Source organism: Myripristis murdjan, chromosome 23 (genome assembly GCF_902150065.1).
Source record: "Myripristis murdjan chromosome 23, fMyrMur1.1, whole genome shotgun sequence".
NCBI lineage: Eukaryota > Metazoa > Chordata > Actinopteri > Holocentriformes > Holocentridae > Myripristis > Myripristis murdjan.
Window position 1 is genome coordinate 26,535,367 of NC_044002.1, and position 72,089 is coordinate 26,607,455.

The window sequence follows — 72,089 nt, forward strand, 5'->3', positions numbered from 1 at the left end:
GCTATATGAAGAATAATAGGTAGAATAGCATGGGGTCACTCTGACTTTTATTTGAAATGACAGAGAAAACAATTAAAAAAATTAAAATATTTCATTTTTAATTTTCATCCCACCCACAAAAAAAACAAAAAACAAATAAGCTATACACTACTCACAAAAAGTTAGGGATATTCGGCTTTCGGGTGAAATTTCAGGATGAACCTAAACTGCATTATAACCTTTCCAGGTGAACTTAATGTGACCTTCTGTAAACTTTTGAATGCACGTGTCCAACTGTTCAGTGTTTCAGTACTTTTTTGCACAAGTTGCTGTTCTCTAACAAGGAGTTTAACGGCAAAATTCACATCAGGTGTTTGATGCTCTAGCTCATCGAGGTCGTATCATTAGGGAACGGCTGCTGGAGACTGGGGTACCTCAAATGGAGTGGCCTGCACTTTCTCAGACCTGAATCCCATAGAAAACCTATGGGATCAGCTGAGTCGCCGTGTAGAGGCTCGGAGCTCTGTACCCCAGAACCTCAATGTCCTGAGGGTTATTTTATGAATTATTTCATGTTCACTATTTTTTCACTTCACTGTCCTAACAGATTTAATAAGTAGACTACTGTCTGCTTTATCTAATTTATCATTGAAATTGTTTCACAAATCAAGTGCAAATGAAAAATCATTGTGTATATATACAGTACATGATACAAATGTTGTATTATTGGACCAGTATAATTTTATAGTTAATAGTTATTTAATAGTTAATATAATAGTTTTATTATATTTTGCCCCTGAAATCCACACTGAATCCACCCTTCCCCTGGGATCAGAATAATCCAGCTTTTTTGGAACAAATGTGTCCCAATCCTACCTAAAAGTTTGGAACAACACAAACCTTCAGTTTGTGTTGTTCCAAAACCAAAAGTGGGTCACGTGGTCTAATCTGATTACAGGATCTGTTTTTTTTTTTCCTTTGGAACAACCCGTTTTCAAGATTTGATCCAATCCCGATTACTTTTATCCAGATTAAATTTTTTGACCAACTGGCTGCTGTATGTTAACTGTAGTTTGATTGTACATGAACAGGGATACATTGTGTGTGTATGGAGAGGCTGTATGCTGCTATGTTAACTGTGTTCTCTCAAAAGACAAATTTCTGTCAAGAGAGACAATAAAGTCTGATCTCATCTGATCCTGATCCAGCAGGAGAGACCAGACCCCCCCTGATCACAGCTGTGTGTCCATGAGGAGTGACTGGTCTATGGATCCAATTATACAGTTCAAAGATGGACAGCACTTTACTGGTTCAAGGTGATATCATTTTCACAGTCATGAGATAGAAAATGAGTTTGACTCTTCATCCTCTGTTGAGTTTCCTCTTTCAAAACATTACATCCAATAATCAGAGCAACATTTTCATCTTAAGTTTCTGCCAGCAGTTATCATGACACAGCACAACACCCTTAATGGTGTGTGTGTGTGTGTCTGTGTGTGTCCTCCACAGAGTCCAGCAGCAGAGCTCAGAGGTTCCCAGTGGTCAGTCTGCCCAGGAGCATCAAACAGACCTGGCCTCCATATTTATGGTGTGTAAATGTCCAGCCTTTAACTTCAGCTGCTCACTAATTTTAGAAGAACCATTCTGCTCATAGCAGCCAAAATGTGAGGACTTTCAATCTGTGCAAGCTGGATTTTTTTGTTTTTTGTTTCCTGTCTGATTTTGTGTCCAGAGTTTAGAACTGAAGTTTTAGTCGTATGTTTTTCTGTTGCAGCTGCTGGAGGAGAACATCGTCACCTTTGTGAAGAACGAACTGAAAAACATCCAGAGGTCTCTCAGGCCAGATTACCCAGAATGCTTAGAGAGGCAGAGGGAGGATGAGGAGGTGTTGGACGGTGAGGAGGAAGAGCAGAGGAGGAGCAGCAGAAAGGCTTTTCTGCAGATCACACTGCACTTCCTGAGGAGAATGAAGCAGGAGGAGCTGGCTGAGCGTCTGCAGAGCAGTAAGAGAATTTTAACACCTTCAACAGGATGGAGAGGAGGAATGATGGGAAAATGGAAATATTTTCATTTATAAACTCAGCTGCAAATCCAGACATTTCTGAAATGAATTTCTCTGTTTTTTGTTTATTTGTTCATTCAGAAACTCCGGCTGCTCTTTGCCAACGTGAACTCAAATCTAAGCTGAAGAAGAAGTGTGAGTGTGTGTTTGAGGGGATTGCTAAAGCAGGAAACCCAACACTTCTGAATCAGATCTACACAGAGCTGTACGTCACAGAGGGAGGGAGTGGAGAGCTCAATGAGGAACATGAGGTCAGATGGATTGAAACAGCAGCCAGGAAACCAGACACACCAGAAACAACAATCAGATGTGAGGACATCTTTAAACCTTCACCTGGAAGAGATGGACCAATCAGGACAGTGATGACAAAGGGAGTGGCTGGCATTGGGAAAACAGTCTTAACACAGAAGTTCACTCTGGACTGGGCTGAACACAAAGCCAACCAGCATGTCCACTTCACATTTCCATTGACTTTCAGAGAGCTGAACCTGCTGAGAGGGAAAAAGTTGAGCTTGGTGGAATTTCTTCATCACTTCTTCACTGAGACCAAAGAAGCAGGAATCAGCAGGTTTGAGCAGTTCCAGGTTGTGTTGATCTTTGATGGTCTGGATGAGTGTCGACTTCCTCTGGACTTCAACAACAACCAGATCCTGACTGATGTTACAGAGTCCACCTCAGTGGACATTCTGCTGACCAACCTCATCAAGGGGAACCTGCTTCCCTCTGCTCGCCTCTGGATAACCACACGACCCGCAGCGGCCAATCAGATCCCTCCTGAGTGTGTTGACATGGTGACAGAGGTGAGAGGCTTCACTGACCCACAGAAGGAGGAATACCTCAGGAAGAGATTCAGAGATGAGGAGCAGGCCAGCAGAATCATCTCCCACATCAAGACGTCACGAAGCCTCCACATCATGTGCCACATCCCAGTCTTCTGCTGGATCACTGCTACAGTTCTGGAGGACGTGTTGAAAACCAGTGAGGGAGGAGACCTGCCCAAGACCCTGACTGAGATGTACATCCACTTCCTGCTGGTTCAGTCCAAAGTGCAGAATGTCAAGTATCATGGGAGAGCTGAGACAGATCCACTGTGGACTCCAGAGACCAGGGAGATGATCCTGTCTCTGGGAAACCTGGCTTTTGAGCAGCTGGAGAAAGGCAACCTGATCTTCTATGAAGCAGACCTGGCAGAGTGTGGCATTGATATCAGAGCAGCCTCAGTGTACTCAGGAGTGTTCACACAGATCTTTAAAGAGGAGCGTGGGCTGCACCAGGACAAGGTTTTCTGCTTCGTCCATCTGAGCCTTCAAGAGTTTCTGGCTGCTCTTTATGTCTTTCTGACATTCAGCAACTCTGGAGTCAATCTGCTGTCAGAAGAACAATCACCTTCCAGGTGGTTTACAGTGTTAAACAAATCCAAACTAAAACGAAAACTCCTCCTCCAGAGTGCTGTGGACAAGGCCTTACAGAGTCCAAATGGACACCTGGACTTGTTCCTGCGCTTCCTCCTGGGTCTTTCACTGCCGACCAATCAGACTCTCTTACGAGGCCTGGTGACACAGACAGGAAGTAGCTCACAGACCAATCAGGAAACAGTCCAGTACATCAAGGAGAAGATCAGGAAGAGTCCCTCTCCAGAGAGAAGCATCAACCTGTTCCACTGTCTGAATGAGCTGAATGACCATTCTCTAGTGGAGGAGATCCAACAGTACCTGAGATCAGGACGTCTCTCCACAGAGGAACTGTCCCCTGCTCAGTGGTCAGCTCTGGTCTTCATCTTACTTTCATCAGAAGAACATCTGGACGTGTTTGACCTGAAGAAATACTCTGCTTCAGAGGAGGCTCTCCTGAGGCTGCTGCCAGTGGTCAAAGCCTCCAAGAAATCTGTGTAGGTTAAATAAGAAATGGATATATTTTCATATATTTTGTGATCTATGTTGTAAAAAAAACCCAAACTCTTAGCTTCTATCTTTTTCACTAATTCCTCCTTAGGCTGAGTGGCTGTAATCTGTCAGACTTAAGCTGTGCAGCTCTGGCCTCAGTTCTCAGCTCCCAGTCCTCTAGTCTGAGAGAGCTGGACCTGAGTAACAACCAGCTGCAGGATTCAGGAGTGAAGCGTCTCTCTGCTGGACTGGAGAGTCCACACTGCAGACTGGAGGCTCTCAGGTCAGGATCAGAGAACTCAAGAGCTTTCAAACTGGACTAAATGAAAACACAAAGCTGATCATACATTTGAATATTTGTCTGAATGAACCCAGCTAATTTCAGATTATTGTACTGATGAAAAAATCCAACATGTACACTACCGGTCAAAAGTTTTAGAACACCCCGATTTTTCCAGTTTTTTGTTGAAAATTGTTCAGTTTAATGTCTCATTGCACTCTGAAATGAAAGCATAGTACAAATAAGCAACTGGAGTTAAAAAAGAAATCATGGAATCAATTTATAGACCAAAATGTATTCTCATCTTTTGACTCATCAAAGTAGCCACCTTTGGCAAATACAACAGCTGAACACACTCGTGGCATTCTTTCTACAATAGAAATCAGATATACTTCAGAAAGCTCTTCCCAAATCTGGTGCAGAAGTTCCCATAAATGTGTGGCACTTGTAGGTTGCTTTGCTTTCACTCTTCTGTCCAGTTCATCCCAAACTAGCTCGATGGGGTTTAAGTCTGGAGACTGTGCTGGCCACTCCATGTTTTCAAGTTTACCATCTTGTTCTTTTTTCCTGAGGTAGTCCTGGCATAGCTTGGACTTATGTTTTGGGTCATTATCTTGCTGTAGGATTAACCCCTGACCAACTAGATGCATACCAGAGGGTATTGCATGGCGCTGCAGAATGCTGTGGTAGCCGTTTTGGTTCAGGGTGCTTCTCACTCTGTACAAGTCACCGACCCTGGATCCAGCAAAACAGCCCCAGACCATCACACTTCCTCCTCCATCTTTGACAGTTGATGTCACACACTGTGGAACCATCCTTTCACCTACTCGATGGCGTACAAATATCCTGCGTGATGAACCAAAGATTTCAAATTTTGATTCTTCAGTCCATAATACCTTCTTCCAATCTTCAGTAGTCCAATGGCGGTGTTTCATGGCCCAGGCAAGCCTCTTTGTCTTATTCTGACATCTTAGCAATGGCTTTCTTGCTGCAACTCGTCCTGTTAAACCTGCAGGTAGAAGTCTTCTCTTCACAGTTGAAACTGAGACTTGCTTACTACGACCACTATTAAGCTGTGCTTGAAGCTGTTGTCCTGTGATCACGCAAGCTGTTAACTCTCAGAAACTTGTCCTCTGATTCAGTTGTGGCTTTGGGTCTGCCAGACCTCTTCCTGTCAGAGTTTCCCCCAGTTTCTGAGTGCCTTTTGATGGTGAAGGAAACTGTACTCACTGATACCTTAACTTTCTTTGCAATTTCTCTGTAGGAAAGACCTACATTTTTAAGTGTTATGATGGTCTGTCTCTCTTCCATAGTTAATTGCCTTTTCCTCGCCATTTTTGTAGCAACACACTAATTTTCTGCAGTACAATACTGTTCAAATGATGCTCATGAGGGTATGGTCCCACAGTGTGTTCCAACACTGCTTTTATGCACACAGAAGGGGTTGTAAGAAATCAAGAAAAGTTGGAACACCTGTAGTAATTAGTAGCACCAGCTTTCAAGGCTTGATCAACCTCCATAGCTGCAGCACAGCTTTAAATTGTTAACACATTTTGTGTACCCTGAAAAAGGCCTTTTTGTATAATTCTGAAATGTACGTTATTTTTCAGTTTTGGATAACCTTACCTTTTTTTTAACCTCTGGCAGTTCACCACTTACCTTTGTACCATTTCAAACTATTCATTGGACTTGAACGACTTAACCCTCTGAACCCCAAGCAGTTTTGGGGCATTTTCTGCTCCACTCACATTTTGGCTCACTGTGGGCTTGTTTTTCACTGCAGTTACAAGTGCTGCACCTCTATGGAAACAGCACAGCTGTGGCTATCACCTGAAGCCATTCAAAAATGTCTTTCACACAGTATGAAAGAGTTACAGTGCCATAAATAATAAAAAAATAAAAAAGGCAAACTGATTTTTTTTGATAATTTATTTTACAAAAATCGAGAAACATTGGAATAAATGTACAGAACCTTTTTTCAGGTGCCCACAAGTGTCACTGATCCAGGAAAAAAAAAGTAGAGCTTCACATGATTTATTTCCTGAAATATTAACATTTTTCCAACCTGTATAAACTTAGGCGTTTTTACTGCCTTGCCCTTGTCACACGACTGTTGGGCTCACCTGAATCAATCAAGATGTCTCAGATCCGCTGAAGACTGCAGAATTTTCTGTTTTTTGAATGATCTGGATTGAGTAAACGACTAATTTTTGGCGAATTGTTGAATGAAGCATGTATAATAAAACGATTCGAATGAAAAATCACTTTTTTAGGCTTAGTTTCGTCCTTTTTTCTACCGCTAAACGAAAGTCGGACATGTTGCATTCAGGTACCATCGGAAAATTCAAAATCCGACGGAAAAATAGGTTTTTAAAGCTTCCAGCTATGATAAACGGTTGAATTTTGGCGATTTTTTAAAAAATACATGTCTTTCCATCCCGCCGGCGGGTTTGGGGTTCAGGGGGTTAAATTGCAATAAATAACTAGAAAAATTGGGGTGTTCTAAAACTTTTGACCGGTAGTGTATGTGTATCAGACTGTGTTGTTGTGTTTGGTGTGTCCATGTGCAGGCTGTCAGGCTGTCTGCTCACACAGGAAGGCTGTGCTTCTCTGGCCTCAGCTCTGAGCTCCAACCCCTCCCATCTGAGAGAGCTGGACCTGAGCTACAATCATCCAGGACACTCAGGAGTGAAGCTGCTCTCTGCTGGACTGGAGGATCCAACCTGGAGACTGGAGGATCTCAGGTATGGAGAGACACACACAATGTCTTCTAGAGGCCTGAGGAATACTGTTTCATGTTGAATGGTGGATATGAGTGACGTGCTCTGCTAAATCCTTCATAGGGAAGGTTATTTACTGCCCATGTATCCATCCTCAAAGAGAATCTGCTGCTCTGACTCTGTTTCTTCCTTCAGGGTGGACCATGGTGGAGAGCAGTGGTTGAAACCAGGCCTGAGGAAGTGTAAGTGTGGATTTAGTTTGATTCCTGAACACAAAGCAGCAAACATTCAGCTGTTTAGATGGTGCAGCTGCAGCTTCTGCTGTTTGTTCTCAGCCTTTTTTTAAATGTTGAACCAAAAATCAATTATTTGCTGCATGACAACATGAGTTTGTTGTTTATCTGTTACACTTTATGGCCAAGCTAAGTTAATTAATTTGCATGAAACATTTTGTGAATTAATATTACACAAATAATAATCAAACAGAATTGCTTCCACCTCTATAATAAAATGTACACAGTTAATATCATATTTTCTTTTTCATGTACATCTCTGGCATCATCAACTTGTTAACAATTTAATTTTTAAACTGTTAATTAATTAACATGATAAAGACAACAGGTGTGTTAGATAAAAATCTGCTGATGTTTTGTGTCTTGTTCTCTCCATCAGATTCCTGTGAACTCAAACTGGACACAAACACAGCAAACAGACACCTCGTCCTGTCTGAGGACAACAGGAAGGTGACACCAGTGAGACAGAAGCAGCCATATCCTAATCACCCAGAGAGGTTTGACTTCTGGAGACAGATCCTGTGTAGAGATGGTCTGACTGGTCGCTGTTACTGGGAGGTCAAGTGGAAAGGAGGGGTTGATATTGCACTGACTTACAGAGGAATCAGCAGGACAGGAGGCGGTGGTGACAGCTGGTTTGGAGGAAACAAAAACTCCTGGAGTCTGAGCTGTTATGATGAAAGTTTCTCTGTCTGGCACAACAACATCAGCACAGACATCCCTGTCCCCCCCTCCTCTAACAGAGTGGCAGTGTATCTGGACTGGCCTGCTGGCTCTCTGTCCTTCTACAGCGTCTCCTCTGACACACTGATCCACCTCCACACCTCCACCTCCACATTCACTGAGCCTCTGTACCCGGCCTTTGGGTTTGGGTTTGGGTTTTGGTCAAATGACTCCTCAGTGTCTCTGTGTCAGATGGAGTGAGAGTCACCTCTAACATCACACAAGTACAAGAACATGGACATTTTTCTTCCGTTCTTCCTCTTTCTCTTTTGTTTCTTATTTTTTTGTTGTTGCTGTCGCTAAGGTGTATTCATCTGATTTTCTGTCTTTGATCATTTGACAGTGTAACCAGTATGCACCACTGATTAGCTAAATGTAAGGAATAATAATAATAATAATAAAAGCAACTGTAAGAATTTGGAGCAGTCTAAGAAAACCTAGGAACGTCAGGAGCCTGAATTGGATTACTATAATGAAATAGAGACAGAGGACATGGATGTGGATTTTGAATGAATTTTGAATGTATATTTACCATAAACCATATGAATTCAAGGTACAAAGTGGCAATGACAATTCACTAAAATAACCAAAACAATAAACCCTTTGTGCACAGTAAAAAAATAAAATAAAATAAAGACCCAGGGAATTGTAAAATGTCTTTGTAAGAGTCACAGTTCTCACTCGCACTCCAATGTAGCGTATGTAGAAAGGTATGTATGCTGTCTAGTTAGTTGTTGCCACAGCAGCAACTAATCTTCCTGGAGTCCACACATAAAAAAAAAACAAAAAAAACAATTCATACATACAAACATACAAATAACATTATACAGTGTATATAGTATATAATAAGACATTACATTTCAATATATCAATACTCTATACTCATTTTGGAAAAACCTGTTTATAATAGGTTGATGAGACATCTCCAGGGGTGGAATGTCCTGTATGAGCACCAATATGGATTTAGGAAAAGTTATTCTACTGAAATGGTTGTGTTACAGTTGGTAGACAAAATTCATACTGCTTTGAATAATAATGAATTTGCTCTTGGAACATTTCTTGGTTTCACATTTCATGGTTGTACTGGGATTACTTATAAATGGTTTTGTAATTACATTTATAATTATCAACAGTTTGTTAAAATCAATGGAAGGATCAATTTTAGGACCACTCCTGTTCCTTATTTATATCAAAGACCTGTCTGCGGCAGTATCTTCCTTGTTTCCAGTACTTTTTGCGGATGATACCAACTTATTTCTTGCACAGGCTGATTTCTTTGTTCTAATGGATAGAGCTAATAAGGATTTGGAAAACATCTCCAAATGGTTTAAATTAAACGAATTATCTCTTAATGTTAAAAAAAAATCCAATTTTATCATATTTACATCAAAAAACCAAAAATACGGTCAACTTAATTCCTGCCTCTTGATTGGAAAAGACACAATTATCTCGGTCTCAACCACTAGTTTTCTTGGGGTGCATACTGATGAGACTTTAAGCTGGAAGAAACATATTAATGTTGTGTGCAACAAAATTTCGAAATCCATTGGTATCATTGGCAAATTCAGAAGTTTGGTTCATCAGAAATGTTTATTTACTCTTTATCACAGCTTAATCTATCCATACCTCACATACTGCAATATCATCTGGGGAGCTATTTATCCCACTCATCTTAACAAGCTCTATATTTTGCAGAAACGGTTTTGTAGAATTGCGACATCTACCAGCAGGACTTATCATTCAGCCCCTCTGTTCATTCAGCTCAATATCTTGTCAATTTTCAACATGCATTAATACCTAACTTCTGTCTTCATTTATGAAATCCTCCATCACCCAGTTTCTCCTCCCCAGCTTTGTGCTTCATTTTTCCAGTTGAATACAAATGTACATAATTATAATACAAGACGTTCTAAATGTCTACACCTTACTATGTTAGTTCTCTATTAGATATAAAGGAGCACACCTGTGGAACAGTTACATTCAAGTTGCACTCCAATCTACCTCTCTAAGAAACTATAAATGTCGACATGTCTGATGAACCAAACTTTAACTTAATCTTAACTTAGTATTTTGGTTGTTTTTGGCTACCACATTGTTGGTAGGCGTGGACCATGAGAGTGTTCCATCCAGTGTAACACCCAAGAGCTTTACTTCACGAACTTGCTCTATATCTACTCCTTCAACAGATAACTTTAGTGTTTCATCCTTTCTCATAGCATGCTTGGATCCCAGCAGCAGACTCTTGGTTTTTGAGATGTTTAACTTAAGCCTGTTTTCAGACACCCATGTAGCCACTAGACTCATTTCTCTTTGAAGGACTGTGTTAAGCTCCTTTGTGTTGCCTGCTGATGCATACAATGTACAATCATCTGCGTACATAACCATACATGTATCTTTTAATACACATGGCAGATCATTTATGAATATGGTGAGTATGTGAGCATTCTTCAGTTCACAGCCTTCCCACTGCAAGCAACAAGTTCTGCATCTTGTGGGCTGCGCTCACCATCCAGTACTGGATCAAAATCTGAATCTCTGAACTTTTGGTCCGTTGGAAGATGACCTCACTCAGCACGATGAATCGGAATGTGCACGGGAAATGGCGTCAAGTCTCACTGCACACATTTGGGCACTTTTTTTTTTTTTTTTTTTTAAATTTAAAATCAGTTTCTCCACTGTTTTCACTTAGTTTCTTACCACTTCAGTAATGCAGCTATGTTTAATGGGAAGTACTGTATATTTGGTCCATTGTGGTACTGACTTTTTCTTGGGAATTTGACTTTTTCTTTTAATTAGGCTATTGACAAGACTTGATGAACATGTAGGCTACATGACATACATGGAAGTATTTTGTTGGATTTGCCTCTACAGATGTGTGTGACAGCTCAGTATAAAATGAATTTGAAAAAGTGTAACAGGTCAGTATTCAGGCAGTGTCATCTTCAGGCTCTAGGCTTAGTTTTGCAGCATCAGAAATGTGTGTAATCATATCTGATTAAAAAAAATAAATGAATAAAAGAAGAATGAAAGAAATGCAACATGAATAAATGGATAAATGAAACAATGAATGATAAATAGATGTGATGAACAGCTGGATCAAAAGCTGAAATAATAAATGTCCAGCTGAGGTAAAGTATCTGTGGGCCAGCAGAGTGCTGACAGTGTCGGCACGCCCTCTTGTGGATTTTTCTGGCCACTGCATGTGTGCAGGTTGGCCGGCTGGCTGTGGTTTTATAACAATAATTAGAATCCACACATTCAAATAGAGTTTCTGATCGTGTTTGTATTTTAGATGATATCAATTCTGAAGGTGCATCTGTTGAGGAAAGTGACCTGTTTGGATTTAAGTGCAGTTCTTATGAGTTTAATATGTATTAATGTTACTCATGTATTATTAAAAACTATGACATGTATTATCTTTATTAATACATTTAATTTGTTCTTTTATTGTTTTGTTTTGCTACTTTGTGGTGTGAGATATTTCATGTGTTGTTTTCAATCAGTAAACTGGACACTGAAAGTTATATTTTATAGGTTTCTGTTTACGTCGAGGGAAGTCGGAGGGTTGATGAATTAGTGACAGAGGTAATATCAGGACTGCACAAATCTATACATTTAAAATCAGAATGTGCTCTTGAAGTCTGCAGATCTGAATATGAATTGTGTTATAATTTCCAACATGAATGTCTGGCATGGAGGACAATTTTTACAATATCTCACAATGTTTAACAAGTGTCAGTTTTGTGGTGAAAATGGTGAAATATACACATGAGAGCAGCTGGCCTTCAGGGCTTCTGAAGATGGCAGGATGGCTGCTTTCTGCAGAATTATAACACTAATTATAATCCACCCATTTAGAAATGAACTGATTACCCCCCAGAAATCCAATGTTCAGCTTGTTTTAAATAATAATTCATGAATTCATCAATAATTCATTAATTCATTCATTTGTTAATTCATTATTATAGACCTGACCAAAAGGTCAGAGTGAAGAAAAGAGTTTCTGAATGTGTTGCAGTTCATACTGTAGAAATGATGGCAGCTCTGTTGGTTTTACAGCGGCTACAGGACGGTCAGCTGCTGAGGGAAATGACCTGTTTAGAATCAAGTGCCACACTTATGAGTTTAACATGTTTTTCATCAAAACACAGAGATGATTTAATATATGAAACATTCCATACTTTGCCTTGAATTTGCCAGCTGGACACTGGTATGTGTCTCTAATATAAAGGTTGAAGGTACTGAGAGGCTTCATGAATCCGTGAAGGAGGCATTAAATCAGGACTGCTCTGATCTAAAAACGTATATGAGTAACATAAAAATAAAAATATTCATTTGCATCAAATGAAGAAACAGCAGCAGGAGAGATGGGATAAGGAGACAAAGTGGAGGTGTTTTGACGATCCTCACCAACAGTGAGACCTGCTGACCTCTGGGAAGATGCTGGAAGGAGGAGGGTGTAGCCTGGAGGTTCAGGTTAGTTAGCTCAAACCAAATGAAATCAGGTGAGAACAACGTGAAGAAGAAGGAATATGAGAAGCTGGAGAAGAACCAGGGAGTGGAAGAGGAGCTGGAGAAGATGTGGGAAGTGAAGGCCAAAGAGTCCCGGTGGTGATGGGAGCACTCAGGACTCCAACAGAGTCCAAGAACAACAAGTGAGATCTGAGTCCAGAAGAGTGCAGAGTTCAGAACAGCTGAGATCCTGAAGAAGCTCAAAGTCCCAGGTCTCTGGTGGAGATTGAGACTGAGGAGGACACACATCACACCCAGGGACATTTTACATCTGTCCACTGGAGTGTCCTCTATGAACACACTGCCTGTAGCCCTGAAGGTCCTGCAGTGTTTATTTGGCTGTGTGGCTGTGTGTGTCATACAATAATAACAACAACAACAACAACAATAAAAATAATAATAATAAAAGATATGTGACATTCCTGGCTTAAGGGCTGCTTTTGATCATTTATTAACCCAAAGGGAGATAAGGTGGAACACATAGTTTGAGAAATATAATATTTCAAAACACATTAACTTGGAACAAGAGAACATTTTTAAGAGAAATAATGTTGAAGTATTTCTTTAAAATTTGCTGTGCTCATTGACTGAAAATTTAGTTGAGTCTTATTTTACAAGGGTGTTTACTGTGCCTGATATTTTATGATCTAAAGTTTTATATCATGATCAAATGACACTTGTGGACTTTGATATGTAAGTTATGAGGATGTTGTTGCACCTTCAGATCTAAAGTGCTCACACTCTCAGGACTGACGCAGGAGAACAAGCAGCGTCTTCTCTCTCTGGGTTTCCTCTCCAGGTGAAGCTGGAAAGTCTCTTTGATTTGATGTGGATGTGACTGAGCAGGTAAAGAGCCGACCAGGGATCATTAGTGGAACAGGCTCCTACATTGTGTTTTAGAACTGGAGGACTGGAGAGCAGACTGGGATGACAAGATGGTGGTGACGTCTGTCAAAATGTGTTTTTGATGTCTGCACATCTGAATATGCATTGTGTCCTGATTATCAACATTTATGCCTGACACTGAGGACAAAATTGTTATTTTTAGTGGTGACAAACATGAGTGCAAGTTAGAATGTAATCTCAACTCATTGTTTAAATTAAAAGGATGCAACAAGTCAGACAGCTTGGATACAGTACATTTTTTTATATTGTTGACACAATTGATCCAAACAATATAAAAAGTCTGATTTTCCCTCAGCCTTTCCCAGTGTGAAGAGTGCCAGAGGATTCAAAGACCTCTGTAGATGAAGCTGCTCAGTGGGTTTGATGTAAAGGGCGGCTGCTCTGAGTGTTACGTCCACTCTGTATATGTGACATGGTGCTGACAGGAGGACAGCACACATCCTGTCATGGAAAGCTTGTTGTCATGAATGAGCCGCTGTGTTTGTGTCAAGGTGTCGGCTCGGCTATGGATGTGTGTGAGGAGAGAGAGGAGGGGCTCCCTGCCTCTGAAAGCTCTCTGTCTGGGGAACATGACAGCCAGACCAAAGCTAAGAGGTGAGATGAGGATCTCTGACTGTCCATGACTGTTCTCCATGTCAGAGCTCAGCAGGCAAATCAGCGCAGCAGCATTATTCACAGGAAAAGCTCTGTGTGTGTGTGTTGAAGCCCAGTCCAGCAGGAGAGACCAGAGCCCCCTGAACCTGAACCTGAACCTAAACCTGAACCTGGACCTGAACCTAAACCCAGCTGTGTGTCCATGAGGAGTGACTGGTCTATGGAACAAAGAATACTGCTCAAAGATGGACAGCACTCTACTGGTCCAAGGTGATATCATTTTCACAGTCATGAGATATAAAATGAGTTTGACTCTTCATCCTCTGTTGAGTTTCCTCTTTCAAAACATTACATCCAATAATCAGAGCAACATTTTCATCTTAAGTTTCTGCCAGCAGTTATCATGACACAGCACAACACCCTTAATGGTGTGTGTGTGTGTGTGTGTGTGTGTGTGTGTGTGTGTGTGTGTGTGTGTGTGTGTGTGTGTGTGTGTGTGTGTGTGTGTGTGTGTGTGTGTGTCTGTGTGTGTGTGTGTGTGTCCTCCACAGAGTCCAGCAGCAGAGCTCAGAGGTTCCCAGTGGTCAGTCTGCACAGGAGCATCAAACAGACCTGGCCTCCACATTTATGGTGTGTAAATGTCCAACCTTTAACTTCAGCTGCTCACTAATTTTAGAAGAACCATTCTGCTCATAGCAGCCAAAATGTGAGGACTTTCAATCTGTGCAAGCTGGATTTTTTTGTTTTTTGTTTCATGTCTGATTTTGTGTCCAGAGTTTAGAACTGAAGTTTTAGTCGTATGTTTTTCTGTTGCAGCTGCTGGAGGAGAACATCGTCACCTTTGTGAAGAACGAGCTGAAAAACATCCAGAGGTCTCTGAGGCCAGATTACCCAGAATGCTCAGAGAGGCAGAGGGAGGATGAGGAGGTGTTGAACGGTGAGCAGAGGAGGAGCAGCAGAGAGGCTTTTCTGCAGATCACACTTCACTTCCTGAGGAGAATGAAGCAGGAGGAGCTGGCTGAGCGTCTGCAGAGCAGTAAGAGAATTTTAACACCTTCAACAGGATGGAGAGGAGGAATGATGGGAAAATGGAAGTATTTTCATTTCTAAACTTGGCTGCAAATCCAGACTTTTCTGAAATGAATTTCTCTGTTTGTTTGTTTGTTTGTTCATTCAGAAACTCTCTCTGCTCTTTGCCAACGTGAACTCAGATCAAAGCTGAAGAAGAAGTGTGAGTGTGTGTTTGAGGGGATTGCTAAAGCAGGAAACCCAACACTTCTGAATCAGATCTACACAGAGCTGTACATCACAGAGGGAGGGAGTGGAGAGCTCAATGAGGAACATGAGGTCAGATGGATTGAAACAGCATCCAGGAAACCAAACACACCAGAGACAACAATCAGATGTGAGGACATCTTTAAACCTTCACCTGGAAGAGATGGACCAATCAGGACAGTGATGACAAAGGGAGTGGCTGGCATTGGGAAAACAGTCTTAACACAGAAGTTCACTCTGGACTGGGCTGAACACAAAGCCAACCAGCATGTCCACTTCACATTTCCATTGACTTTCAGAGAGCTGAATCTGCTGAGAGGGAAAAAGTTCAGCTTGGTGGAACTTGTTCATCACTTCTTCACTGAGACCAAAGAAGCAGGAATCAGCAGGTTTGAGCAGTTCCAGGTTGTGTTGATCTTTGACGGTCTGGATGAGTGTCGACTTCCTATGGACTTCAACAACAACCAGATCCTGACTGATGTTACAGAGTCCACCTCAGTGGACGTTCTGCTGACAAACCTCATCAAGGGGAACCTGCTTCCCTCTGCTCGCCTCTGGATAACCACACGACCCGCAGCGGCCAATCAGATCCCTCCTGAGTGCGTTGGCATGGTGACAGAGGTGAGAGGCTTCACTGACCCACAGAAGGAGGAATACTTCAGGAAGAGATTGAGAGATGAGGAGCAGGCCAGCAGAATCATCTCCCACATCAAGACGTCCCGAAGCCTCCACATCATGTGCCACATCCCAGTCTTCTGCTGGATCACTGCTGCAGTTCTGGAGGACGTGTTGAAAACCAGTGAGGGAGGAGACCTGCCCAAGACCCTGACTGAGATGTACATCCACTTCCTGCTGGTTCAGTCCAAAGTGCAGAACATCAAGTATCATGGGAGAGCTGAGACAGATTCACTCTCGACTCCAGAGACCAGGGAGATGATCCTGTCTCTGGGAAAACTGGCTTTTGAGCAGCTGGAGAAAGGCAACCTGATCTTCTATGAAGCAGACCTGGCAGAGTGTGGCATTGATATCAGAGCTGCCTCAGTGTACTCAGGAGTGTTCACACAGATCTTTAAAGAGGAGCGTGGGCTGTACCAGGACAAGGTTTTCTGCTTCGTCCATCTGAGCCTTCAGGAGTTTCTGGCTGCTCTTTATGTCTTTGTGACATTCATCAACTCTGGAGTCAATCTGATGTCACAAAAAGCAACCCCTTGTTGGTTTGCTTGGTTTGCTCTTTTCATCATGAAATCTGAAAAACCCCTCCTCCAGAGGGCTGTGGACAAGGCCTTACAGAGTCCAAATGGACACCTGGACTTGTTCCTGCGCTTCCTCCTGGGACTTTCACTGCAGACCAATCAGACTCTCCTACGAGGCCTGATGACACAGAAAGGAAGTAGCTCCCAGACCAATCCGGAAACAGTCCAGTACATCAAGGAGAAGATCAGGAAGAGTCCCTCTCCAGAGAGAAGCATCAACCTGTTCCACTGTCTGAATGAGCTGAATGACCATTCTCTAGTGGAGGTGATCCAACAGTACCTGAGATCAGGACGTCTCTCCACAGACAAACTGTCCCCTGCTCAGTGGTCAGCTCTGGGCTTCATCTTACTGTCATCAGAGGAAGATCTGGACATGTTTGACCTGAAGAAATACTCTGCTTCAGAGGAGGTTCTTCTGAGGCTGCTGCCAGTGGTCAAAGCCTCCAGGAAATCTGTGTAGGTTCATTTAGAACTGGATATATTCAATACTTTAACTTTGGTGAACTATAGGTGAATTTTCTTACATGACAAAAAAAAAAAAAATTATATTGTCAGATTTACCTTCTTCACTAATTCCTCCTCAGGCTGAGTGTGTGTAATCTGTCAGAGAGAAGCTTTGCAGCTCTGGCCTCAGTTCTCAGCTCCCAGTCCTCTAGTCTGAGAGAGCTGGACCTGAGTAACAACGATCTGCATGATTCAGGAGTGAAGCTGCTCTCTGCTGGACTGGAGAGTCCACACTGCAGACTGGAGGCTCTCAGGTCAGGATTTCACAATCTGCTCAACACATTAAGATTTTGGGCTCTAGTTTCGCAGACCTGGCGAGGCGGGGGCGCAGCGCAGCTGCGCTGCGCCAACTGGGTGTGTCCAAGTGGATTTTGCAGGTTTGGCACGCCGTGCGCCTTGGCGCATCTACTGCGCCGTTCCTCCTACCGGCGCAAGGGAGGAGAGAAGGCGTGGTGTGGGTTTGACACAGCCGATTCACTTTAAACCAATCAAATGAGCCCCTGTCCTCGCCTTTAAAATGCGCTGCGCGAAGGCGTAGTGGTAGTCTACACATTTGACATGGATGAAGAGAGCAGCCGCATCACACACGCACTGAGGCCAGTCTTGGATGCTGCAATGTTGCTGGAGCTACCTGCCATCCATCTGTCCACCCATCCATCTAACCACCCATCCATCCATGCATCTATCCTTAAATTCGTCTTCCTGAGTCCCCTGTCTTTCCATTACCTACCTGCCTTGCATCTCTTTTTTTTCCAGCTCTGTCACCGTCTGTTAAAGTTATTGAATTTTACGAGCAAATATAAATTTTACTGTGAAGCCCCCATTTTTAATGAATGTTTTTACCTCAAAGGATAATCCTCGCCATATTCATATAAATAGCCTACATGTTTGTTTTGCAACTTTCGACTCAATCACTTACTGATGCAACAACACACTAGAGATTAAAACAAAATCCGGTTCATGAAAGCTTTTACATTTGCTGTTCTAAACGCCCAGTGTCTGGCAAGGAACCGATGCATTTTACATTTTCGATATGTGTGGAATCAGGGTTTCCGTTAGAAAAAATTGGCACAGGACAACGTGACCGGCAGGTTTTCAATTTACCGGACAAATGTTTGAAATTCCGGTCAAATATTATCAGAATTTACTGAGCTTAAAATTATATGCAGGCTATATAAGAATGATATCAAGTCATGTCAATTTATAGCGTAATCTTTTTATTGAAAAGCAGGCTGTATCAAATTAAATTAGTGCCGTCAATTGACTCACGTGCGTAACGTCTAAAATTAATAAATAAATATTGCACAAGCCTGTGCTCTTTTAACATGAACGTTGCATACAATTGCAACTACAATTTGCAAACAAAAAAACTGGCTCATATCATTTTAATAACGCGGCGTGCTGCCAACTTGAAATCAAATAGATGCAATAAAAACTTAATTCATCAGCTGAATTAAAATCAAAAGTCTCAAGTGTCTCTCCGCAACTTGCAATGCGCATCAGTCTTGTGACCTTGTTCTCCCCTAGGCGACTTCGCTGCTGTTTTGATCCAGTTCTGCAGAAAAAAAACCCTCTCTCTCCCTCTGGTACACCGGAGACAGGGATCACGCAGTCTATTTTTTTTTTTAAATTATAAATAAAATTACGTGGAAATTGACTGTTTTAATAAAATTAAAATTGTGAATATTTTCACCGGACATTTAAAAATTACCGAACTTTGGCAGATTTTACCAGTCATAGTCCGGTGATTACCGGATAACAAAAACCCAGAGTGGAATATTTAAATATATATGGAAGAAAAACTGTGTAGTTAACAGGGGCAGAGCCAGACACCATGACTGGAAAAAAGACATTGCGGTACTGGACACAATGTTTGACTGACAGGTGATCAGGTTGGGTTTCCATTACGCTGCCAAACGGTGCCAATCTCCTTTGATCTGACATCAGATGTGACGGGACAGTCGATATGGAGATATGTTTATGTGCTGACTAAGATAGTAGCATTGAATAGTGGTTTCTGTGGGTATTTATTGCATTGTTACTGTGCCTGACATTCTGGAAACCTGCCTGTGAGGTTGTGGTGACGTGTGCGCACTGCCCGCCTGTCAGCCAAACTTCCACTGCGCCAGCCACGCTGCGCCTTGCGCCGAAAGTAGACGTGGTTTCAGGAGGCGAGCTTTTGGCGCACCTCGGCGAAGCCTTTTGGCACGAAACTGTCACTGCGCCAAGCTGAATCTGTCAACACCTCCCCCTGCTGCGCCGCCACTCCCATCTCGGCGAACCTCCGCCTGCGAAACTTGGAAACCGTTCGCCTCGCGCGTTGCGCTGGTCGAAACTTGCGCGGGGTGCGCCTCACTGCGCCACCCCGCGCTGCGCCGGGAAACTAGAGCCCTATATCTTAAAACATGATTCCAGTGAATTGGCTATCCAAACCATTTCCTGTTTCCCAGGAAAGATATTAACTGAAAAACAGGGAAAAAAACATTTTTTCAACATGTAGAATATATTTGAACAGGCCTATATTTAAAAAAAAAAATATGTAAGCCCACAGTTGACTTGTTTAAAACGAGTGCAACGTTGTGTGTGTGCACTGGTGGAACACACTGAAAGCTTCTTGCAGTTAAATACAATAATGTGATGTTTTCGACAGTAGGCCTACATTTCTGATCTTGTGGGCTTGCCCACAAGATCAACCCTGCCTGCTGAGTTTGTGTGGAAATACCTAAAAAAAAAAAATAATAAATTAAACAAAGAGAATTCAAAGTGTGTGTTCTGTGAATGAGTGATCAAATATTTTCAGAGGTTCAGAGGGTGACTCAATACTGATCCATGTCTGCAAACTACAAACACTGTTTTTGTGCTAATAGAAAAAATATTCAGTGAACACCTGGAAGACTGAATGATAAAAATTTCTTCAAAGACATCGCTAAGAAACACTCCACAATGCAAATCAAACTACATAGGAACTGAATGTGGGACATTTTTAACCAGTGTGTGCGTGTGTGCGTGTGTGTGTGTGTGTGTGTGTGTGTGTGTGTGTGTGTGTGTGTGAGCAGCCTGTCGGGCTGTCAGCTCACACAGGAAGGCTGTGCTTCTCTGGCCTCAGCTCTGAGCTCCAACCCCTCCCATCTGAGAGAGCTGGACCTGAGCTACAATCATCCAGGAGACTCAGGAGTGAAGCTGCTCTCTGCTGGACTGGAGGATCCAACCTGGAGACTGGAGGATCTCAGGTATGGAGAGACACACACAATGTCTTCTAGAGGCCTGAGGAATATTGTTTCATGTTGAAAGGTGGATATGAGTGACGTGGTCTGCTAAATCCTTCATAGGGAAGCTTATTTACTGCCTATGTTTCCATCCTCAAAGAGAATCTGCTGCTCTCACTCTGTTTCTTCCTCCAGGGTGGACCATGGTGGAGAGCAGAGGTTGAAACCAGGCCTGAGGAAGTGTAAGCAGCAAACATTCAGCTGCTTAGATGGTGCAGCTGCAGCTTCTGCTGTTTGTTCTCAGCTGCTTTTAATGTTGAACCAAAAATCATTTTGTTGCTGCATGAGAACATTAGTTCTTAATTGACTTTTACCAACAGATAATAAAGACAACGGAGTGTTAGATAAAAATCTGCTGGTGTTTTGTCTTGTTCTCTCCATCAGATTACTGTGAACTCAAACTGGACACAAACACAGCAAACAGAAACCTAATCCTGTCTGAGGACAACAGGAAGGTGACATCAGTGAGAGAAGAACAGCAGCCATATCCTGATCACCCAGAGAGGTTTGACTACTGGCAACAGATCCTGTGTAGAGATGGTCTGACTGGTCGCTGCTACTGGGAGGTTGGGAGAAGAGGATTGGTTAATATTGCAGTGACTTACAGAGGAATCAGCAGGACAGGAGGCAGAGCTGACAGCAGGCTTGGAGGGAACAAAAACTCCTGGAGTCTGATCTGCTATGATGGAAGTTTCTTTGTCAGCCACAACAACATCAAAACAGACATCCCTGCCCCCTCCTCCTGTAACAGAGTGGCAGTGTATCTGGACTGGCCTGCTGGCTCTCTGTCCTTCTACAGCGTCTCCTCTGACACACTGATCCACCTCCACACCTTCACCTCCACATTCACTGAGCCTGTGTACCCGGGATTTGGGGTTTGGTTTGACTGCTCAGTGTCTCTGTGTCAGATGGAGTGAGAGTCGCCTCCTGTGTGGAGAAACACTTCTAACATCACACACACACACACACACACACATACACACCTCCTACCCCGTATTGATAAATATTTTGTCTTGTTCGTCGGTCTCAACTACTTTGAAATGGCCTAAAAGTGTTTGGCCTTTGCTTCTCCAGTGTGTGTTGCGGATGAGTACATCCTCACTCACAAAGATACAACGCCTCGTTCTTTTCCAGAGCGCAATTTTCCTGTTGCTAAACCTCCGGTGGTGTCGTTCAAGACGAATTTGGATGGAGAGGTGAAGCTTGGTAGTAAGGATCGTGTGGGGCCTAAAGAAAAACCCGTTTGCTTTTAACTGTAAAAAGCATGGTCACACCATAAATAACTGTTTTGCCCTGAACAAACAGAACAAAGCCAGTTAATCTGGTGAAAACTGAACCTTTGTCCAGCCAGCCCATTTTATCCAAGCCTGATGATGTGTACTTTTCTTTTATCATGAAAGGCTGTGTTTCTCTAACAGATGAGGGTCCCAAAGTTCCTGTCACCATCTTGAGGGACACTGCAGCCTCACAGTCAGTCATCCTGTAGCGTGTATTGCCACTATCGGAGACGTCTTTTGTCAACTCTGACATTTTGGTGCGAGGGTTTGGTATGCAGTTTGTGGGGGTATCTTTGCATGCTATCCACCTTGACTCAGATTTGGTTAAGGGCGGGTAGTTGTAGGAGTTCGTTCACAGTTCCCCATAGAAGCTGTATCTTTCATCCTTGGCAACGATTTGGCTGGAGGTAAAGTGCCTTTGAATCCCTTTGTGGTTCCTTTGTAGTCAAGGAGAAAGTCAGTGACCGAGACTACATTGGCACCATTCCAGAACGCAGGCAACAAAGTAGACTGTCATATTAACATGCTGAAGCCGTACCTGGAGAGGGCCGCTTGTTTTCCCTCTACTGTCAGAGCAGAGGTCAAGGCTGCTGCGGCGCTGTCCAGTGCTGAAACCACTGATCAGGGCCGCTCGGTCGTGGCGCTGTCCAGTGCTGAAACCACTTATCAGGGCCGCTCGGTCGTGGCGCTGTCCAGTGCTGAAACCACTGATCAGGGCCGCTCGGTCGTGGCGCTGTCCAGTGCTGAAACCACTTATCAGGGCTTCTCGGTCGTGGCGATGTCCAGTGCTGATTCTAGTGAGCCTCCGGTTGCGTCAGCGTTGCCTGATGAGCTTGCTGAAGATGTTGCTCCATCCAGTGCTGTTGTACACGGACGGCTAAAAACCTCTGAAATGTTGTCGAAACTTGGCATTTGTTTCTGCATGTTACCAGTTTAAAAAGATAATTGTAATAAAATTAATGTTCAAATTAATGTTCAAGACAAAGTTAGTTAAGATTAAAACATTAATCATTAAAATGGTTTAAAAAGCAATTTCATTTAATATTAACAGATGCCACAGCATAAATAAGTTAAACAAGTACAAATTCATTGTTATAAATATTTTTTGTTTGTTTTGGAAGTTAATTAGAGAAAGATGAAGTGGTGTGTGAGTGTATGAAGTCATTCATTGGGTTAGGGAGTTTGGGTCATGGGGATGAAAAAAGCAAATGGTAAAAACCAAACAAAACAAAACAAAACAAAACAAAAAAAAAAACATATAGCACAGGTTAATAATTGTAGGAATTATGCATGACTGATATTTTTTAATTAACATTTAAAAAATGTCACTGCTACAGTAATTGAGTTACCAGTAGGTGGAGCGCTAACACTGCCTCTGCTGTTCAGACTTTGCTGTTTTACAAAATCAATATGTGGAGATGACTGAACAAGACAGTGTGTGTGGGATGTGTGTGTCTGTGTGTGTGTGTGTGTGTGTGTGTGTGTGTGTGTGTGTTCAGCATTAGCAGAATATTGTTTTAGAAATCTATAGTCGCGCTGTTGTGCAGTTTTTTCTGCTATCTGCTGTAATCTGGAATTCTTGGTGATGATAATCTCATCAGTCCAAGCCTCTCCTCTGCGGTCCGGAGGTGGGAATGTGACGGAGACACTGAGCGGACTTTGATGTGACTTTGGACTTGGCTTCTGTCTGTTTCAGCTGAAATGTGCTGATGGAATAGTTTTGGCTCAGCGGTACAGAAACTCTGCTGTGTTGATCGTTGATGATGAAGTGGCTCTGAAAGTGACGTGTAATGTGAAGTGAAATAATAGTGAAATAATTTAACCCTTATATGGTATTCGTTTTTTTGTTACACAGGGAGTCCTGCTGGGTCTGGTGGACCCGTTGCATTTTGGGGCTTTTAATTCAACATAATCAAACCTTTTTTTGTTAAAATACTCAGCAGATCTTTACTTCATCCCAATTGCAAGTAATATAAACAATACATATGTTAAATTTCTTCCCTTTACCTTTGTAAAATAACATTTATGAATAGAAATAACACTCGTTTTTTTATTAAAATGCAACAAAATAAGAAAATCTATCATAAAACAGGCATAACTAGAAAATAATCAGCAAATGTACAAATGAAGGCAGTTTTTTTTTCATAACTAGTGTTTTTATTTGAATTTCATTAGAAATGTAACTCAACATTTACACATAAAATCTGTCTGAACAACACATTAGCCCAATTGAACACAGCCATTTCATACCAGACTATGCCATACAATAGGTGCAGAGTTTCACTGTGTGTGTATTGCAAATGTACTTCTTGCACTGGGTGCATGTATAGTGTTTTTCTGTCCATCTTGGGTCCACACACCTCACAGCGCTTCTTTGTGTTGCTGCCCACAATCTAGAATAATGAAAAGATAAAGATCTTTACTAACACTCGTCACATTGGCAGCTATGCAGGGCGGTTCATTTCTTGAAAACGAAGACCATTCAATTCTGCCATTTCTTGACATCCATATGTTGTCATTTTGAAGTTGCTCACCACTGGCCCTGGGGCTGGCTGCTGGCCTGCTGCTCCTGAGGTACGCTTGCGTTTGGGAGGCGGCTGACGGGCTGATCCTGGCCTCTCACGGGTTGGTCCTGGGCCTGGTTGCTCGTGGGCTGGTCCTGGGCCTGGTTGCTCGTGGGCTGGTCCTGGGCCTGGTTGGTTGTGGGCTGGTCCTGGCTGCTCACATCGTCCTGGTTTGCTGAAGGGCTGGTCCAGAGGCTCTTTTACGCTTCTGAGTTGGCTGATACTCATACTCCTCTTCAAACTCAGTGTCAGACTCAGAATTTTCAGAAATGTGATCCTCACATTCTGAAACCTCTTCCTTTGCATCATCATCAGAACCCTTTCTCTCTCTCCATGAACAGTTGTAAGGCAGTCTGAACAGAAAATCGCTTTGCCATCTTGATCAGTTGTGGTATGGCACCACACTGACAGAGCTATCTATAGCGTCAGGTTCCCGAGATTGGTTCCCACAAGACAGAGGGTGAAATGTGTGGGAATGTGGGTGCAGTTAGTGTTGGGTACTTCAATTTTCTAACAATGCTGCAACCTTGTGCGGGAACAGGTACACCCACAGTGTGCACCTGTTCCCGCACTCTCTCTCTCTCTCTCTCTCCCACACAATACACACACACACACACACACACACAGAGAGAGAGAGGAGGAAGGGAACATGAGGGTGCACAGGATCTATGATTTACACACTTTCACTAGGTCCGGGTACAGTGGACCGGAAGACCCTGTATGTAATATAAATGTGTAGAGGGGGTATGCAGGGGGGGTAATTGAAATTTTTTTTCTGATTCATGTTCCTCACAGAAAATTACCCAAGGCCAATAAATATTAGTTTGAAAAAATAATTATTAGTATCATTTTTCTTAAGCTAAAAACTGAAAACGGGTCCCACAGACCCGAATACCTTATAAGGGATATACATACAATAATATATACATAATAATATGGCGCTGCCTCACACACATTTTGGGCTCCATTATTATTTCAACAATGCGGCTTCAGCTCAGCAGCTCAGCGTCTGCGCCGCCACTTCCCCCCGTCTCCAAAATGCTCCTCCACGTGGGAATGGGACCCGCTGCACATTTTGCTCTGACTGGATTTGTGTAGTGGCTCACGCGCTTGGGGGGCTGCGTGTTTATGTTGATGTTTGTACATTTGTTGTTGTTCTATTATGGGATGTCTGCTAGAATGCTCTCTGCAGCAGCTTTATGTTTCTGTTCATGTCTGGATGAATTTTAGGTTTTGTGCTGCAACTGACGGAGGCTGAACACACCGGAACGTCATGTTTTCTTATTATTTCATGTTTCTGAATAATCCCATGAGAGACGGGTCATATCAGCATCCACACACAAAATAAAATGCTCTTTCTTTCTTTCTTTCTTTCTTTCTTTCTTTCTTTCTTTCAAGAAAGAATTTCAACTAAAATCAGAGATACTGAAATACATTTTTGTCGAGCATCAGATTTTTCATGTCATTATTTTTTGTACATATCTTTCAAATTAAGAAATGTAGAATGAATAAAAATAAAATTAAAACCAATCAAAGGAAACGTTTAGGTGGAAATGTCTAGGGAAAAAAACAACAGGATGGATGAGAAGTGATTGCTGACTGAAGAATTGTGCACAGCTGTTTGACACAGTTTCACATCGCAGATTCACACTCATGCCAGTCATTTTCTGCCATTTGTCAACCAAGGTTTTCCTTCTGTGTGACGCAGAGAGTTCCGGCTCTTTCTGAGAGATCTGTGTTCACTGTTTTGAAAAAGGCTGTGAAAACTGTGTGAAACCAGTGAAGAAGAGTTCACGCACTTTGCAAGAAAAGACCTCTGCTGTGTTGAGAAGGTGATGATGAAGATCCAGAGGATCCAAGTTTAATAAACATCGAGATCAAACCTGTAATACAAATAAATAGAAACTGAGAGAAGTTCCTTTTCTGTGCAGCGGGTGGCGGTAAAGCTCTGTCACCGACAGACAGCGCCTCCCGCTGAGGAACTGAAAGTAAAACCAGACATTTGTCCTGTGACTCCGCCATCAGCGTCTCCGGTAAGACTTCAGATTCTCCATTTTGCTGTAAACTATTAGACTGTAGCCTAAAAAAGAAGCTGTGAGTCTCCTGTGTCGGTGACAGGTGTGTGTGTGTGTGTGTGTGTGTGTGTGTGTGTGTGTGTGTGTGTGTGTGTGTGTGTGTGTGTGTGTGTGTGTATGTGTGTGTGTGTGTGAACAGGAAGTGGAGTGTTGAATCGGAGCTGTGTGAACCTGAGTGTGAACACGAGTGCAGTCAGACTGGCGTTTTGCTGCTGTGAAGCCGCTGGACTCAGCAAGTCACTGCAGGTCAGGACAAGTCCGTCATCCTGTTGGACTGAAGGCTCACTGACGAGCCGCTTCATCTGCTCGCTGCTCATTAGTGTGTTGCTTCAGCCGAGCAAACACACTCCCACTCTTCTGGGCTTCTCACTTGATTTGGGCCGTTTATTGAATTCTTCCGCCTAAAAGCTGCTCTCTGACACTTTTGAACCGTGTAAAGTCTCGACACCGTTCACACCTGAAAGCGTTCAGCTTATTCCGAAACAGGGCGCTTGTTTATTTCTGCATTTTATGGTAAAATGTTTGATGTCGCTCTCATGTTTCCGGACTTTAAGACAAAATGAAGAAGTGACTGCAGCGCTCTCACTTCCTCCTCACTCACACTTTTCTTCTTACGAAGGGAAGAGAGGAGAGGAAGTGAGGAGAGAGAGAGAAAAGGAGAAGTGAGGGGAATCGGGATAGGCGACTCCTAAAATCAACACCAACAGCCAATCACAAACCTGTAAAATGGCTGGCATATTCAAAATTGCAGGTTAAAAAAGTGTGTGTGTTAAAACTGATGCACACTGACTGTAGTTTGTTATGGACTTTATTAGGATATTAGGGCTTTTTGGTTTGTAATAACAGTTTATGTTCTTTTGTAGAGAGGAAACAAGGTGGGCAATATCCCATTAATGTTTAAAATAAGAGAAGTGTTTGAATTTGTCCTGTATTGAATGTTAAACATATAGTTTGTTTATTTTATATGGCTGGGGATTATAACAATGCAGGAGACGTGAATGGATTAAAATAAAAATCACTGCAAAATCAATAGTTTTAAGGTAAAATAATGAGAATGATGACATGGTGCTGACAGGAAGACAGCACACATCCTGTCATGGAAAGCTTGTTGTCATGAATGAGCCGCTGTGTTTGTGTCAAGGTGTCGGCTCGGCTATGGATGTGTGTGAGGAGAGAGAGGAGGGGCTCCCTGCCTCTGAAAGCACTCTATCTGGGGAACATGACAGCCACACCAAAGCTAAGAGGTGAGATGAGGATCTCTGACTGTCCATGACTGTTCTCCATCTCAGAGCTCAGCAGGCAAATCAGCACAGCAGCATTATTCACAGGAAAAGCTCTGTGTGTGTTGTGTTGAAGCCCAGTCCAGCAGGAGAGACCAGACCCCCCTGAACCTGAGCCTGAACCTGAACCTGAACCTGAACCCAGCTGTGTGTCCATGAGGAGTGACGGGTCAATGGTTGATCCTATTTACTTCAAAGATGGACGCCTCTCTGCTGATAAAAGGTAATTTAAAAAAGAAAAAGGTGACGAAGAACAGATGGAGTTGTTAGTATCGTCTTCACAGTCCTTAGATAAGGACACAGAGACCTTCAGTGTGTTCCTCATGTTTCTGTCTTGGTGTAGGCCGTGCAATATCTGCTGCAGTGAATGGATAATAGGGTAATGTGCAGTATTAGTGTGGGAGCCTGCAGTATTTTCAGTGTATACTGGTGTGTATCGATATGTGTGTGTGTGACGGGGCCAGCTGCTCAAAAGATTTAATCTGGATGAAAGTGATCTGGATTTGGGAATCCCATTCTTTGCTCTCCAGGATCACATAATCCATTTTACTTTAATACTTTTTCAAAACAACATTGGATTAGATTACTCTGATCCAGATACAGATTTTTTCAGGATTACTCAAACCAGATAAAAAGGCTCAAAATGGGACTAAGTATTACAATATAAGCTATATGAAGAATAACAGGTAGAATAGCACAGGGTCACTCTGAGTTTTATTTGAAAAGACAGAGAAAACAATAAAAAACAAAATTAAAAATCTTTCTTTTTATTTTTCTTTTAAACAGTCATGCGACCCACAAAAAAAAAAAAAACAATTAAACAAATAAGCTATATGTTATTCACAGATTTGTTTTTAATTTGTACACGTGTTCTAAATGATAAAATGTCAGATAGAAACTAAAAGGACATTCAGAATTCTTCATTTGCGTAATTGGAGATGCAGTTATTCAAAATTGCTGTTGACTGTGTCACTTTGATTATAAGTTAGAAATGAAAAAAATTAATAATATTTGTTTGATACTGAGCATTTGGGGGGGGGGGGGGGGGGGGGGGGGATTATTTTACTAATTATTTTATGTTCACTATTTTTTTTTTCACTTTACTGTCCTGACAGATTTAATAGGTAGCCTACTGTCTGCTTTATCTAATTTATCATTGTAATGGTTTCACAAATCAACTGCAAATGAAAAATGTATGTGTATATATATACACTACATGACACAAATGTTGTATTATTGGACCAATTTAATTTAGTTTTATTATATTTTGCCCCTGAAATCCACACTGAATCCACCCTTCCCCTGGGATCAGTATAATCCAGCTTTTTTGGATCAATTGTATCCCAGTCCTACCTAAAAGTTTGGAACAACACAAACTGAAGGTTTGATCTGGATCAAAACCAAAATTGGGTCACATGGTCTAATCCAACTACAGGATCCCTTTTTTCTTGGGAACAACCCATTTTCAAGATTTGATCCAATCCAGATCACTTTTATCCAGATTAAATGTTTTGACCAGCTGACCACTGTATGTTAACTGTGGTTTGATTGTACATGTACAGGGACACATTGTGTGTGTATGGAGAGGCTGTATGCTGCTATGTTAACTGTGTTCTCTCAAAAGACAAATTTCTGTCAAGAGAGACAATAAAGTCTGATCTCATCTGATCCTGATCCAGCAGGAGAGACCAGACCCCCCCTGAACCCAGCTGTGTGTCCATGAGGAGTGACCGCTCTATAGATCGATTTATAAATTTCAAAGATGGACAGCACTCTACTCCAAGGTCCAAGGTGATATCATTTTCACAGTCATGAGATCTAAAATGAGTTTGAATCTTCATCCTCTGTTGAGTTTCCTCTTTCAAAACATCACATCCAACAATCAGAGCAACATTTTCATCTTGAGTTTCTGCCAGCAGTTATCATGACACAGCACAACGCCCTTAATGTTGTGTGTGTGTGTGTGTGTGTGTGTGTGTGTGTGTGTGTGTGTGTGTGTGTGTGTGTGTCCTCCACAGAGTCCACCAGCAGAGCTCAGAGGTTCCCAGTGCTCAGTCTGCCCAGGAGCATCAAACAGACCTGGCCTCCATATTTATGGTGTGTAAATGTCCAGCCTTTAACTTCAGCTGCTCTCTAATTTTAGAAGAACCATTCTGCTCATAGCAGCTAAAATGTGAGGACTTTCGGTCTGTGCAAGCTGGATTTTTTTGTTTTTTGTTTCATGTCTGATTTTGTGTCCACGGATTAGAAAATAAATTGGAGTCACAATTTTTTTTTTGTTTCAGCTGAAGAAGGAGCTGGCTGAGCGTCCGCAGAGCAGTAAGAGAATTTTAACACCTTCAACAGGATGGAGAGGAGGAATGATGGGAAAATGGAAATGTTTTCATTTCAAAATTCGGCTGCAAATCCAGACATTTCTGAAATGAATTTCTCTGTTTTTTGTTTGTTTGTTCATTCAGAAACTGACACTGCTCTTTGCCAACATGGACTCAAATCTAAGCTGAAGAAGAAGTGTGAGTGTGTGTTTGAGGGGATTGCTAAAGCAGGAAACCCAACACTTCTGAATCAGATCTACACAGAGCTGTACATCACAGAGGGAGGGAGTGGAGAGCTCAATGAGGAACATGAGGTCAGATGGATTGAAACAGCATCCAGGAAACCAGACACACCAGAAACAACAATCAGATGTGAGGACATCTTTAAACCTTTACCTGGAAGAGATGGACCAATCAGGACAGTGATGACAAAGGGAGTGGCTGGCATTGGGAAAACAGTCTTAACACAGAAGTTCACTCTGGACTGGGCTGAACACAAAGCCAACCAGCATGTCCACTTCACATTTCCATTGACTTTCAGAGAGCTGAATCTGCTGAGAGGGAAAAAGTTGAGCTTGGTGGAACTTCTTCATCACTTCTTCACTGAGACCAAAGAAGCAGGAATCAGCAGGTTTGAGCAGTTCCAGGTTGTGTTGATCTTTGACGGTCTGGATGAGTGTCGACTTCCTCTGGACTTCAACAACAACCAGATCCTGACTGATGTTACAGAGTCCACCTCAGTGGACGTTCTGCTGACAAACCTCATCAAGGGGAACCTGCTTCCCTCTGCTCGCCTCTGGATAACCACACGACCCGCAGCGGCCAATCAGATCCCTCCTGAGTGTGTTGACATGGTGACAGAGGTGAGAGGCTTCACTGACCCACAGAAGGAGGAATACTTCAGGAAGAGATTCAGAGATGAGAAGAAGGCCAGCAGAATCATCTCCCACATCAAGACGTCACGAAGCCTCCACATCATGTGCCACATCCCAGTCTTCTGCTGGATCACTGCTACAGTTCTGGAGGACGTGTTGAAAACCAGTGAGGGAGGAGACCTGCCCAAGACCCTGACTGAGATGTACATCCACTTCCTGCTGGTTCAGTCCAAAGTGCAGAATGTCAAGCATTTTGGGCATTATGAGACCAGGGAGATGATCCTGTCTCTGGGGAAACTGGCTTTTGAGCAGCTGGAGAAAGGCAATCTGATCTTCTATGAAGCAGACCTGGCAGAGTGTGGCATTGATATCAGAGCAGCCTCGGTGTACTCAGGAGTGTTCACAGAGATCTTTAAAGAGGAGCGTGGGCTTTACCAGGACAAGGTTTTCTGCTTCGTCCATCTGAGCCTTCAGGAGTTTCTGGCTGCTCTTTATGTCTTTCTGACATTCATCAACTCTGGAGACAATCTGCTGATACAAAAATCAACCTCCTGGTGGTCTGCAGTTTACTATGAGAAATCGGAACTACATCTCCTCCAGAGTGCTGTGAACAAGGCCTTACAGAGTCCAAATGGACACCTGGACTTGTTCCTGCGCTTCCTCCTGGGTCTTTCACTGCAGACCAATCAGACTCTCCTACCAGGCCTGATTGGACAGACAGGAAGTAGCTCTCGGACTAATCAGGGAACAGTCCTTTTCATTAAAGAGAAGATCAGGGAGAGTCCCTCTCCAGAGAGAAGCATCAACCTGTTCCACTGTCTGAATGAGCTGAATGACCATTCTCTAGTGGAGGAGATCCAACAGTACCTGAGATCAGGACGTCTCTCCACAGTCAAACTGTCCCCTGCTCAGTGGTCAGCTCTGGTCTTCATCTTATTGTCATCAGAAGAAGATCTGGACGTGTTTGACCTGAAGAAATACTCTGCTTCAGAGGAGGCTTTTCTGAGGCTGCTGCCAGTGGTCAAAGCTTCCAAGAAATCTGTGTGGGTTTATCGAGAACTAGATATATTCAATACATAAGGTGAATTTTATTACTCCAGAAAAAAGTTTACAATGTCAAATTTACCTTGTTCTTCACTAATTTCTTCTCAGGCTGATTGGCTGTAATCTCTCAGAGAGAAGCTGTACAGCTCTGGCCTCAGTTCTCAGCTCCCAGTCCTCTAGTCTGAGAGAGCTGGACCTGAGTAACAACCAGCTGCAGGATTCAGGAGTGAAGCTGCTCTCTGCTGGACTGGAGAGTCCACACTGCAGACTGGAGGCTCTCAGGTCAGACCCATTTGTTCCCCCCTCCCTCTCACAAAAGTTGTACACATTTCTCCAAACTGAAGTCCTGGCTCTCAGTGACTCTCAGTCAGTTTTCCTGACTGTGCAAAGAATAAACCTGAAAGTAACATCAGGATTGCAGAGCCAGTATCCCTTGCCCCTCTTATTTTGAGGAGATGAAATTATTTCTAAAACCAACTCATAAAAAAGTGACTTTATCCTCTCTCTCTCTCTCTCTCTCTCTCTCTCTCTCTCTCTCTCTCTCTCTCTCTCTCACACACACACACACCTTCTCATTCATTGTTTTTTCTTTATTTTTTCTTCATTTTTACTACTTTCTACATCGTAGATACATACTGAAGACATCAAATATATCAAGCAAGATATATGGAATTATTTAGAAAAGAAAAAAATGTTAAATGACTCTAAATATGTTTTATATTTTAGTTTCCTCAAAGTAGACACCCTTTGCTTTGTTGACAGCGCTGCAAACCGTTGGCCTTCTCTCAATGAGCTTCATGAGGTAGTCACCTGAAATGGTTTTCACTTCACAGGTGTGCCTTGTCAGGGTTCATTTGTGGAATTTCTTGCCTTCTTAATGGGGTTGGGACCATCGGTTGTGTTGTGCAGAAGTCATGTTGGTACACAGCTGACAGCCCTATTGGACAACTGTTAAAATTCATATTGTGGCAAGAACCAATCAGCTAAGTAAAGAGAAACGACAGTCCGTCATTACTTTAAGACCTGAAGGTCAGTCAGTCTGGAAAATTGCAAAAACTTTAAATGTGTCCCCAAGTGCACTCGCAAAAACCCAGATAAATGCCACACAGAGTTCTAATGGTAGACACATCTCTACATCAACTGTGCAGAGGAGACTGCGCCAATCAGGCCTTTATGGTCAAATAGCTCCTAAGAAACCACTACTAAGGAAAAGCAACAAGCAGAAGAGATTTGTTTGGGACAAGAAACACAAGGAATGGACATTAGACCAGTGGAAATCTGTGCTTTGGTCTGATGAGTCCAAATTTGAGATCTTTGGTTCCACCCGTCGTGTCTTTGTGCGACGCAGAAAAGGTGAACGGATGGATTCCACATGCCTGGTTCCCACTGTGAAGCATGGAGGAGGAGGTGTGATGGTGTGGGGGTGTTTTGCTGGTGACACTGTTGGGGATTTATGAACCAGCATGGCTACCACAGCATCCTGCAGCCCCATGGCATCCCATCCGGTTTGTCCTTAGTTGGACCATCATTTATTTTTCAACAGGACAGTGACCCCAAACACACCTCCAGGCTGTGTAAGGGCTATTTGACTAAGAAGGAGAGTCATGGGGTGCTGCGCCAGGTGACCTGGCCTCCACAGTCACCTGACCTAAATCTAATCGAGATGGTTTGTGATGAGATGGACCACAGAGTGAAGGCAAAAGGGCCAACAAGTGCTCAGCATCTCTGGGAACTCCATCAAGACTATTGGAAACCATTTCAGGTGACTACCTCATGAAGCTTATCGAGAGAATGCCAAGAGTGTGCAAAGCAGTAATCAAAGCAAAGGGTGGCTATTTTGAAGAATCTAAAATATAAAACATGTTTTGAGTTATTTCACACTTTTTTTTTTTTTACTACATGATTCCATATGTGTTCATTCATAGTTTTGATGCCTTCAGTGAGAATCTATAGTCATGAAATCATTAAATGAGAAGGTGTGTCCAAACCTTTGACTGGTAATGTGTGTGTATATCTATCTATCTATCTATCTATCTATCTATATATATACACACACACATACACATACACACACACACACACACACACACAAACACACATACACACACACACACACACACACACACACACACACACACACACATATACACTACTCACAAAAAGTTAGAGATATTCGGCTTTCGGGTGAAATTTCAGGATGAACCTAAAATGCATTCTAACCTTTACAGGTGAACTTAATGTGACCTTCTGTAAACTTTTGAATGCACATGTCCAACTGTTCAGTGTTTCAGTACTTTTTGCACAAGTTGCTGTTCTCTAACAAGGAGTTGAATGGCAAAATTCACATCAGGTGTTTGATGCTCCAGCTCATCAAGGTCGTATCATTAGGGAACGGCTGCTGGAGACTGGGGTACCTCAGATGGAGTGGCCTGCACTTTCTCCAGACCTGAATCCCATAGAAAACCTATGGGATCAGCTGAGTCGCCGTGTAGAGGCTCGGAGCTCTGTACCCCAGAACCTCAATGTCCTGAGGGCCGCCCTTCAAGAAGAGTGGGATGCCATGCCTCAGCAGACAATAAGTCGACTTGTGAACAGCATGAGACGTCGTTGTCAAGCTGTAATTGATGCTCAAGGGCACATGACAAGTTATTAAAACACTGACATTTTTTGTTGTGGTATATCCACCACTGTTGTTGGCTTTTGTTTCAAGAAATTGTTTGAGATGAGGAAATCACCAGTGCATGCTTCTACTTAAATGCCCTACTTTCATGATATAATATCACTGTAGCGTGAACTTTTTATATTTTCCATAAATTTCACCCCAAAGCCAAATATCCCTAACTTTTTGTGAGTAGTGTATATATGTGTGTGTATATTCAAATTCAAATGCAAATGCCTTTCACTGAGTTAGGTATCCAGGCTGCCTTACAGTACAATATGCGTCAAACTGTAAGAACAAAAGCTATTTTCATTTCTACTATTGTGCTGATTACCCCAAAGTTTTGCACTAAAACCCACTCATAAAATTCTGCCTCCGTGTGAACATCATCCAAGGTTGTTCGATACACTGTTGAGTAATAGAAATTCACTACAGATAACATAACCAGACATGTCAGACTCCTATAACTTTAAAATTTCCGGATATTATTATTTTTCCACATATTTTCAGTTTGTACAGGATTCCCATGGCCTTAATACAAGAGCGAGTATGTGTAGCCTAAAGCAAGCCAATCTCTCATTCCTATATATGGGGGTGGAGGAATGGAACACAATCCCAAATGAAATAAAATCTGCTCATATTTTGAACACTTTCAAAAAACAGCTGAAGATCTGGCTGCTTAACAGGTTATTATGACAAAATATCCATCTCCAGGTATTAAGGTTGGGTTTCTGAACCACTGGGTTTTATGCATTTATATTCCTTTCACACTGTTTTTTTTTTATGTACTTATTTATTTGTGTGTATTATTTGTGTGTATTTTATGTACTTATTTATTTGTGTGTATTAGGGTAAACATGAGTTTTCAGTTTTAGTTTCTTGTTTATACCTATTATTGACTGACTCCATGCCATGAATTTATAGGGCTGCAATGCAAATAAGTCTTGAGACTTTTTTGCGTTATCCTGACTAATTTTACTGTATTGTATGCTCATCTGTGTGCTATATTTTTTAATTAGTAAAATGACATCAATCAATCAAACAAAACAGCCACACTTGAATTACAGTTTAGCGCCATCGAGAAGTCCATAACAGAAGTAGGCTGAGATATGTTCAGTTGAATCACTTTGGCTGTTTAGCTTGAAAAATAAATTAATGAACTCACCGACTGAAATGAGCTGCTGTGCTGACATCTGCACTCATCAGCTGCACCCGTCTCCCTGCCCAAAGCCAGGTAAGTCCCATGACCCATAGCTTCACCTCAGGCCATGGTTAGCTGTGTCTGGCCTATGGGCACTTGATGGGCCATCAGCACCAGGAATCTTCCCCCAACAGGCCCCACTGAGGCGCCATCAATGACTTGAAGTGACAATGGAAACACAACTGGCCTTGGCAGCGCCCAAGAAACCCTGACAACTATGACGTTTTCTTCTCTTTTGATGTCCATCCAGGCTGAGTGGCTGTAATCTGTCAGAGAGAAGCTGTGCAGCTATGGCCTCAGTTTTCAGCTCCCAGTCCTCTAGTCTGAGAGAGCTGGACCTGAGTAACAACCAGCTGCAGGATTCAGGAGTGAAGCGTCTCTCTGCTGTACTGGAGAGTCCACATTGTAGACTGGAGGCTCTCAGGTCAGACCCATTTATGTTATGACCCATTGTAATCTTCAAAACTACAATTGTGTCATTACCCTTCTTGTTTTGAGAAGATGAAATTATTGCTCAATCCCGCTTATTTTGAAAGTGGCTCTACCCATTTTATATATTTACAACTCAAATTCAAATGCTTTTCATTGGATTATGTATCCAAGCCACCTCTCAGTACAATGTGTGCCTATATTTTCAGCATGAGGGACGCAGTGAGAATCAAACCAGTGTCCCTGGTATTGTTAGTGCTGCATTGAGCTCAGTGAGCTACAGCAGCATGCAGAGCTCACTGTCAGCTTGCTTTTAGATAAGGCTGTCATGAAGAAAGATTATTACAAGTATTAGTAGCAGAACACCAGTGTCCAAGAAACAGACAACTATGACATTTTCTTCTGTTTTAATGTTCATCCAGGCTGAATGTGTGTGATCTGTCAGAGAGAAGCTGTACAGTTCTGGCCTCAGTTCTCAGCTCCCAGTCCTCTAGTCTGAGAGAGCTGGACCTGAGTAACAACCAGCTGCAGGATTCAGGAGTGAAGCGTCTCTCTGCTGGACTGGAGAGTCCACACTGTAGACTGGAGGCTCTAAGGTCAGGATTCCTCAACCCACTCAACACATGACCAGTTAAATCCTGCTTTACATGCAGCTTCATGCCACTGAACAGAATCCTGACCTTTGTAATTCTTCTGCTCATGTGATTCTCAAACCAGCTGTCACACTAACATTCACCAGGGTGGTGGGGTGGCAGTGGGTGTATTCAACTTTTCTTAGATTGTGGAGGCTTCACTGGACTACCAAAGACTCTCACATTAAAGAGACACTGACAAAAATTGCAGATTTTGAAGTTTTATTGTCCAACCACAGCCATGGTTTCTGTAGTGCAAACAAGTCATAATCCAAAATTAATAATTCATCGTAATACTAGTCACCTAATCAAACAATTACCAGCTGAACTGAACTGCAGTTAATAACTAACATGGCAGGGTGGTTGGAAGGAGAGCAGAGACATCTGCAGCGCAGAGTTTGGGCCTTAGATAGTGGCTCGCAGCTTAGCTCACCTGTCTGCAGTTGGGCATCAAGTAGGTGAATGATTGGGTAGAACTGTAGTGAGTATTCTGTCCACCTTTGGCCACCATTTATACAGCATGAGAGAATTCACAACAGGGTGTGATTAACTTTTGACAAATATCCAACATATGGAACCAGCAGATCTTGACACAGTGCTGATAGTGCTGGTGGAGATTTGACCCCAACTGAGAGCTTTCTAGTATTAAATGTTTTCTTCTGCTTGTTGCCTCTGTTGTTGAAGATTCTGTCAAAACCAGCTGGGAAGTCTCAAAGTGAACCAAATGAAAACACAAACCACATCATGTGGTCAGATGTTTGTATTTGTGAAGGTTACAGTTTTTGTTCATATTCAAACAAATTACCCCAATGAATTTCAGATTTAATTGCTAATGAGAAACTGTGTGTCCATGAGCAGGCTGTCAGGCTGTCTGGTCACACAGGAAGGCTGTGCTTCTCTGGCCTCAGCTCTGAGCTCCAACCCCTCCCATCTGAGAGAGCTGGACCTGAGCTACAATCATCCAGGAGACTCAGGAGTGAAGCTGCTCTCTGCTGGACTGGAGGATCCAACCTGGAGACTGGAGGCTCTCAGGTATGGAGAGACACACACAATGTCTTCTAGAGGCCTGAGGAATATTGTTTCATGTTGAATGGTGGATATGAGTGACGTGCTCTGCTAAATCCTTCATAGGGAAGGTTATTTACTGCCCATGTTTCCATCCTCAAAGAGAATCTGCTGCTCTCACTCTGTTTCTTCCTCCAGGGTGGACCATGGTGGAGAGCAGAGGTTGAAACCAGGCCTGAGGAAGTGTAAGTGTGGATTTAGTTTAATTCCTGAACACAAAGCAGCAAACATTCAGCTGTTTAGATGGTGCAGCTGCAGCTTCTGCTGTTTGTTCTCAGCTGCTTTTAATGTTGATCCAAAAATCATTTAGTTGCTGCATGAGAACATGAGTTTGTAGTTGATTTGTTTCACATTATGTCCAAGCAAAGTTAAGATGCATGAACCATTTTGTGAATTAAGATTACACAAATAATAATAAAACAGAATTCCTTCTACCTCTGTAATAAAATGTATACATCATAAATCTTTTTTTCATGTAAATCTCTGGCATCATCAAAGTTTTAACAAATTCATTTTTAAACTTTTAATAATCCAACAGATAATGAAGACAACAGGTGTGTTAGATAAAAATCTGCTGGTGTTTTGTGTCTTGTTCTCTCCATCAGATTCCTGTGAAGTCAAACTGGACACAAACACAGCAAACAGAAACCTCGTCCTGTCTGAGGACAACAGGAAGGTGACAGCAGTGAGAGAGGAGCAGCCATATCCTGATCACCCAGAGAGGTTTGACTACTGGTGGCAGATCCTGTGTAAAGATGGTCTGACTGGTCGCTGTTACTGGGAGGTCAAGTGGAAAGGACGGGTTCATATCACAGTGACTTACAGAGGAATCAGCAGGAGAGGAGGCGGTGATCACAGCTGGTTTGGAGGGAACAAAAACTCCTGGTGTCTGATCTGTTCTGATGGAAGTTTCTCTGTCTGGCACAGCAACATCAAGATAGCCCTGCCTGCCCCCTCCTCCTCTCACAGAGTGGCAGTGTATCTGGACTGGCCTTCTGGCTCTCTGTCCTTCTACAGCGTCTCCTCTGACACACTGATCCACCTCCACACCTTCACCTCCACATTCACTCAGCCTCTGTACCCGGGCTTTGGGGTTTGGTCACATGACTCCTCAGTGTCTCTGTGTCAGACGGAGTGAGAGTCGCCTCCTTTGTGGAGAAACATTTCTAACATCACACAAGCACAAGAATATGGACATTTTTGTAATAATGATGATGATAGTAATAATAATAATAATAATAATAGGGTTAGTATTTTAATTGCTGGGATATGATCTGTTCCATGTCAGTTAATGCTAGTCTAGGCAGTAACTCTACATTTTTTAACTTTCAGTGGATTTATATTGTGATATATCATATTGTGTGTAGAGCCTGTGGTTCCCGTCACCATGGCAACAGCTATAAACATTCAGCAGACACTGGCAGAGGAGTTTGATTGACCTGACATAGAACTGACATGCAGAAACATGTTGTGTTTTTCACAATAAAATGAATCAAAGAATTGTGACCATCAGCTTGTGGCTCCTTATTTATATGAATATTAAAAAAAAAAAAAAAAAAGTGCTAGTTTTGGGAGGAGTGCAGTCTCATCTCTCATCTAACGTCTCCTAATCAGCCTTCACACCCTCTCATAGAGGGGCGGGGGGAGCAGAAGGGGCGTGGCCTCTTGTTGGGAACAGAAACGAAACTGAAGCCGCTGCTGGCATCTGAACCAATGACAGCAGATGAAAGACAGCGTGCAGAGCGGAGCGGCAGGCGGACGGACTTTCAGCTCCACCAGCTGAGGATGAGGATGAAGATGAAGGCACAGCAGCTTCACGTTGCCGTGGCGCTGATGGTAGCGGTTGGCATGGTAACGAGCGCCGCTGATGCAGCTCTTACTACACCTGTACGGCCGAGGACAACTACTACCGAATGGCTGAAGACAACTACTACCAAATGGCCGAGGACAACTACTACCGAATGGCCGAGGACAACAGGTAGGCCACACACACACGCACGCACGCACGCACGCACGCACACACACACACACACACACACACACACACACAATTCAGCACCAAAAGTTAAGGCTACAAAATGTGTTTTATAGATCGAAGTGTAAGTTCGAAAAAAAAAAAAAAAAACAACTTATGAAATCACATATTTACAGTGAAAGTAGTTTTTTTCTGCATCTGTGGGATTCAGTCAGAATCAGCAGGAATCAGCAGGATCTCCTTTTAAAATGAAGCAACATGAAATGCAAGCGGCTTTTCTTTGTTTGTGTCTGTTTCTCTTCTTCTCTGTTTCACTTCCCCGTCTTCAGGCTCTGCAGGGTGCAATTTAAAGGGGAAGATGTTCACCCTGTCAAGGGACGGCGGGGGAGTCACTCTCTACCCTCCCTCCTTCTCCCCGCCCCCCCTCTTCCCCCGTGGACGCCACGACCCCCACCACCGCTCCCACCACCACTCCCAGCTCCTCCTCCTCCACACCCGCCTGGACGACAGCGTCTCCCTCCCGCGGTCAGTCTGGAGGCTTCAGATTACTGCATTTTTATTTTATTTTATTTTTTTATTTCTGGACGTCACCAACATGGATTTAGACTCTTAGATCACCTTTCCAAGTCAACTAGAAGATAAATTAGATAGATAGATAGATAGATAGATAGATAGATAGATAGATAGATAGATAGATAGATAGATAGATTTACTTTATTGATCCCAAACTGGGAAATTCTTATGTTTAAATTATAGTCATTTCAATTTTTTTGTGGTTAAATATCTCATTATAATATTTAGATAAGATAAGATAAGATAAGATAAGATAAGATAGGTACTTTATTGATCCCCTCAGGGAAATTCTCTGTGTCACCTAGCTCATAGTACACACAATACATATACCATACATATACCATGGATAAAGGACAAACAATACATACACTATATAAAAAAAAAAAATAAAAAAAAAAGTCAAATTACCCAACATGCAACTTTTACCAGCCAAGTTGAATCTCATCCACTGAGCCTGTAGATGACATTTTGATCCTAAAGGTTCATAGGAAACAAACTCTGCTGGCTCCAAGAACTTTCCAGTAGGTCAGGGGTGTCAAACTCGTGCCATGGAGGGCCAAGAGGCTGCAGGTTTTCATTCCAACCAACAACTCCACCAGGTGATTTCACTGATTAGTCCCGCCTCTCTGTTTCGAGGTAGGGTGATCAGTGAAATCACCTGGTGGAGTTGTTGGTTGGAATGAAAACCTGCAGCCTCTTGGCCCTCCATGGCACGAGTTTGACACCCCTGCAGTAGGTGAATGTGCCTGGAGGTTTCATTTTGCTGTGTGATCATGAACCCTTCCCTCCCCGTGTTAACACTGACCCCTGCAGGTGTGTCCGTGTGTCTGCATGTCTTCGCCGAGTTGAGCGACTACCAGCGTGTCTTCGCCCTCAGTCCGTCCAGCCGTTCTCACCTGGAGCTGAGCGGTGGGCGGAGCTACGTCTTGGCGTTTGGCGGCAGCTACAGCCCCCAAAGCTGGCTTCAAAGCCAAAGGAACAGACTTTCCTTCTCCTCCTTCAGGCCTCTTTGGTCACATATCACACCGGACTTCTGGACCAGAGTCTGCGTTACCGTGGATACGAGGAGGGGCGTGGCCCAGGTATTCAAAAACGGGTTCATCAGCATCAGGAAGAGGCTGCCATGGGAGGTGAGGACAGAGGACTGAAAGCGTTTCAAAGCAAACATTAAAGGCAAAAATATCCCCCTTTTCCTTTCCCTGACGTCCCCAGACCGAGACCAGATGTTGGACACCATTTCCACTTCTGGACGTCCACTGGTTCAGTTCCTGTTAGCTTAGCACAACGACTTGAAGTCTATGGGAGTCGTTAGCCTGGCTCTGTCAAAGTAAAAAAATAAACCTTACAGCAACTCTGAAGCTGTGTGTTTGTGTGTGTCTGGATGCATGTGTGTGTGTGTGTGTGTGTGTGTGTGTGTTCAGTATGTGTGGACAGGTGCTCCTGTGATTGACATCTCAGGTTTCGATGGTCAGGTGACTGACGTCCAGGTTTGGGACTTCCCGCTCCCCTACACAGAGATCTTCAGCTACATGAACAACGGTGACTTCAGGTACGACCCTGTGTGTGTGTGTGTGTGTGTGTGTGTGTATGTGTATGTGTCCTAACCATTGAGTTAGTGGTTAAGGTTACGGTTAGGATCAGATTATTTTTAGGATTAGGATTAGAATTAGGTTAAAATCAGGATTAGGATTAGGTTAAAATTCACATTAGGATCAGGTTAAAGTTAGGATGGGGATTAGGTTAAGATTAGGATTAGATCATGGTTAGGATTGGAATCAGTTTAAAGTTATTATCAGGATTAGGTTAGGATTAGGATTAAGATTAGGATTAGGTTAAAGTAAGGGTTAGGATTAGGGTAAAGTCAGTATTAGGATTAGGTTAAGGTTAGTATTAGGATAAAGTTAAATTTAGGATTAGGATTATATTAAAATTAGGATTAGGATGACTTTAAGGTTAGGATTAGGATCAGGTTAAAGTTAGGATTAGGCTAAATTCAGGGTTAACTTGTAAATGTGTGATACTGAAGATGTCATATTATTTCAGATTATTTTAGGGTCTTAATAAATGACTGGAGGGAGACTTTAAGTTTTTTTAGTTGACATTACAAACAAATGTGTGTGTGTCTGTTAATGTATGTTTACTGGTGTGTGTGTGTGTGTGTGTGTGTGTGTGTGTGTGTGTGTGTGTGTGTCTCCAGCCCTTACCGTGGCAACGTCATTACCTGGTCCCAGATCAGCTATTCCGCCGGAAATAACGCGCTGTTGGAGGATGCCTATGATCGGCAGCTGAAGCGACCAATCGGAGGAGGGGACGGACGGCACGGGCCAATGGGAGAGAAGATGAAGTTTCAAAATGTGCACGGGAAGAAAGAGAGGAAGAGAGAGAGGATGTTGAAATGATACAAAACAAATGAATGAAGAGTCAAAAGAAAAAAAAAACAGGCTTGTAGATGTCGAGACATTCATAATCTGATGACAGTTTGAGATTAACCCTTTAATGTCACTGGCACAATAAAATCCAGCTGCTGCTTCTTTGTTTCCCACAGCAATCTGCAGTGTCATGTGATCTTTGCTCACATTTCTTCATTCCCCACAGATCAGTGGATTATTATTAATTATTGTGTTTTCTGCATCAGTGGCTCTCTAACCTTTTTCAATAATATTCCCACTTTGATAATTTTTCAGCCAAGTTCCAACCTGACAGAAAAAAAAGGTTGGTATAAAAAAGTAATCTTTTTTATACCACCTTAAAAAAAAGGTGTGACTGGATATTTTGTTGAATATAAAATGTGCTGATCAAACTTAAATGTACATTTTTGTACTGAACTTATTATAGCAAAGGCTCGTTATTTTATGAATTATGCATGACTGCAATTTTTTAAAATAATATTTTTAAAGATTTTAAAGAGATTTTAAAAATCTCATGTGACCCCTGCAGTGCTCCAACATGCCACTAGGGGGAAATGCACCCCCATTTAAACAACGCTGTCAATAACAGGGTTTTTTTTTTTTTTTTTTTCTTAAATTTACAAATTTAATCTCAGAGAATATAGAAGTGTTTTTTTTTTCATAAATTTGTGACTTAATCTGCAGATTTTTGAGTTTTTTTTCCTCATAAATTTATTTAAAGGTAATAATACTAATACTACTACACAAACACACAGGTACTACAACCGCTACCACTACTACTACTACTACTGCTACTACAACAGAAACACACAGGTACTTCTACCGCTAATACCACTACTACTACTGCTACTACACAAACGCATAGGTACTACTACTACTATGACTACAAAAATCATGTACTACTACCACTACTACTACTACTACTACTACACAAACACATGGGCATTACTACCAGTACTACTCCGACTAATAATATTCCTACTAAACAAACACATAGGTACTACTACAACTGCAGCTACTACTGCTACTAAACAAATACACTGGTACTGATACCACTGCTACTACTACTACACACATACACAGATACTACTACCATTTCTACTACACAAACATACCGGTACTACTACTACTACTACTATTACTGCTACTACTACTACTACTACTACTACTACTGCTGCTGCTACTACACAAACACAGTTACTACTACTACTACGACTATTACTACTACTACTACTGCTACTATAAAAACACACTGGTACTACTGCCACTACTACTACTACTGCTATTTCCATTACTACTACTGCAGAAACAAAATGGTACGACTACGACTGCTAGTATTAAACAAATACACTGGTACCACTACCACTGCTATCACTACTGCTACTACTACTACTACTACTACACAAACACAAAGGTACGACTACTACGACCAGTACTACTACACAAACATAAAGGTCCTACTGCCACTACTAATATAAAGAAATAAATAAAAAACGTGTCTTACAAATTAAAAAAAAAAAAAAAAAGTGAATTATGTGTAAAGTTGTACCTGCCGCCCTCTTGTGGACAAATTGAGTAAAAACAAAGGCTCGACTGAAGAAAAGAGGAAAGTACACACATACACAGGTACTACAACCACTACTACTACTGCTACTACTGTTACTACACAAATACACAGGTACTATTACTACTACTACTACTACTTTTACTACACAAACACACAAGTACTACAACTACTCCTGCTACTACACAACCACACAGGTACTACTACTGCTAGCACATCTACTACTGCTGATGCAGCAACTACTCAAAAACACCGGTACTACTACTACTATTGCTGATACTTCTACTACACAACCAAACAGCTGGTACTACCTCTAGTAAAATAAATTAATAAATAAAACAAAATGCCTTACCAATTTAAAAAGTATGTGCAGTATGTATAAAGTTGTACCTGCCGCCCTCTTGTGGACAACTCAAAAATCAACGGCTCAACTGAGGAAAAGAGGCTACTGCACAAATACACAGGTACTACAACCACTACTACTACTGCTACTACTGTTACTACATAAATTGACAGGTACAATTACTACTACTGCTACTACATAAACACACAAGTACTACTACTACTACCACTAGTACTATTACTTTTTTTTACTACACAAACACACAGGTACTATTACTTCTGCTACTGCTACTACTAGTGCGCACATACAATGGTACTACTAGCTCTACTACTACTGCTACTACTGTTACTACACAAACACAAAGGTTAATAAATGTATTTTCCAAATTGACGTTGCTGTGTAGGCTTTTGAATGCAGAGTGCGGTTGCTGATGGTTTTGATTTTGCCTCAGTTTGTAACGTGCGTTACTTGTTTTTGCGAACTGTGCCATAGTAACTTTCCATGTGTTAATTGCCGCGTAGTTTAACACTGGTTTGTTACTTTGGCACTTTGTGTCGTTCGCTCTTGTCATATATAGTGCCTATACTGTGTTGTGAGTTTTTGAATAGTTTTACGCATGTGTTTTGTGCTGGGTTATTTTGAGGACGTGTCTTGTTCGGCTTGTGTCAGACTGTTTGGTGTCGTGGCAGTGCGAGTGACATTTGTTTGGTAGCCTTGAAAATGGAGTTCGATCTTGAGGATTTTGTGGGGCAACCCTGCCTTAATAAACTCCATCGTTGCAAAAAGGAGAACCTGCTGGCTATAGCTGATCATGATGGTGTCGCTGTGTCTAAAGGTTCGAGGAAGCACGCGATAAAATCTGAGTTATGCTCCATGTTGTTTGATAAAGGGGTTTTGCCGTGTGGTCCCAGTGCGACAGAATCAAAGTCACCTGTTGTAACCACTGGGGTGCAAAGTCTGGATGAAATGCTTAGACTTAAAGAATTGGGAATTTAAATGCGTCGTCTAGACATAAAGAGAAAGAACTCAGTAACGAGTTGGAGTTGTGTAAAATAGAGGAGGAAACAAAAAGGCAGCTTTGGGTAATGGGGATTGAACTGAGACCGCCTTCCTCACCCGCTGAGTCTGGACCTCAGTCTTTCGTATTTGACGTGAATAAATGTATTCGAATTACTCCTCCATTTAGTGACAAAGATGTTGATAAATATTTTGTCTTGTTTGTCGTGTCACAACTACTTTGAAATTGCCTAAAAGTGTTTGGCTTTTGCTTCTCCAGTGTGTGTTGCGGATGAGTACATCCTCACTCACAGAGACACATCTGAAATGTCTCATTCTTTTCCAGAGTGCAATGTTCCTGTTGCTAAACCTCCTGTGGTGTCGTTTAAGCCGAGCTTGGATGGAGAGGTGAAGCTTGGTAGTAAGGATGGTGTGGGGGCGAAAGAAAAACCTGTTTGCTTTTACTGTACAAAGCATGGTCACACTATAAATAACTGTTTTGCCCTGAACAAAAAGCACAAGCCTCCAAAGGCAGTTAACCTGGTGAAAACTGAACCTTTGTCCAGCCAGCCCATTTTATCAAAGCCTGATGATGTGTACTTTTCTTTTATCATGAAAGGCTGTGTTTATCTAACAGATGAGGGTCCCAAAGTTCCTGTCACCATCTTGAGGGACACTGCAGCTTCACAGTCAGTCATCCTGGAGGGTGTATTGCCACTTTCGGAGACATCTTTTGTCAACTCTGATGTTTTGGTGCGAGGGTTTGATATGCAGTTTGTGGGGGCACCTTTGCATGCTATCCACCTTGACTCAGATTTGGTTAAAGGGCGGGTAGTTGTAGGAGTTCGTTCACAGTTCCCCATAGAAGGTGTATCTTTCATCCTTGGCAACGATTTGGCTGGAGGTAAAGTGCTTGTGGTCCCTATGTCGTACCTGGAGAGGGCCGCTTGTTTTCCCTCTTCTGTCAGAGCAGAGGTCAAGGCTGCCGGGGCGCTGTCCAGTGCTGAAACCACTGATCAGGGCCGCTGGGTCGTGGCGCTGTCCAGTTCTGAAACCACTGATCAGGTCCGCTGGGTCGTGGCGCTGTCCAGTTCTGAAACCACTGATCAGGTCCGCTGGGTCGTGGCGCTGTCCAGTTCTGAAACCACCGATCAGGGCTTCTCGGTCGTGGCGCTGTCCAGTGCTGATTCTAGTGAGCCTCCGGTTGCGTCAGCGTTGCCTGATGAGCTCGCTGAAGATGTTGCTCCATCCAGTGCTGTTGTACACGGACGGCTAAAAACCTCTGAAATGTTGTCGAAACTTGGCATTTGTTTCTGCATGTAATCAATTTAAAAAGATAATTAATTGTAATAAATTAATGTTCAAGACAAAGTTAGTTAAGATTAAAACATTAATCATTAAAATGGTTTAAAAAGCAATTTCACTTAAGATTAACAGATGCCACAGCATAAATAAGTTTTTTAAAAAAGTACAAATTCATTGTTATGAATATTTTTGTTTGTTTTGGAAGTTAATTAGAATAAGAGGAAATGGTGTGTGTGTGTGTGTGTGTGTGTGTGTGTGTGTGAAGTCAATCACTGGATTAGGGAGTTTGGGTCATGGGCATGAAAAAAGCATATGGTAAAAAAAAAAAAAAAAAAAAAAAAAAAAAAAAAAACAGCACAGGTAAATCAAAAAATGTCACTGTCATGTCTTATGCCACAGTAATTGTGTTACCAGTAGGTGGAGCCCTAACACTGCCTCTGCTGTTCAGACTTTTCTAATATGTGCAGATGACTGAACAAGACAGTGTGTGTGTGTGTGTGTGTGTGTGTGTGTGCGTTCAGTATTAGCAGAATATTATTTTATAAATCGCTGTTGTGCAGTTTTTTCTGCTATCTGCTGTAATCTGGGAATTCTTGGTGATGATAACCTCATCAGTCCGAGCCTCTCCTCTGCGCTCCGGAGGTGGGAATGTGACGGAGACACTGAGCGGACTTTGATGTGACTTTGGACTTGGCTTCTGTCTGTTTCAGCTGAAATGTGCTGATGGAATAGTTTTGGCTTAGCGGCACAGAAACTCTGCTGTGTTGATCGTTGATGATGAAGTGGCTCTGAAAGTGACGTGTAATGTGAAGTGAAATAATAGTGAAATAATATATACATACAATAATATATACATAATAATTTGACGCTGCCTCACACACATTTTGGGCTCCATTATTATTTCAACAGTGCGGCTTCAGCTCAGCAGCTCAGCGTCTGCGCCGCCACTTCCCCCCGTCTCCAAAATGCTCCTCCATATGGGAATGGGACCCGCTGCACATTTTGCTCTGACTGGATTTGTGTAGTGGCTCACGCGCTTGGGGGGCTGCGTGTTTATGTTGATGTTTGTGCATTTGTTGTTGTTCTATTATGGGATGTCTGCTAGAACACACCGGAACGTCATGTTTTCTTATTATTTCATGTTTCTGAATAATCCCATGAGGGACGGGTCATATCAGCATCCACACACAAAATAAAATGCTCTTTCTTTCTTTCTTTCTTTCTTTCATTAAAAAAAAAAAAAAAATCACCTAAAATCAGAAATACTGATTTCTATTTTATCGGGCATCAGATTTTTCATGTCGTTCTTTTTTTCGTATCTCTCAAATTTAGAAATTCAGAATGAAAAAAAAATAATAATAATAAAATCAATCAAATGAAACTGTTAGTTGGAAATGTCCTAGAAAAAAAAATCAGCAGGATGGATGAGAAGTGTTTGCTGACTGAAGAATTGTGCACAGCTGTTTGACACAGTCTCACATGGCAGAGTCACACTCATGCCAGTCATTTTCTGTCAGTTGTCAATCAAGGATTTCCTTTTGTGTGACGCAGTTAATCCAGGAGAGTTCCGACTCTTTCTGAGAGATCTGTGTTCACTGTTTTGAAAAAGGCTATGAAAACTGTGTGAAACCAGTGAAGAAGAGCTCACGCACTTTGCAAGAGAAGACCTCTGCTGGGCTGAGAAGGTGATGACGAAGATCCAGAGGATCCCACTTTCCTAAACATCGAGATCAAACCTGGAATAAAAATACATAGAGACTGAGAGAAGTTCCATTTCTGTGCAGCAGGTGGCGGTAAAGCTCCATCACCGACAGACAGCGCCTCCCGTTGAGGAACTGAACGTGAAAGCAAACATTTGTTCTGTGACTCCGCCATCAGCGCCTCCGGTAAGACTTCAGATTCGCCATTTTGCTGTAAACTATTAGACTGTAGCCTAAAAAAAGAAGCTGTGAGTCTCTTGTGTCGGTGACAGGTGTGTGTGTGTGTGTGTGTGTGTGTGTGTGTGTGTGTGTGTGTGTGTGTGTGTGTGTGTGTGTGTGGACTGAAGGCTCACTGACGAGCCGCTTCATCTGCTCGTTGCTCATTAGTGCTTTGCTTCAGCCGAGCAAACACACTCCCACTCTTCTGGGCTTCTCACTTGATTTGGGCCGTTTATCGAATTCTTCCGCTTACATGCTGCTCTCTGACACTTTTGAACCGTTTAAAGTCTCGACACTCAGGGCCGCCCCTCCCTACACGCAGAACACGCAGCTGCGTAGGGCCTCACGATCCCTTGGGGCCTCATTTTGCCCACGGTACAAGCGCGATGCCCGTGAGGCTAGATCACCAAGTCAGCCCAAGCCAGGAGGAAAGAAAAAAGAGCCCTGTAATCTGACACCCCACTGCACGCGTCACTGCACGCGTCACAGCAATCTGCATCCGACCAATCAGTGGTCAGATGCACCGACACTGCTGCAGGTGAGGAGAGAGATGGCTTCTGAGAGGAATTTTGAATCTGGAGCAACTAAGAGGGGAAAAAATCAAAACAAGAGGAAGAGTGGGTATGTTGTTTAAATAAATGTAAAACTTTGTGGCGCCACATAAACACCTCAGCTGCTAATCATATTGAGATAGAAGAGAGACGACTGCCAGTCTCTGTCTAAAATGTGGCCTGGCGGTGACATCTTCCAGCAGCCCTTTAACCATTTCTTGAAAGTCTTGTTAATGCCTGCATATGCATTCACCTCTGTGGAAAAGGAGTGGTAAAGTGACCAGCTGGTGGTCGTATATTAGCTTAAGTTTTATAGCCTACCAATCCATGCATCAGTAAAGAAGATCAGTTTAAGGCTATTTGAAATGAATTTATTTAATTCATAACACACATGCTTGTTTAGTTCACTGACCTGCTTTCAGATATTTGTCAGGTTGAAGGTACTTTTTCTTTTTTTTTTTTTTCTTTTTTTTTTTTTTTTAGAAAAACATCTTTTGTTGATTATTTTTTCAATTGATGACTATTTGTGACTCAGATTTTTTGAATTTATTCTAGTTTGAAGTTTTTTTTTTTTTTTTTAGGTGACGCATACAGTACCATACCATACCATACAACTTTATTTATACAGCACATTTAAAAACAACAAAGCTGAACCAAAGTGCTGTACAAGTTAACCCTATAAAGCATGAAAGAATTGGCAGAAAATTCCAATTTTTTTAAAACTGAACCCTTTAATTAGTCCTATAACTATATATATATATATATATATGTGTGTGTGTGTGTGTGTGTGTGTGTGTGTGTGTGTGTGTGTTAAATAACATACTGCTTTACTCACTCTGACGTTTACATTCAACGTCCGCGAGATCTCTTTCTTCACGTCCTTTCTATGCTTTCTGGCACACTCGACTCGCGAGACCTCCTTACAAGTGAACGTCTCGCAAGCATATGGTTGCGAGGGGCAGGTGTTTGGCATGTACCAGTGCACACAGTGTATAATGAAGTAGAGGCAAATTGCAGGGAGAGAAACAGAACAAGACAGGGTACTATGAGCTCACGAGAAGTCCCAGTACGCCGTAAAAACTCCCGGTACCGGACAGGCTAAAACTGAGAAGTGTCGGTACTCCATACAGGCCCACTTAAAGCATCATAATTCTGTTTGAAGTGAACAAAGTGAACATGTCACATTCCAGGGTGACTCAACTTCTTTTTAACCAACAAGATTATTCGGTTAAAGTTCAAACAGTCAACAACCGGTCAAACAGCCACCAGTTAGCAAGCAGGAGAGACCAGACACCCCCTTAACTCAGCCGTGTGTCCATGAGGAGTGACTGCTCTATAGGTCGAATTATACTGTTCAAAGATGGACAGCACTCCACTTGTCAAAGGTGATATCATTTTCACAGTCATGAGATAAAAAATGAGTTTCTCTCTTTCGCTCTTCAGCCTCTGTTGAGTTTCCTTTTTCAAAACATCACATCCAAAGTGTGTGTGTGTGTGTGTGTCCTCTACAGAGTCCACCAGCAGAGCTCAGAGGTTCCCAGTGGTCAGTCTGCCCTGGAGCATCAAACAGACTTGGCCTCCATATTTAAGGTGTGTAAATGTCCAGCCTTTAACTTCAGCTGCTCACTAATTTTAGAAGAACCGTTCTGCTCATAGCAGCCAAAATGTGAGGACTTTCAATCTGTGCAAGCTGGATTTTTTTGCTTTTTGTTTCATGTCTGATTTTGTGTCCAGAGTTTGGAACTGAAGTTTTAGTCGTATGTTTTTCTGTTCCAGCTGCTGGAGGAGAACATCATCACCTTTGTGAAGAACGAGCTGAAAAACATCCAGAGGTCTCTGAGTCCAGATTACCCAGAATACTTAGAGAGGCAGAGGGAGGATGAGGAGGTGTTGGACGGTGAGGAGGAAGAGCAGAGGAGGAGCAGCAGAGAGGCTTTTCTGCAGATCACACTTCACTTCCTGAGGAGAATGAAGCAGGAGGAGCTGGCTGAGCGTCTGTGGAACAGTAAGAGAATTTTAACACCTTCAACAGGATGGAGAGGAGGAATGATGGGAAAATGGAAATATTTTCATTTCTAATCTTGGCTGCAAATTCAGACATTTCTGAAATGAATTTACCTGGTTTTTGTTTGTTGGTTCATTCAGAAACTCCTGCTGATCTTTGCCAACGTGAACTCAAATCGAAGCTGAAGAAGAAGTGTGAGTGTGTGTTTGAGGGGAATGCTAAAGCAGGAAACCCAACACGTCTGAATCAGATCTACACAGAGCTGTACATCACAGAGGGAGGGAGTGGAGAGCTCAATGAGGAACATGAGGTCAGATGGATTGAAACAGCATCCAGGAAACCAGACACACCAGAAACAACAATCAGATGTGAGGACATCTTTAAAGCTTTACATGGAAGAGATGGACCAATCAGGACAGTTATGACAAAGGGAGTGGCTGGCATTGGGAAAACAGTCTTAACACAGAAGTTCACTCTGGACTGGGCTGAACACAAAGTCAACCAGCATGTCCACTTCACATTTCCATTCACTTTCAGAGAGCTGAATCTGCTGAGAGGGAAAAAGTTCAGCTTCTTGGAACTTCTTCATCACTTCTTCACTGAGACCAAAGAAGCAGGAATCCGCAGGTTTGAGCAGTTCCAGGTTGTGTTGATCTTTGACGGTCTGGATGAGTGTCGACTTCCTCTGGACTTCAACAACAACCAGATCCTGACTGATGTTACAGAGTCCACCTCAGTGGACGTTCTGCTGACAAACCTCATCAAGGGGAACCTGCTTCCCTCTGCTCACCTCTGGATAACCACACGACCTGCAGCGACCAATCAGATCCCTCCTGAGTGTGTTGACATGGTGACAGAGATGAGAGGCTTCACTGACCCACAGAAGGAGGAATACTTCAGGAAGAGGTTCAGAGATAAGAAGAAGGCCAGCAGAATTATCTCCCACATCAAGACGTCACGAAGCCTCCACATCATGTGCCACATCCCAGTCTTCTGCTGGATCACTGCTACAGTTCTGGAGGACGTGTTGAAGACCAGTGAGGGAGGAGACCTGCCCAAGACCCTGACTGAGATGTACATCCACTTCCTGCTGGTTCAGTCCAAAGTGCAGAACGTCAAGTATCATGGGAGAGCTGGGACAGATCCACTGTGGACTCCAGAGACCAGGAAGATGATCCTGTCTCTGGGAAAACTGGCTTTTGAGCAGCTGGAGAAAGGCAACCTGATCTTCTATGAAGCAGACCTGGCAGAGTGTGGCATTGATATCAGAGCAGCCTCAGTGTACTCAGGAGTGTTCACACAGATCTTTAAAGAGGAGCGTGGGCTGCACCAGGACAAGGTTTTCTGCTTCGTCCATCTGAGCCTTCAGGAGTTTCTGGCTGCTCTTTATGTCTTTCTGACTTTCATCAACTCTGGAGTCAATCTGCTGACACAACAATCAACCTCCTGGTGGTTTACAGTGTTCAACAAATCCAAACTAAAACAAAAACCCCTCCTCCAGAGTGCTGTGGAAAAGGCCTTAGAGAGTCCAAATGGACACCTGGACTTGTTCCTGCGCTTCCTCCTGGGTCTTTCACTGCAGACCAATCAGACTCTCCTACGAGGCCTACTGACACAGACAGGAAGTAGCTCACAGACCAATCAGAAAACAGTCCAGTACATCAAGGAGAAGATCAGGAAGAGCCCCTCTCCAGAGAGAAGCATCAACCTGTTCCACTGTCTGAATGAGCTGAAGGACCATTCTCTAGTGGAGGAGATCCAACAGTACCTGAGTTCAGGACGTCTCTCCACAGACAAACTGTCTCCTGCTCAGTGGTCAGCTCTGGTCTTCATCTTACTGTCATCAGAAGAAGATCTGGACGTGTTTGACCTGAAGAAATACTCTGCTTCAGAGAAAGCTCTTCTGAGGCTTCTGCCAGTGGTCAAAGCCTCCAAGAAATCTGTGTAGGTTCATAGAGAAGTTGATATATTTTCATATATTTTGTGATCTATGCTGTAAAAAAAAAAAAAAAAAAAAAAAAAAAAACCTCTTAGCTTTTATCTTTTTCACTAATTCCTCCTCAGGCTGAGTGGCTGTAATCTGTCAGAGAGAAGCTGTGCAGCTCTGGCCTCAGTTCTCAGCTCCCAGTCCTCTAGTCTGAGAGAGCTGGACCTGAGTAACAACCAGCTGTGGGATTCAGGAGTGAAGCGTCTCTCTGCTGGACTGGAGAGTCCACACTGCAGACTGGAGGCTCTCAGGTCAGGATCAGAGAACTCAAGAGCTTTCAAACTGGACTAAATGAAAACACAAAGCTGATCACACATTTGAATATTTGTCTGAATGAACCCAGCTAATTTCAGATCAGTGTAAATCCAACATGTATCTGTATCAGACTGTGTTGTTGTTGTTGGTGTGTCCATGTGCAGGCTGTCAGGCTGTCTGCTCACACAGGAAGGCTGTGCTTCTCTGGCCTCAGCTCTGAGCTCCAACCCCTCCCATCTGAGAGAGCTGGACCTGAGCTACAATCATCCAGGAGACTCAGGAGTGAAGCTGCTCTCTGCTGGACTGGAGGATCCAACCTGGAGACTGGAGGCTCTCAGGTATGGAGAGACACACACACTGTCTTCTAGAGGCCTGAGGAATATTGTTTCATGTTGAATGGTGGATATGAGTGACGTGGTCTGCTAAATCCTTCATAGGGAAGGTTATTTACTGCTCATATTTCCATCATCAAAGAGAATCTGCTGCTCTGACTCTGTTTCTTCCTCCAGGGTGGACCATGGTGGAGAGCAGAGGTTGAAACCAGGCCTGAGGAAGTGTAAGTGTGGATTTAGTTTGATTCCTGAACACAAAGCAGCAAACATTCAGCTGTTTAGATGGTGCAGCTGCAGCTTCTGCTGTTTGTTCTCAGCTGCTTTTAATGTTCAACCAAAAATCATTTAGTTGCTACATGACTACATGAGTTTGTTGTTTATCTGTTACACTTTATGTCCACGCTAAGTTAATTAAGTTGCATGAAACATTTTGTGAATTAATATTACACAAATAATAATCAAACAGAATTGCTTCCACCTCTGTAATAAAATGTACACAGTTTATATCATATTTTCTTTTTCATGTACATCTCTGGCATCATCAACTTGTTAACAATTTAATTTTTAAACTGTTAATAAACCAACATGATAAAGACAACGGGTGTGTTAGATAAAAATCTGCTGGTGTTTTGTGTCTTGTTCTCTCCATCAGATTCCTGTGAACTCAAACTGGACACAAAAACAATAAACAGACACCTCGTCCTGTCTGAGGACAACAGGAAGGTGACAGCAGTGAGAAGGGAGCGGCTATATCCTGATCACCCAGAGAGGTTTGACTTCTGGAAACAGGTCCTGTGTAGAGATGGTCTGACTGGTTGCTGTTACTGGGAGGTCGAGAGGAAAGGAGGGGTTGATATCGCAGTGACTTACAGAGGAATCAGCAGGACAGGAAGCGGAGCTGACAGCAGTTTTGGAGGGGACAAAAACTCCTGGAGTCTGTTCTGCTGCAATGCTAAGCGTTTCACTGCCAGGCACAACAACATCAGCACAGCCATCCCTGCCCCCTCCTCTAACAGAGTGGCAGTGTATCTGGACTGGCCTGCTGGCTCTCTGTCCTTCTACCGCGTCTCCTCTGACACACTGATCCACCTCCACACCTTCACCTCCACATTCACTGAGCCTCTGTACCCGGCCTTTGGGTTTGGGTTTGGGGTTTTTTCACATGACTCCTCAGTGTCTCTGTGTCAGATGGAGTGAGAGTCACCTCTAACATCACACAAGTACAAGAACATGGACATTTTTCTTCCGTTCTTCCTCTTTCTCTTTTGTTTCTTAATTTTTTGTTGTTGCTGTCGCTAAGGTGTATTCATCTGATTTTCTGTCTTTGATGATTTGACAGTGTAACCAGTATGCACCACTGATTAGCTAAATGTAAGGAATAATAATAATAAAAGCAACTGTAAGAATTTGGACCAGTCTCAGAAAACCTAGGAACATCAGGAGCCTGAGTTGGATTACTATAATGAAATAGAGACAGAGGACATGGATGTGGATTTTGAATGAATTTTGAATGTATATTTACCATAAACCATATGAATTCAAGGTACAATGTGGCAATGACAATTCACTAAAATAACCAAAACAATAAACCCTTTGTGCACAGTAAAAAAAATAAAATAAAATAAAGACCCAGGGAATTGTAAAATGTCTTTGTAAGAGTCACAGTTCTCACTCCCACTCCAATGTAGTGTATGAAGAAAGGTATGTATGCTGTCTAGTTAGTTGTTGCCACTGCAGCAACTAATCTTCTTGGGGTCCAGACAAAAAAAAAAAAAAAAAAAAAAAAAAAAAAAAAAAAAAAACAATACATACATACAAACATACAAATAACATTATACAGTGTATATAGTATATAATAAGACATTACATTTCAATATATCATTACTCTATACTCATTTTGGAAAAAACATGTTTATAATACGTTGATGAAACATCTCCAGGGGTGGAATGTCCTGTATGAGCACCAATATGGATTTAGGAAAAGTTATTCTACTGAAATGACTGTGTTACAGTTGGTAGACAAAATTCATACTGCTTTGAATAATAATGAATTTGCTCTTGGAATATTTCTTGGTTTCACATTTCATGGTTGTACTGGGATTACTTATAAATGGTTTTGTAATTACATTTATAATTATCAACAGTTTGTTAAAATCAATGGATGGACATCTAATAGAGCTGTTATAACATGTGGGGTCCCGCAAGGATCAATTTTAGGACCACTCCTGTTCCTTATTTATATCAAAGACCTGTCTGCGGCAGTATCTTCCTTGTTTCCACTACTTTTTGCGGATGATACCAACTTATTTCTTGCACACGCTGATTTCTCTGTTATAATGGATAGGGCTAATAGGGATCTAGAAAACATCTCCAAATGGTTTAAATTAAACAAATTATCTCTTAATGTAAAAAAAAAAAAAAAATCCAATTTTATCATATCTACATCAAAAAACCAAAAATACGGTAAACTTAATTCCTATAGCAGCATTCTATATCTATCTATCTATCTATCTATCTGTATATATATATATATATACATACATATATATATATATATATATATATATATATATATATATATATGGGAGCACTCGGGACTCAAACAGAGTCCAAGATCTGAGTCCAGAAGAGTGCAGAGTTCAGAACAGCTGAGATCTTGAAGAAGCTCAAAGTCCCAGGTCTCTGGTGGAGACTGAGACTGAGGAGGACACACATCACACCCAGAGACATTTTACATCTGTCCACTGGAGTGTCCTATATGGACACACTGCCTGTAGCCCTGAAGGCCCTGCAGTGTTTATTCTGCTGTGTGGCTGTGTGTGTGTCATACAATAACAACAACAACAACAACAACAACAACAACAATAATAATAATAATAATATAAAAGATATGTGACTTTCCAGGCTTAAGGGCTGCTTTTGATCATTTATTAACCCAAAGGGAGATAAGGTGGAACACATAGTTTGAGAAATATAATATTTCAAAACACATTAACTTGGAACAAGAGAACATTTTTAAGAGAAATAATGTTGAAGTATTTCTTTAAAATTTGCTGTGCTCATTGACTGAAAATTTAGTTGAGTCTTATTTTACAAGGGTGTTTACTGTGCCTGATATTTTATGATCTAAAGTTTTATATCATGATCAAATGACACTTGTGGACTTTGATATGTAAGTTATGAGGATGTTGTTGCACCTTCTGATCTAAAGTGCTCACACTCTCAGGACTGACGCAGGAGAACAACACAGCGTCTTCTCTCTGTGTTTCCTCTCCAGGTGAAGCTGGAAAGTCTCTTTGATTTGATGTGGATGTGACTGAGCAGGTAAAGAGCCGACCAGGGATCATTAGAAATGTTTGATGAACAGGCTCCTACATTGTGTTTTAGAACTGGAGGACTGGAGAGCAGACTGGGATGACAAGATGGTGGTGATGTCTGTCAAAATGTGTCTTTGATGTATGCACATCTGAATATTCATTGTGTCCTGATTATCAACATTTATGCCTGACACTGAGGACAAAATTGTTATTTTTAGTGGTGACAAACATGAGTGCAAGTTAGAATGTAATCTCAACTCATTTCAAAGTTTAAATTAAAAGGATGCAACTAGTCAGACAGCTTGGATGAGCTTGACTGAAGTACATTTTTTATATTGTTGACACAATTGATCCAAACAATATAAAAAGTCTAATTTTCCCTCAGCCTTTCCCAGTGTGAAGAGTGCCAGAGGATTCAAAGTCCTCTGTAGATGAAGCTGCTCAGTGGGTTTGATGTAAAAGGCGGCTGCTCTGAGTGTTACGTCCACTCTGTATATGTGACATGGTGCTGACAGGAGGACAGCACACATCCTGTCATGGAAAGCTTGTTGTCATGAATGAGCCGCTGTGTTTGTGTCAAGGTGTCGGCTCGGCTATGGATGTGTGTGAGGAGAGAGAGGAGGGGCTCCCTGCCTCTGAAAGCACTCTGTCTGGGGAACATGACAGCCAGACCAAAGCTAAGAGGTGAGATGAGGATCTCTGACTGTCCATGACTGTTCTCCATCTCAGAGCTCAGCAGGCAAACCAGCACAGCAGCATTATTCACAGGAAAAGCTCTGTGTGTGTGTGTTGAAGCCCAGTCCAGCAGGAGAGACCAGACCCCCCGGAACCTGAACCTGAACCTAAACCCAGCTGTGTGTCCATTAGGAGTGACTGCTCTATGGAACAAAGAATACTGTTCAAAGATGGACAGCACTCTACTGGTCCAAGGTGATATCATTTTCACAGTCATGAGATAGAAAATGAGTTTGACTCTTCATCCTCTGTTGAATTTCCTCTTTCAAAACATTACATCCAATAATCAGAGCAACATTTTCATCTTAAGTTTCTGCCAGCAGTTATCATGACACAGCACAACACACTTAATGGTGTGTGTGTGTGTGTGTGTGTGTGTGTGTCCTCCACAGAGTCCAGCAGCAGAGCTCAGAGGTTCCCAGTGGTCAGTCTGCCCAGGAGCATCAAACAGACCTGGCCTCCACATTTATGGTGTGTAAATGTCCAGCCTTTAACTTTAGCTGCTCACTAATTTTAGAAGAATCGTTCTGCTCACAGCAGCCAAAATGTGAGGACTTTCAATCTGTGCAAGCTGGATTTTTTTTTTTTTTTGTTTGTTTGTTTCCTGTCTGATTTTGTGTCCAGAGTTTCGAACTGAAGTTTTAGTCACATGTTTTTCTGTTGCAGCTGCTGGAGGAGAACATCATCACCTTTGTGAAGAACAAGCTGAAAAACATCCAGAAGTCTCTGAGGCCAGATTACCCAGAATGCTTAGAGAGGCAGAGGGAGGATGAGGAGGTGTTGGACGGTGAGGAGGAAGAGCAGAGGAGGAGCAGCAGAGAGGCTTTTCTGCAGATCACACTGCACTTCCTGAGGAGAATGAAGCAGGAGGAGCTGGCTGAGCGTCTGCAGAGCAGTAAGAGAATTTTAACACCTTCAACAGGATGGAGAGGAGGAATGATGGGAAAATGGAAATATTTTCATTTCTAAACTCGGCTGAAAATACAGACATTTGTGAAATGAATTTCTCTGTTTGTTTGTTTGTTTGTTTGGTCATTCAGAAACTCCTGCTGCTCTTTGCCAATGTGAACTCAAATCTAAGCTGAAGAAGAAGTGTGAGTGTGTGTTTGAGGGGATTGCTAAAGCAGGAAACCCAACACTTCTGAATCAGATCTACACAGAGCTGTACATCACAGAGGGAGGGAGTGGAGAGCTCAATGAGGAACATGAGGTCAGATGGATTGAAACAGCATCCAGGAAACCAGACACACCAGAAACACCAATCAGATGTGAGAACATCTTTAAAGCTTTACCTGGAAGAGATGGACCAATCAGGACAGTGATGACAAAGGGAGTGGCTGGCATTGGGAAAACAGTCTTAACACAGAAGTTCACTCTGGACTGGGCTGAACACAAAGCCAACCAGCATGTCCACTTCACATTTCCATTGACTTTCAGAGAGCTGAATCTGCTGAGAGGGAAAAAGTTGAGTTTGGTGGAACTTCTTCATCACTTCTTCACTGAGACCAAAGAAGCAGGAATCAGCAGGTTTGAGCAGTTCCAGGTTGTGTTGATCTTTGACAGTCTGGATGAGTGTCGACTTCCTCTGGACTTCAACAACAACCAGATCCTGACTGATGTTACAGAGTCCACCTCAGTGGACATTCTGCTGACAAATCTCATCAAGGGGAACCTGCTTCCCTCTGCTCGCCTCTGGATAACCACACGACCCGCAGCGGCCAATCAGATCCCTCCTGAGTGCGTTGACATGGTGACAGAGGTGAGAGGCTTCAGTGACCAACAGAAGGAGGAATACTTCAGGAAGAGATTGAGAGATGAGGAGCAGGCCAGCAGAATCATCTCCCACATCAAGACGTCACGAAGCCTCCACATCATGTGCCACATCCCAGTCTTCTGCTGGATCACTGCTACAGTTCTGGAGGACGTGTTGAAAACCAGTGAGGGAGGAGACCTGCCCAAGACCCTGACTGAGATGTACATCCACTTCCTGCTGGTTCAGTCCAAAGTGCAGTACGTCAAGTATCATGGGAGAGCTGAGACAGATTCACTCTGGACTCCAGAGACCAGGGAGATGATCCTGTCTCTGGGAAAACTGGCTTTTGAGCAGCTGGAGAAAGGCAACCTGATCTTCTATGAAGTAGACCTGGCAGAGTGTGGCATTGATATCAGAGCAGCCTCAGTTTACTCAGGAGTGTTCACACAGATCTTTAAAGAGGAGCGTGGGCTGCACCACGACAAGGTTTTCTGCTTCGTCCATCTGAGCCTTCAGGAGTTTCTGGCTGCTCTTTATGTCTTTCTGACATCCATCAACTCTGGAGTCAATCTGATGTCACAAAAAGCAACCCCTTGTTGGTTTGCTTGGTTTGCTCTTTTCAACATGAAATCTGAAAAACCCCTCCTCCAGAGTGCTGTGGACAAGGCCTTACAGAGTCCAAATGGACACCTGGACTTGTTCCTGCGCTTCCTCCTGGGACTTTCACTGCAGACCAATCAGACTCTCCTATGAGGCCTGATGTCACAGACAGGAAGTAGCTCCCAGACCAATCCGGAAACAGTCCAGTACATCAAGGAGAGGATCAGGGACAGTCCCTCTCCAGAGAGAAGCATCAACCTGTTCCACTGTCTGAATGAGCTGAATGACCATTCTCTAGTGGAGGAGATCCAACAGTACCTGAGATCAGGAAGTCTCTCCACTGTCCAACTGTCCCCTGCTCAGTGGTCAGCTCTGGTCTTCATCTTACTGTCATCAGAAGAAGATCTGGACATGTTTGACCTGAAGAAATACTCTGCTTCAGAGAAGGTTCTTCTGAGGCTGCTGCCAGTGGTCAAAGCCTCCAGGAAATCTGTGTAGGTTCATTTAGAACTGGATATATTCAATACTTTAACTTTGGTGAACTATAGGTGAATTTTCTTACATGACAAAAAATATATATATATATTGTCAGATTTACCTTCTTCACTAATCCCTCCTCAGGCTGAGTGGCTGTAATCTGTCAGAGAGAAGCTTTGCAGCTCTGGCCTCAGTTCTCAGCTCCCAGTCCTCTATTCTGAGAGAGCTGGACCTGAGTAACAACGATCTGCAGGATTCAGGAGTGAAGCTGCTCTCTGCTGGACTGGGGAGTCCACACTGCAGACTGGAGGCTCTCAGGTCAGGATTTCACAATCTGCTCAACACATTAAGATTTAATCTTAAAACATGATTCCAGTGAATTGGCTATCCAAACCATTTCCTGTTTCCCAGGAAAGATATTAACTGAAAAAACAGGGAAAAAAACATTTTTTCAACATGTAGAATATATTTGAACAGGCCTATATTTAAAAAAAATATATGTAAGCCCACAGTTGACTTGTTTAAAATGAGTGCAACGTTGTGTGTGTGCACTGGTGGAACACACTGAAAGCTTCTTGCAGTTAAATACAATAATGTGATGTTTTCGACAGTAGGCCTACCATCTCTGATCTTGTGGGATTGCCCCATTACTGTTACTGCAGTTAGTATGCTACTTTCCTGTTGGGCCACCAAATTCATCTGTTGTGGGTTCGGACATCAAAATCATGCAAACACAACACAATATCTGCCCGCTGAGTTTGTGTGGAAATACCTAAAAAAAAAATTTAAACAAAGAGAATTCAAAGTGTGTGTTCTGTGAATGAGTGATCAAATATTTTCAGAGGTTCAGAGGGTGACTCAATACTGATCCATGTCTGCAAACTACAAACACTGTTTTTGTGCTAATAGAAAAAATATTCAGTGAACACCTGGAAAACTGAATGATAAAAAATTGTTCAAAGACATCGCTAAGAAACACTCCACAATGCAAATCAAACTACATAGGAACTGAATGTGGGACATTTTTAACCAGTGTGTGTGTGTCTGCATGTGTGTGTGTGTGTGTGTGTGTGTGTGTGCAGCCTGTCGGGCTGTCAGCTCACACAGGAAGGCTGTGCTTCTCTGGCCTCAGCTCTGAGCTCCAACCCCTCCCATCTGAGAGAGCTGGACCTGAGCTACAATCATCCAGGAGACTCAGGAGTGAAGCTGCTCTCTGCTGGACTGGAGGATCCAACCTGGAGACTGGAGGATCTCAGGTATGGAGAGACATACACAATGTCTTCTAGAGGCCTGAGGAATATTGTTTCATGTTGAATGGTGGATATGAGTGACGTGGTCTGCTAAATCCTTCATAGGGAAGGTTATTTACTGCCCATGTTTCCATCCTCAAAGAGAATCTGCTGCTCTGACTCTGTTTCTTCCTCCAGGGTGGACCATGGTGGAGAGCAGAGGCTGAAACCAGGCCTGAGGAAGTGTAAGCAGCAAACATTCAGCTGCTTAGATGGTGCAGCTGCAGCTTCTGCTGTTTGTTCTCAGCTGCTTTTAATGTTGAACCAAAAATCATTTTGTTGCTGCATGAGTACATTAGTTCTTAATTGACTTTTACCAACAGATAATAAAGACAACGGTGTGTTAGATAAAAAAATCAGCTGGTGTTTTGTGTCTTGTTCTTTCCATCAGATTACTGTGAACTCAAACTGGACACAAACACAGCACACAGAAACCTAATCCTGTCTGAGGACAACAGGAAGGTGACATCAGTGAGAGAGGAGCAGCAGCCATATCCTGATCACCCAGAGAGGTTTGACAACTGGCAACAGATCCTGTGTAGAGATGGTCTGACTGGTCGCTGCTACTGGGAGGTTGGGAGAAGAGGATTGGTTAATATCGCAGTGACTTACAGAGGAATCAGCAGGACAGGAGGCAGAGCTGACAGCAGGCTTGGAGGGAACAAAAACTCCTGGAGTCTGATCTGCTATGATGGAAGTTTCTTTGTCAGCCACAACAACATCAGCACAGACATCCCTGTCCCCTCCTCCTCTCACAGAGTGGCAGTGTATCTGGACTGGCCTGCTGGCTCTCTGTCCTTCTACAGCGTCTCCTCTGACACACTGATCCACCTCCACACCTTCACCTCCACATTCACTGAGCCTGTGTACCCGGGCTTTGGGGTTTGGTTTGACTGCTCAGTGTCTCTGTGTCAGATGGAGTGAGAGTCGCCTCCTGTGTGGAGAAACACTTCTAACATCACACACACACACACACACACACACACACACACACACACACACACATACACATACACACCTCCCACCCCGTATTGATAAATATTTTGTCTTGTTCGCTGGTCTCAACTACTTTGAAATGGCCTAAAAGTGTTTGGCTTTTGCTTCTCCAGTGTGTGTTGCGGATGAGTACATCCTCACTCACAAAGATACAACGCCTCGTTCTTTTCCAGAGCACAATGTTCCTGTTGCTAAACCTCCGGTGGTGTCGTTCAAGCAGAATTTGGATGGAGAGGTGAAGCTTGGTAGTAAGGATGGTGTGGGGCCTAAAGAAAAACCTGTTTGCTTTTACTGTAAAAAGTCTGGTCACACCATAAATAACTCTTTTGCCCTGAACAAAAAGCACAAGCCTCCAAAGGCAGTTAACCTGGTGAAAACTGAACCTTTGTCCAGCCAGCCCATTTTGTCAAAGCCTGATGATGTGTACTTTTCTTTTATCATGAAAGGCTGTGTTTCTCTAACAGATGAGGGTCCCAAAGTTCCTGTCACCATCTTGAGGGACACTGCAGCCTCACAGTCAGTCATCCTGTAGCGTGTATTGCTACTGTTGGAGACATCTTTTATACTACATTGTCACCATTCCAGAACGCAGGCGACAAAGTAGACTGTCATATTAACATGCTGAAGCCGGACCTGGAGAGGGCCGCTTTGTTTTCCCTCTACTGTCAGAGCAGAGGTCAAGGCTGCCTGGGCGCTGTCCAGTGCTGAAACCACTGATCAGGGCCTCACGGTCGTGGCGCTGTCCAGTGCTGAAACCACTTATCAGGGCCGCTTGGTCATGGCGCTGTCCAGTGCTGATTCTAGTGAGCCTCCGGTTGCGTCAGCGTTGCCTGATGAGCTCGCTGAAGATGTTGTTCCATCCAGTTCTGTTGCACACGGACGTCTAAAAACCTCTGAAATGTTGTCGAAACTTGGCATTTGTTTCCGCATGTAACCAGTTTAAAAAGATAATTAATGGTAATAAAATTAATGTTCAAGACAAAGTTAATTAAGATTAAAACATTAATCATTAAAATGTTTTAAAAAGCAATTTCATTTAATATTAACAGATGCCACAGCATAAATACGTTTTTAAAAAAAGTACAAATTCATTGTTATAAATATTTTTGTTTGTTTTGGAAGTTAATTAGAGTAAGAGGAAGTGGTGTGTGTGTATGAAGTCATTCATTGGATTAGGGACTTTGGGTCATGGGGATGAAAAAAGCATATGGTAAAAAAAAACAAAAAACAAAACAAAACAAACAAAAAAAACATATAGCACAGGTTAATAATTGTAGGAATTATGCATGACTGATATTTTTCAATTAACATTTTAAAAAATGTCACTGCTACAGTAATTGAGTTACCAGTAGGTGGAGCGCTAACACTGCCTCTGCTGTTCAGACTTTGCTGCTTTATAAAATCAATATGTGGAGATGACTGAACAAGACAATGTGTGTGTGTGTGTGTGTGTGTGTGTGTGTGTGTGTGTGTGTGTGTGTGTGTGTGTGTGTCCAGAATTAGCAGAATATTGTTTTAGAAATCTATAGTCGCGCTGTTGTGCAGTTTTTTCTGCTATCTGCTGTAATCTGGGATTTCCTGGTGATGATAATCTCATCAGGGAGCTGCCACACAGTCCGAGCCTCTCCTCTGCGCTCCGGAGGTGGGAATGTGACGGAGACACTGAGCGGACTTTGATGTGACTTTGGACTTGGCGTCTGTCTGTTTCAGCTGAAATGTGCTGATGGAATAGTTTTGGCTCAGCAGCACAGAAACTCTGCTGTGTTGAACGTTGATGATGAAGTGGCTCTGCGAGTGATGTGTAATGTGAAGTGAAATGATATGACGCTGCCTCGCACACATTTTGGGCCCCATTATTATTTCAACAATGCGGCTTCAGGTCAGCAGCTCAGCGTCTGCGCTGCCACTCCCCCCCGTCTCCAAAATGCTCCTCCACGTGGGAATGGGACCCGCTGCACATTTTGCTCTGACTGGATTTGTGTAGTGGCTCACGCGCTTGGGGGACTGCGTGTTTATGTTGATGTTTGTACATTTGTTGTTGTTCTATTATGGGATATCTGCTAGAACGCTCTCTGCAGCAGCTTTATGTTTCTGTTCATGTCTAGATGATTTTTATGTTTTGTGCTGTGAACTGACGGAGGCTGAACCCACCGGAACGTTATGTTGTCTTATTATTTCATGTTTCTGAATAATCCCATGAGGGACGGGCAGGGGCGGACTGGGACAAAAAATCGCCCCGGGCATTTTGGACCAGACTGGCCCACCACATTTGATAACGCACACCTTTCCGGTCTTTTTGCTCTCTTAAACTATATTGATATACTAAATTGTGCACAGCTACTCAAAAGTAACTGACTTACATCGTTGTCAACGTAATTAATTACCAGGAAAATCAACTATTACCTTACTTTTTTTTTAAAAAAATGTTCAAATATGTCAAATTACTGGGCTGCCCCAGTCATACTGGCCTATAGTACTATAGTGGAACAATAAAATACAATAGATGAATTGGAACTTTTTTATTCTATTGAACAGGCCACAACTGGCCAACGCCTTTTGGGCATCTACTTCAGATTAGTAAGTACAGGTGCCTATCAGCATGAATTGAAAATGAGCCCAGACTGCACATAGGAAGGTCATGGTGACAAAGTATACCACACAAATCCTTGTTTAAATCTGAATCTGATTCGATTGGTATATATATATCTACCCATAAAGTTAGAACAAGGCATTAAAAAAGGCAAAAAAACAAACAAAAAAACAAAAACAAAGGGAAAATAATAACAATAATAATAATAATGATAATTATAATTTAGCACCTCGGTTACAAAACAAATTCACAAACAATACAGAAATGAAAATTACAGAAACCCTAAGTGCCACAGTGTGTGTCATCTAGCCAGTGACAGGCAGAATCACTTCACTGTCATGGTTAACAACAAAGTGAGGTACTAAAGTAAAAATGCACTCTTCTCTTGGGGAATTGAACCCCTGAACTCCAGCATGGCAAACGGAGACACAATCCGCTCTGCCATCGGGGATTATGTCTCTTTTGCATAGTTTGGGCTCACACTTTATTCATACTAATAAATTATGAAAAACTCCGAAAGTGAAAAAGTCCGATTGGTTTGAAAATTGACAGCCGCTTTTTTTCTCGCAGTTTCTCTGCGCGGGCGGCACGGTGGTGCAGTGGTTAGCACTGTCCTCACAGTGAGAAGGTCCTGGGTTCGATTCCCACCCAAGGTCCTTTCTGTGTGGAGTTTGCATGTTCTCCCCGTGTCTGCGCCTATGATATAACGTTCGACCCACGTTGCACTGCACACCGGCGCACCGAGCCATAGGCTCGTGATATGATTGGGCCAGCCCCGTGTCAGTGAAGAAAAATAACCAATGGGCCGCAGAGCAGCGTGTCTCAAGGGCCGGTCCGGTGGTTAGTAAACGAACTCTTGCAATGACTTTATTTGCCGAAATCATTATGCAGGCGAGACCAAACTACGCAAAAGGGGGTTGTTTAGCAATGTGACTGGGTTAGCCCAGTGTCAGTCGGGCCGCTGATCTATTGGTTGTATGGGCAGGTCAGCTATTTAAATGATAATTTAATCGGTGGGCCGATGACCAGTCCACCCATGGGGACGGGTCATATCAACATCCACACACCAAAATAAGATGCTATTTCTTTCTTTCTTTCTTTCTTTCTTTCTTTCTTTCAATAAAGAATTTCAACTAAAATCAGAGATACTGAAATACATTTTTGTCGAACATCAGATTTTTCATGTCATTATTTTTTGTACATATCTTTCAAATTAAGAAATGCAGAATGAATAAAAATAAAATTAAAACCAATCAAAGGAAACGTTTAGGTGGAAATGTCTAGGGAAAAAAAGAGCAGGATGGATGAGAAGTGATTGCTGACTGAAGAATTGTGCACAGCTGTTTGACACAGTTTCACATCGCAGAGTCACACTCATGCCAGTCATTTTCTGTCAGTTGTCAATCAAGGTTTTCCTTCTGTGTGACGCAGTTAATCCAGGAGAGTTCTGGCTCTTTCTGAGAGATCTGTCTTCACTGTTTTGAAAAAGGCTGTGAAAACTGTGTGAAACCAGTGAAGAAGAGCTCACGCACTTTGCAAGAGAGGACCTCTGCTGTGCTGAGAAGGTGATGATGAAGATCCAGAGGATCCCAGTTTCATAAACATCGAGATTAAACCTGTAATAAAATAGAGACTGAAAGAAGTTCAATTTCTGTGCAGCAGGTGGCGGTAAAGCTCCGTCACCGACAGACAGCGCCTCCCGCTCTAGAACCGAAAGAGAAACCAAACATTTGTTCTGTGACTCCGCCATCAGCGTCTCCGGTAAGACTCAGATTCTCCATTTTGCTGTAAACGATTAGACTGTAGCCTAAAAAAGAAGCTGTGAGTCTCCTGTGTCGGTGACAGGTGTGTGTGAACAGGAAGTGGAGTGTTGAGTCGGAGCTGTGTGAACCTGAGTGTGAACACGAGTGCAGTCAGACTGGCGTTTTGCTGCTGTGAAGCAGCTGGACTCAGCAAGTCACTGCAGGTCAGGACAAGTCCGTCATCCTGTTGGACTGAAGGCTCACTGACGAGCCGCTTCATCTGCTCGCTGCTCATTCGTGTGTTGCTTCAGCCGAGCAAACACACTCCCACTCTTCTGGGCTTCTCACTTGATTTGGGCCGTTTATTGAATTCTTCCGCCTAAAAGCTGCTCTCTGACACTTTTGAACCGTTTAAAGTCTCGACACCGTTCACACCTGAAAGCGTTTAGCTTATTCCGAAACAGGGCGCTTGTTTATTTCTGGATTTTATGATAAAATGTTTGATGTCGCTCGGATGTTTCCGGACTTTAAACTGTCGATTTCAAAGGAAGGGGAGCGGCAGGAAAGAGAAATGGCGCGCGGCCCCTGTTTGCTGCGCGCCGCCGTCACTTCCTCATGAGAACAATAATGAGAACTAAAATAATAAGGGTGATTACAATGAAAAAATAAATATCTAACATACTATTTTATTACTGTATCAACGGATCTTGCACAGACATTTTCCAAATCCATAGTTTCATATCTGCTGACTTCCATCTGACTCATGGAAAGCTTGTTGTCATGAATGAGCCGCTGTGTTTGTGTCAAGGTGTCGGCTCGGCTATGGATGTGTGTGAGGAGAGAGAGGAGGGGCTCCCTGCCTCTGAAAGCACTCTGTCTGGGGAACATGACAGCCAGACCAAAGCTAAGAGGTGAGATGAGGATCTCTGACTGTCCATGACTGTTCTCCATCTCAGAGCTCAGCAGGCAAATCAGCACAGCAGCATTATTCACAGGAAAAGCTCTGTGTGTGTTGTGTTGAAGCCCAGTCCAGCAGGAGAGACCAGACCCCCCTGAACCTGAACCTGAACCTGAACCTGAACCCAGCTGTGTGTCCATGAGGAGTGACGGGTCTATGATTGAACCTATTCACTTCAAAGATGGACGCCACTCTGCTGATAAAAGGTAATTTTCAAAAAGAAAAAGGTGATGAAGAACAGATGGAGTTGTTAGTATCATCTTCACAGTCCTTAGATAAGGACACAGAGACCTTCAGTGTGTTCCTCATGTTTCTGTCTTGGTGGAGGCTGTGCAATATCTGCTGCAGTGAATGGATAACAGGGGAATGTCCAGTATTAGTGTTGGAGCCTGCAGTGTTTTCAGTGTCTACTGGTGTGTATGGATCTGTGTGTGCTACTGTATGTTAACTGTAGTTTAATTGTACATGTACAGGGATACATTGCGTGTGTATGGAGAGGCTGTATGCTGCTATGTTAACTGTGTTCTCTCAAAAGACAAATTTCTGTCAAGAGAGACAATAAAGTCTGATCTCATCTGATCCTGATCCAGCAGGAGAGACCAGACCCCCCCTGAACCCAGCTGTGTGTCCATGAGGAGTGACTGCTCTATGGATCAAATTATATTTTTCAATGATGGACAGCACTCTACTGGTCCAAGGTGATATCATTTTCACAGTCATCAGACATAAAATTTGTTTGACTATTCATCAGGGCCCGACCAGTATGGATTTTTTGGGGCCAATGCCGATATTAGGGAATAAAAAATTCCGATAACTGGTATATTGGCCGATTAAATTTTTACATTTTTCTATTAAAAAAAGACAAAATACCTGCTTTTGATGGCTTTAATAAGTCCCAAACACTTGTTACAAAGATGTAAATTGAAGGGAGAACGTTTTACTATTTTCAAATACTTTTATTATCAGAAATTGTGTGGAGCAAGCAGCATATGAACAATTTTAACATAAAATAAATCAAAAATATGATGTGCAAAAAGGCAGTATCATCATGTCATCATGTTTAGCTTTAAGGTGCTGCCATAGGTTGGTTGTGTGTGTGCATGTGTGTGTGTGTGTGTGTGTGTGTGTGTGTGTGTGTGTGTGTGTGTGTGTGTGTGTTTTGTCAAGAGTGACAAGAAACACAATAAAGTCTGATCTCATCTGATCCTGATCCAGCAGGAGAGACCAGACACCCCCTGAACCCAGCTGTGTGTCCATGAGGAGTGACTGCTCTATGGATCAGATTATATTTTTCAAAGATGGACAGCACTCTACTGGTCCAAGGTGATATCATTTTCACAGTCATGAGATATATGACCCCTCATCCTCTGTTGAGTTTCCTCTTTCAAAACATCACATCCAATAATCTGAGCAACATTTTCATCTTGAGTTTCTGCCAGTAGTTATCATGACGCAGCACAACAACCTTAAGACTCATTTATGCTCTCTTTACGTACAAAATAGAAATGTCCGTTCGAAATGCTGTAATCGTCTCTGCCGCCATGCTTCCATGTGTCCTTTCTGTTGGCATGGATGTAAAAGAACACAGCCATTTGAGGGCAGCTCAGAGTCAAAAGTTTGTGACAACAAAAAGCGTTGCGACGGTGGAGGAGGTCGTGATAATGGACCTGCTACAAAGAGGCAGAAGTGGAGGCGCGTTATAAAGAGTGGTGGTCTATGAGGTCATTAAACACATCACCACAGGAGAATGGAGGAGTTTTGTTCCTCTGATGTTACCAGTGAGACTGACTTCTTCGTGTCTCGCTTAGAGACTGGTTTCTCTTGAACTATCGGCTGCGCAGCCCCCATGATTTCAGATTCACATTCAGAAAGGTTTATTGTCTGTCGTAACAGAATAATTTCTTCGATGTGGCTCAACATATAAAACAGTAGACAATACACTGACTAGAAACAGTCATGCAACACAGATTTCTGATTCTTAAAAGCAAGTATAGAAGCAAGTATAAAATTAAAACTGTAAAAAATAGACAAGATATAAGAACTAGATATGTGTAAAGTGACCTAGTGCACCAAAGGTATTTTGTCCATTGTTAATTGTTTATTTAATGTTTATGGCTGTGCATATGAATGAGTTTTTGTAGATGTTCTTCTTGGATAATGGGACTTTATATCGGCGGCCTGAAGCAGGGGTTGGAAGGACTTGTGAAGCGGGTGGGTGGGATCCTGTAAGATGGACGAAATGAATGCAGAGTACAGACAGAGGGCTGTATCCATATCCATACCTGTTCTTAATGTTGATGTTTTACAGTGGATTTCATTTTGCAGTTCTACATGGAGCCAAGATGAGAAAATACAAACACTTAAATTAGCTCTCTCTTCTGTGTTTGTGTGTGTGTGTGTGTGTGTGTGTGTGTGTGTGTGTGTGTCCACAGAGTCCAGCAGCAGAGCTCAGAGGTTCCCAGTGGTCAGTCTGCCCAGGAGCATCAAACAGACCTGGCCTCCATATTTATGGTGTGTAAATGTCCAGCCTTTAACTTCAGCTGCTCTCTAATTTTAGAAGAACCATTCTGCTCATAGCAGCCAAAATGTGAGGACTTTCAATCTGTGCAAGCTGGATTTTTTTTGTTTTTTGTTTCCTGTCTGATTTTGTGTCCAAAGTTTAGAACTGAAGTTTTAATCATATGTTTTTCTGTTCCAGCTGCTGGAGGAGAACATCGTCACCTTTGTGAAGAATGAGCTGAAAAACATCCAGAGGTCTCTGAGGCCAGATTACCCAGAATGCTTAGAGAAACAGAGGGAGGATGAGGAGGTGTTGGACAGTGAGGAGGAAGAGCAGAGGAGGAGCAGCAGAGAGGCTTTTCTGCAGATCACACTTCACTTCCTGAGGAGAATGAAGCAGGAGGAGCTGGCTGAGCGTCTGTGGAGCAGTAAGAGAATTTTAACACCTTGAACAGGATGGAGGGGAGGAATGATGGGAAAATGGAAATATTTTCATTTCTAAACTCAGCTGCAAATCCACACACTTCTGAAATAAATTACTCTGTTTTTTGTTTGTTCATTCAGAAACTCCTGTTGCTCTCTGCCAACGTGAACTCAAATCTAAGCTGAAGAAGAAGTGTGAGTGTGTGTTTGAGGGGATTGCTAAAGCAGGAAACCCAACACTTCTGAATCAGATCTACACAGAGCTGTACATAACAGAGGGAGGGAGTGGAGAGCTCAATGAGGAACATGAGGTCAGATGGATTGAAACAGCATCCAGGAAACCAGACACACCAGAAACACCAATCACATGTGAGGACATCTTTAAAGCTTTACCTGGAAGAGATCAACCAATCAGGACAGTGATGACAAAGGGAGTGGCTGGCATTGGGAAAACAGTCTTAACGCAGAAGTTCACTCTGGACTGGGCTGAACACAAAGCCAACCAGCATGTCCACTTCACATTTCCATTCACTTTCAGAGAGCTGAATCTGCTGAGAGGGAAAAAGTTCAGCTTGGTGGAACTTGTTCATCACTTCTTCACTGAGACCAAAGAAGCAGGAATCAGCAGATTTGAGCAGTTCCAGGTTGTGTTGATCTTTGATGGTCTGGATGAGTGTCGACTTCCTCTGGACTTCAACAACAACCAGATCCTGACTGATGTTACAGAGTCCACCTCAGTGGACGTTCTGCTGACAAACCTCATCAAGGGGAACCTGCTTCCCTCTGCTCACCTCTGGATAACCACACGACCTGCAGCGGCCAATCAGATCC

At 42.7% G+C, this 72,089-nt stretch overlaps 3 protein-coding genes across 3 annotated transcripts in view; all 3 read left to right on the forward strand.

The window, feature by feature from the left end:
- The first annotated feature begins 1,518 nt into the window (after positions 1-1,518).
- LOC115355190 (protein NLRC3-like) lies at positions 1,519-55,619 on the forward strand. The gene is made up of 8 exons (XM_030045897.1): positions 1,519-1,567; positions 1,754-1,982; positions 2,123-3,929; positions 31,789-31,962; positions 37,460-37,633; positions 37,805-37,851; positions 38,272-38,587; positions 54,851-55,619. The coding sequence occupies exons 1-8, from the start codon at positions 1,565-1,567 to the stop codon at positions 55,074-55,076; spliced, it is 2,976 nt and encodes a 991-aa protein (XP_029901757.1). The 5' UTR covers positions 1,519-1,564; the 3' UTR covers positions 55,077-55,619.
- A 12,817-nt stretch (positions 55,620-68,436) lies between these two features.
- Positions 68,437-72,089, forward strand: part of LOC115355186 (NLR family CARD domain-containing protein 3-like) — a 66,822-nt gene continuing 63,169 nt past the window's right edge. Inside the window, exon 1 of the mRNA XM_030045892.1 lies at positions 68,437-68,542. Coding sequence (XP_029901752.1) covers positions 68,475-68,542 — 68 coding nt within the window. The 5' untranslated portion in view covers positions 68,437-68,474. The remainder of the gene's footprint in view (positions 68,543-72,089) is intronic.
- The window catches only part of LOC115355187 (protein NLRC3-like), a 10,702-nt gene continuing 8,188 nt past the window's right edge, over positions 69,576-72,089 (forward strand). The window contains exons 1-4 of the mRNA XM_030045893.1: positions 69,576-69,659; positions 70,769-70,847; positions 71,035-71,263; positions 71,400-72,089. The exon at positions 71,400-72,089 is cut by the window's right edge and continues 1,108 nt beyond it. Of these exons, the coding sequence (XP_029901753.1) occupies positions 69,592-69,659; positions 70,769-70,847; positions 71,035-71,263; positions 71,400-72,089 (1,066 nt within the window). The 5' untranslated portion in view covers positions 69,576-69,591. The remainder of the gene's footprint in view (positions 69,660-70,768; positions 70,848-71,034; positions 71,264-71,399) is intronic.

Bases quoted from the DNA above. Each gene is read 5' to 3' on its own strand.
- LOC115355190 (XM_030045897.1), top strand. The intron at 3,930-31,788 runs GTAGGTTAAATA...ATTTCTTCTCAG, and splicing joins AAAGCCTCCAAGAAATCTGT to GCTGATTGGCTGTAATCTCT. The intron at 38,588-54,850 runs GCACAGCAACAT...TTTCACTGCCAG, and splicing joins GATGGAAGTTTCTCTGTCTG to GCACAACAACATCAGCACAG.